Source organism: Syzygium oleosum, unplaced genomic scaffold, assembly GCF_021117445.2.
Source record: "Syzygium oleosum isolate NSW1041296 unplaced genomic scaffold, Sole_v2.1 Sole_v2.02, whole genome shotgun sequence".
Classification (NCBI taxonomy): Eukaryota; Viridiplantae; Streptophyta; class Magnoliopsida; order Myrtales; family Myrtaceae; genus Syzygium; species Syzygium oleosum.
In genome coordinates, this window is record NW_026607486.1 from 23,622,250 (window position 1) to 23,690,724 (window position 68,475).

The following is a 68,475-nucleotide window of genomic DNA, read 5'->3' on the forward strand; positions in this document are numbered from 1 at the left end:
GTTGAAACTTATGTTAGATGTCTTAACCTTTCTGTGAGCGTGGGAATTGCTTTGTATGAGGCGTGCAGACAGTTGAACTATGAGCAGCTACAATCATCGTCTAGCACTTCTAACGACTATGAGCAAGCGTTCATTGTGGAAGATATTTTTGCCTGAAACATTGGGGTGTTGGCCGTTGAAATTTTTTATTCTCAAGGAGACACATCAGACGTGAGCCATTAGAGATTGCAGCTTGACTATGGTTTGTGCCAGGAAGACATTCATTGAATTGGATCAAAGAAAATGCTATATGGATGCATCGTGGATCCAACTCTGACTTCATCCCAGCGCTGTCCAAATTGCCAAAGCATTGTAGAAGAGAATACAATACTTCTGTCATGAATTATTGGCTGTAGTTCTTGAAGAATGCTGGATGTCCTGCTGATGGGGTTTACGGCTTCACAAAGCTGATCCAAGCTGCTGGTGAAATGTCCATTTAGTTACCTTGTTTGTGGTAGTCAGTCTGAAAGGTTCGTAATCTTTGTTTATTAGCTTTTCTTGGATTAGGAAATAATTATTGAGAGAGAGAGTTATTGGCTAGTCCATAACCTATTACTTATCCTGAATGAGAAAAGACCGGACTCTATGCGTGACTCTTGTACACTTTTTTCGAGCGAATGAACTTGGGGTCAAAGGACCTTCTTCTGTTCTTGCAGCTCACCATTGATCTACATCCTGGGGGGATCACCATTTGTGAGGTTGTAGAAATATGCATGCAAGATTTCTCCTTGGCAAACGATCGTGTGATTTTGAATTCATGGCATAGGAATTAGGAGGTTTGGTGACTGGGAGACTGAGTGGGTAGTTCACGAGGTTCGGTAATTCGTGCAACCATGACGTTATCAGATCATAACTAGACTTCAAATTCCTTCATAGAATGGAGATATGGTGTCCTGGGACAGGCGTTGGCCACGACTGACGACTGACGAGGTCTTCTTCTTTGTTGGACAGTAAAAATTACTTGTGTTAGGAGATTGATTTTACTTACGATTGATATATTTGTCAGACTGGAATGTGAGCATTGAAGAATGAGAGGTGATGGTTTACTATTTATGAATTCCAGGATAATATAAAATGGTTGGGTTGGGTTGTTTTGTGGGACGTTGAATGCGGAATTTTAGGTAAATCTGAGTTGGTTCATTGAAGATGCTAAACCAAATTCCCGTGGCTTTCGCTATCGTGGAAGCGAGGAAAGATGCATCAGGGATTCACGTGAGGACTCTGAAATTTTGAATAATGTTCCGGATCACGACAACGCAATCCCATGTTCTCTCCCCCTGTTCTTCATTGTATGTGTCGGAAGGTAGGCCCCTCCCCTTCTACTCCCCCTGAGATCCCGCCACGTGCCTCGCTCTCTTCCCTTGATCTCATCCTCGAGTGCTGTTCCCGAAATTCAATTATAGTAATCCCACACGATACACCCCACATTATCTAATCGAATAACGATAAAGATAAGCTCGGAAGTTCGACCATTTGTGTACATACATACATATTCGATCGACCATCCCGCATTGTCTGCCTTATATGGTGGCTGACTAGCAATACCTATCAGCCAAAAACCTATCGGACGATAGAGTTCAATGCCTCGACACTCACTCGATAGACTCTCGTTGTGAAACTGCAATCGATATTTTTCGCGTTTTAATAGACGCGTCCCATTTCCAAGAACATGACAATTTGTAGCTTGACTTGACAGTATGTTTCTCTAATATTATTTCATTACAGAGAGGATTGCTTTTAGAGAAATTGCCGTCGAATGATTATGTCAGAGAAGGTGCGTTTTAACGTGAGATGATGGACCAAATGTTGGAGGCGCATAATCACATTACGTATAGGACATAAAGGGACCGATGCACTCCCCTCACATGGGACTTTGTGTGTTGTCGATATAACTTTGTTGTCTTCATCTGTCTCTCCCATTTTTATCATCACATGGGCCTTGGGGCATGACAATCGGCAGCCAAAAAGCAAAACTAGCATCCAAGTGGGGTTCCCTCTCTATCATTATTCCTTTTTTGGGGTTAAATGCACACTTCTTTACGTACCTTGGAAAAGTATCATGGCACTTTACCTATAGTTTCTAACTTTCCCCATGTCATTGATGTTAAAGTTGCAAGCCGGTCGACTCGTTTCATCTCTCTTTTGATTCAGCATCTATCCGTCTCTCTCTCTCTCTCTTGAAGAGAAGGTGGAGCGGATGATCCTGGTCCGACTATGTTCGTGTGGGCCCACTTACAATAAACGGATTAGGAATGCCGTACACGTAAAATAAACCGGGGGAAGACTGACTCCGATACCATGTTAAAAAATCTAATCCAAAAATTTAAATTGATAGGTAAAAAGTGATCACATGCGTATAAAGAGCATATAAAATCCGTAGATAAGTCGATCCTTTAACGTCCAATTTGAAGGGCAGACAAGCCATGTGCAAACGGTCATTCGCTAAAATGTGAAGCTCAGCATAGAGCAAATAGGGAGATTATGAATTGATATGTAGATAGTGATTCCCTGCGAAGTAGCGCTACACATATAGGGAGCTAAGCTTTGGTGATGGATACAATGGCTTTCGACTATGCCTGCGTTGTTTGTAATACATCATAGGTAAAGAAATTAGCATGCTCGTAGTTTGATGCCTAGGATCTCTAGATTAACGGTTTCACCAACTATACCTACAACATCTTTTCGAGGTTTCAAGTTCGATTGTGCTCGTTTTTCTACTTCGCCTAGTATCGAGGCTTCATCAAACGTTCAGATCCTCCTCTCCTAAAGGCGAATCTACTTAAAACATGAAAACGAGAAGGGCGAAGGAAGATGCCGGAATCTGGAAAGAAAAACATTATCGGACGACGTGGGAAGAAACAGAGCACATGATCTTATCTTACGATGTCCGAATCTTTCAGTCAAGTTCGGAGTGACCCTTCTTCACGTGCCCTGCCCATTTTTCCCCCGGTCCAACACAGATTCTTTTCTCACATTACAACCTTTAGCATTTCCATTAAACAATAATATTACACACGTTAAGCTCGTCGACCTGCTCTTGACGGGTCCTGAAACGACGACGACGACGACCACCACACCCATGTAAAAAAAAAAAAACCAAGAATGAATTAGGATTAACAAGTCCTCAAGGGATTCCCGCACAAACAGTCGTTGTTGGCGAACGACGACGCTTCCAGGTGCTCGAACGGCTCGCCAATGGGGATGGCCCCGCACAGGTGGTTGTGACTCAAATCCAAGTGACCGATGTACTTGGCCGACGACAGCGATCCCGGGATCTTGCCCTTCAAGTTGTTGTGCGACAAATCCAGCACCATGAAATACGAGCTCGCCCCGAACACGTCCGGGATCTCCCCCTCGATCCAGTTCCGGCTCAGGTTCAGTATTCCCATGCCCGTGTCGCTCAACAGGCTCGCCGGCAGCTTGCCCGACAGCCAGTTGCTGTCCAGGTTCAGCGTCGACAGCACCCGCATTTTGCCCAGCTCCTCCGGGACCCAACCGCTGATATGGTTCATCGACAGGTCCAGGTCCGCCAGCCTGTAAATGGTGGCTATCGAGCTCGGGATCGTCCCCGTCAGCTGGTTCCGGCCCAGCAGCGCCCGGCTCAGCATCGTCAGCTTCCCGAAGTCCGCAGGGATCCCCCCCGATATCCTGTTGTTCCTGAGGTCCAGGTGCATGAGGCTCGACATCTGCACGATCGACGCCGGGATCTCCCCGGAGATCTCGTTGTCCGCCAGGTTGAGGACCGTGACGCGCCGGAGGTCACCGATCGCCGCGGGAATGCGGCCGGAGATCTTGTTGCCGACGAGGTCGAGGACGCGGAGGGAGGAGAGGGAGGTGATGCAGGGGGGGATCTCGCCGGAGATGCCCTTCCAGTCGGCGAGGATGAGGTTGGTGAGTCGGTCGAGGCGGCAGACGGAGGGGTTGATGGTCCCGGTCATGTAGCCGGAGCGGCCGGCCTTCTCGAAGATGGGGTCCTCGGACTCACCGCGGAGGTTGATGTCGGCGACGCGGGCGTTGGTGGGGTCGCAGCTGACGCCGTACCAGTTGCGGCAGCAGTCGGTGCCGGTCCACGTCTTGAAGATGCCCAGGTAGGGCTCGTTCAGCGACGCCTTGAACGCCAACAGAGCATCCCTGTCCGACGCCGGACAACCGGTCACGGCCCAAGCAAACGCCAGCAGCAATGCAGCACCGAACGGCAGCCTCATCTCCGCTATGTGTGTGAAGCAATGCGGTCGTGAGCGGGAGTGCAGGGAGTGATGAGAGCGAGGGAGAGCTAATATGCAGAGTGAGAAAGATGGGGGGGAGGTTGGTGGTGGCATTTTCTCGTCTGAGCTCTGAATTTAATGAGGTTCTTTGGACCGAAAAGCCCCTGGCATAGTGTCGTAAATTGCGAGCAGGCCGGGGTCGGCTACAATCGCACATGCAGGATGCAAAAGATCGTGTCGCCTCTTCTTTTGCTTTTTCTAATTAAATCGTTGTTGATGGGGATAATGGTCTTGCATGTGTATTAACCTGAAAAACCTTAGTCCGCATTTCCTTATTAATATCAGATTCTTGCTTTTCCACATCAGTAATTCCTTTTTCTCGTTTCTTCAATTCCATTTAATTACGAAGAATAATTATCATCGATAAATGTATCACAAGGAGATTCTTTAGAATTATAATTATATTTGAAACACTTCGCATCTTCCATACTTCTACTTTGCGTGCAAAACAATAGTTAACAACATAAGCGGATTTCCCATGAATTGAAGATATTGACCATACTTTATCCTAACAAAAATTAGCAGCACATAACACAACATGTGGTGGCAATGGGGCCAGTGGGATTTGGAGGTGAAGGCCCAGAAATCCCAATGATAATGAGAGTCGCATTATTTTTCCCGGATCCAATGATTAAAGCCACGTTCATTTTGATCATACCCTTTTTCACCTTTTTCACCGAATGACAAAAATTGACGCTGCCGATTTTCAAGGGAGACGGAGAGAAAGCAAGATAGAAAGTCTGCTTTGGGAACATGGCTGCTCCCCCAATCATCTATCCTAATTTACCGTTTGCATCAGCCAAAAGCAACGGGAAGACCCCAGATTATCTTCTGCTTTACCGTCTCGAATTGCATGGATTACTATATCGGATCTCAATTTTTCTACTCGTACAAGCAAGAGCTTTTTAGCAGATGACAGTCATGTAGCTTGATCTACGAACAAAGCGAAGCAACAAATTTACACCGTTACCCCGATTCTGAATCTCGCATATGTAGCAACTCGATCCCCGTACCTTTCCTGAGAAGAAAGAGAAAATGCGATCAGAATAAAGATTGGTTCAATCATTTCAGATATTGATCGAGACAAATTAAAAGGGCAAAACTAATGATGACCATTATCAAACCGGAACTTCAGGAGCTAGATAGACGGAAAATTTCCAACAGGCAACCCCATTGCAAGACGATCGCGTTAATAGCAGCCTCTTCAATTCATCCTCTTCACGGTGATGGATAGGATAGCCGCAAATTTTGCGGGCAGAAAACCGATGGATGGGCCAGTGTTGGGAATAGACTAAAGCTCCAACATTAAATTCGAATCACCAGAGCCTTCCCTACTTCGCCTGACGTCCGTATTCAATGCATGTCGCCCTCTCCAGAGCTCAAGATGGAAAATTCATGAGAGCTATGGCCTGAAGCTTCATAAAGCCATCATGGAAAATGCTCTCCTATGTCGTCATAAAGCTATGACCTTGACCGAAGTTTTATAGGGACGTTCGAGTTTCAACGAGGTCGCACGAGATTCATTGGGGGTGGAGAAGTGGGTGCCGATGGCAAATCTTACGTCCATCTTCGCTAAATGGCCTGCAGGTTTTGCGGAAGCTACATCCAAGATACCAGATTGGGTCTTCAAGTGGAGGCCCCATTTTTAATTGTGAGTAGGACTTCCAGACCAGCCCAAAAGATGACCCAGAGGAAACCCGGTGTCATCATTACACAGAGGTGTACAAAACTTTGGCAATGTGGGAGATCCGCAAGAAATATAAAACCCCACAACCAAGGCTGATGCTTTCGGTGCGGGATCCGACATCTCATATACATTTTACAATTAGCATCATAATGAACATCTCCGTGATTTCGAAGGTATCGCCGCACACTCTAGAACAAAGATAAAGTTTCTTCTAGTCGATCGGGCGCGCTACTTATACCGATTCTCAGGAATTATGTATCGTGTTCTGCTAAGTAAAATGTTGTTGTTCGTTCTCCAACTCCAGGAGCCTGTGTTGCCTTCATAATCTGGCGAAAGTTAATTAAGAAGGAAGCAGCGATCGAGGGGCTTAGGGTGTGTAAGATAATGACAGCGTCCTAATGATTTGGTTTCTGCACCAATGCATGAAACAATTAAGATGTTCCCTCTCCCATCGTATATTACTATCATGCTTCCCCCATTCATTTATTAGAATTCTCGCCAATCAACTGACAGAACGAAAGAATATGCAACTCCCCCACCAAGCACCGCCATTATTTTGTAGGAAGTACCAACATGAATATTCCCCCATTTTAATCTACTCGATTTTTTTAATTGAGGTTCGCCGATGTGGCTATAAAGGGGGAAACACACCCATTAAGTAATGTTTTTCCTTGTGTTTGATATCAAATAATGCCCAGCTCTTTGACTATCGACTCGGGCTGAGAAAGAACGAGTGAAACACAATACAGATGAAAATTTGCCGAGTTTTGAAGGCTGTCTTGTAGTCGACAAAGTAAGTGGCTTTAGTCTATGAAATATATAACAGGGAATAACCAAGTCTTCGAGCATGGGCGTCCGTAGTCGACAAAGTAAGTGGCTTGCAAAATGCTGGTGCTGCCTAACCACACGAGCGATGAACTTTATATTTCACGACATGATGGACAAATACGCTGAGGTTTAGATTGATAATGTTGACTTCAAATCTGATGAGGCAAGTCGTCTTAATTATCTTGAGCTTGCTTTTAGTAGGATGAGAAATTAAATATTCTTTATTATGAAATTTCTAAAATGTGCTTTTGGAGCAAGAGCTGATAATTTCTTAGGATTCCTTATTAATAAAAGAGATATCGAAGTAGATAAGAATAAAAATAAGGTAATTCTAGAATTACCGGCACCGAAGACGAATAAAAAATTACAAATAATAATCGGTAAGATAATTTTGTACGTCTATTTGTTGCTAACTTGTTTGGTAAAAGAGAAGTTTTCTCTCCTATGCTCAAGTTGAAAAATCACGAGCAATTTGTAAGGGGGGAGAAACGACAAATTGTCTTTGATCGAATCAAAAAAATATTTGACTAACCCAGTTGTATTCATGCCACCTAAAGCAGGTAAACTATTGAAATTATACTGGTCGGTAATCGATGAGGCAAATGACAAAAAGGCAAGAGCAAGCGGTGTACTACATTAGTCGAATGTTGGATGATGCTAAGAGGTGGTACACCGTGGTGGAAAAATTATGCTTGTCTTTTATATTTTGCATGTATTGAGGTATGGTATTTCTTGTTGCCGACTACAACTTTTGTATTATTGTAAAATAGATGTCATAAAACATATGATTTCAAGGCCAATCATTGGAGGCCGAATCAGTAAATGGGCTTTTGCTTTGTCTGAGTTTTATCGAGTCCATTTCCTCTTGAGGACAGTAAAGGGGACAGGCCATTGTCGATTTCCTAATCGAGTATCTACGCGTGCACACGAAAGAGCATGAGGATGGAAACTTCACATAGGCAGTGCCATGGACTCCGTATTTAATGGATCATGTGCCAATTATTCATCCAATGTCATAATATTATTAATTTATCCTAAAGGATATAGAACAAGATTCATATTCAAACTGGATTTCAACGGTACATAACTTTTGGACCGTGACCCGAGACGGATCAAAAGAGCCTACGTCTAACACGTGTCGAAAGCAAAAATAAGTTTTAACGAGATATGGAACTTAGCATCGGGGGAGATCCGAAAGATATGTAAAGGTCCACGTTCAAGGTTCATACTTTCGGTTATTAGGATCCGATATCTCATAATGTATTTTGCAATTAGGATCATACCCAACATCTATGTGATTACGAATGTGTCGGATCACGCCCTAAAATAAGGACGCAGCTTCTTTCTTCTAGCCTAGCGCGCAACTAACATATCGATTCGCATTAGTGGTGTGTTACGTTTTTGTTAAGCAAATGTTGTTTCGTTCTCCAGCTCCCAGAGGCTGAGAGGCACGTGTAGCCTTCATAATTTGGGGGGGAATCAAGGAGAAAGCAGCCAGCATTAATTAGGGCGGATTAGATAATGACAATTGACAGGGTCCTCATGATTTGGTTTCTGCGCCACTGCACGAAGCAATTAGAAAAGGAAGATGTTCCCCTTGTCATCGCATCTTATTATCATGCGTTCCCCTATTTATTTTAATCAAGATTTCTCGGGAATCAACTGACAAAAACCAAAAGAATATGTCATTACCCCCCACCAAACGCCACCATGAATATTCTCCCGTTTTTAAACCTTACCGAATTATTATTATTAATTATTTATTTATTATAGAGGTTAGCTAATGTGCTTGAATGGGGCGGGGGACATGACATGCAGCACCCAATCAAGTCCTCTGTGTTTTTAACCCTTTGTTAAATATGCGTAGGTGTTATCCTTAAAGGAGGGAGACAAAAGCTTCCCCAATTCGACTCTCCATCGCTAATAATTGGATTCTAGTGAGATTTGAAAGGGGGAAAGTTCCCAAAGGCAGTTCATTCCCTCACCAAAGGATTGGGGGGAGCATATGTAAGATTTACTAGCGATGAGAGAGTAATCAATGGGCCAATTAATTCGAACGATCACTTACAGACCGTGCCACGAATTAGCGGATATGTCGGATTTGGTGGCATCTCTTCTCGCATTTTACTTGTTCCGGTGGCAAAAATCCCAAATGGAAAACGCCGACGATCCATCCGTCTCCAGCGTCCCAAAACTCGCCCGCTCCAATCCGGCTTTCACGCTCCCTGAAAGCTTACGCACGTCCAAATCCAGCGACCAAAAAAAAAAAAGAAGAAAAAAAAAGAGGGGGGGGGGAAAAGATCGAAGCAGGGCATTTTCTCCCCCCCCTGCTGTGCAAATGCGACGAAGCATCTTCCACCCCCGCACCCGTCATCTCATGCCCGACTCAGCTCCACGTAAGCGGGCGCCACCTGTCGGCTCGCGATTGGCCGAACGTCCCTCGGGAGGGCTTTTCAGCTCCCTCAAGGGTCGCGCCAACGCCCCCCGTTTTTTTTTTTTTTTTTGTATTAGCTCCGCTTTCATTATCTGACAACCTGTACAGCCACGCCACACGCGCCCCCGCGGGTGCGTCGTTCGTGTAGTGTAGTCCCCCCCCCCCCCCCCCCTTTGGGACCAATCCCAGCCGTTGGATCCGCAATTTTGGCCGTCGAGATCATCACGTCCCCATCGTCCCCCCTTTCATTATTCTAAAGCCGCTCAACCAATTACCCTACGCCATCACCAACCTACTTTTCGTCACGGCTTTTTCGCTCAACTTTGGTGCGCGTCTACGTGGCGCCCCCTCACTGGGCCTTTTCCGCCCCCGCGGCTCGATATTTTCGTCACCTCATTCTCTCGCGAGAAACGCCGAGCAGCGGGGGCGGCGTGCCCGAGCTCCGCTTCCCCGGACCCCACCGACTTTTCCCATTCCCCCCGAGAATTGCTACTTACCGCGGTCATCCGATACGACGACAAGACACGATACAAACAAACGCGATATTATCACGTTAATCTCGTCGTCGGGGCGCCATTCGCAATTCGCCTTTTTATTTTCGTTTTTTATCGCAAATGCGCGACAGACGTAACCACGAGTGGCGATTGCAATTTGAAGGGAGAAAAGCAAGGATCCACCAGCCTCGACGAGCATCGCAAACCACAATAATCTATTTAATTTTCGTTTCCCCAGGAGGATGATTTGAAATATAAAGAAGAAGAAGAAGAAGAAGAAGAAAAGCTAAAAATCACAAGGGAAAAAAAAAATTAAAATGGAAAAGAAAAAGGGACAATCAGAGATTGGCAAGAACAACGAGAACAAAGCGATTTTGGGTTTGATCTTCGATATCTTCAGATCTGGTATAGGATTCCTTCACGTCCCCCCCTTCCTTCCTTCCTTCTCCACCTTCCGTCCGAACGCGCTATCCGTCAACCGTTTTGTTCGAGAAAGCAAAAGCGAGATCCGGGTCTCGATCTCCTCAGAATTTCGGGGTTTTCTTTCCTTCGGCTCCTCCGTCCTTTCCTTTTTTTTGGATTCCCTCCTCCGGATCGATCATCAGACTCTGACGATCTTCGCGGCCTTGACCACCGGGTTTTCCCTCGCGATCGCCTCCCGTCCGGCCGCCTTGTAGTCGTAGCTGCAGTCGTGCCGATCGGAGTACCGGTGCTCCGCGCAGAAGAGCTCGCCGCACCGGCACCGGAACCCGGTGAGGCCCACCTTCCGCCGGCACCCGGAGCAGCGGTTCACCTCCCTCCTGGCGTTTGACTCGGTCAAGGGAGGCGAGGCGGACGTCTCCCTCCTGCTCGTCCCCGTCGCGAGACCAGATCGGTCGGGCGACCTGGAGGAGCCCGATCTGTGGATCTTCTCGGCGGAGAACTTGAGGACCGAGGTGCCGCCGGTGAGGACGGCGGCGGCGGAGGAGGAGGCGGTGGGGGCGGAGGAGGAGGAGGAGGAGGTGGCGTTGAAACATTTCTGGCACATGTTGTTGGTGGCGGGATTACCGGCGAGGCCGCAGTTGTTGATGCAGAGGGTCAGGGCCTCGGGCACCTTGAACTCCGTCTCCTCCTTCTCCGTCCTCTGGGCCATTTCCGACGAGGTCGATATCTAGACAGAGAGAGAGGGAGGGAGGGAGGGAGGGAGGGAGGGAGGAGATGATATCGATGGGGGAGATCGAGAGATCTCGAGGGAGAGAAGAGGCAGAAGGGGCCAAGGCGACTGGGGGCGGTGGGAGGGGGGAAGAGAGGATGCCGGGGATATTAAGGGGGGAGGAGGAGGAGGAGGAAGAGGAGGAAGCGGTCGGTAATGGGGCGATGGAATATGGGCCTCCTTCATACGGACGCGTTTCAAACATTGTTTTGCTCCAACCGCGACATAATGACCGAAATGACCCCGCGGCCACCCTCCTTTTTACCCTCGTTCTAGTAGATTGGTTCTTTGTCCTCTTCGCCACTGACGTCCCGCATTTTTATTACATTCGTACAATAATTATACAAATACCCCCTCTCCTCTCTCTCTCTCTCTCTCTCTCTCTCTCTCTCTCTCTCCTTTTTCTTTTTTTTCTTTTTTTTTTATAACTTGGAAAAAGATGTGTCCGAATTCTGAAAGTGGACCCCCCCCCCCCCCCCCCACACCGCACCCCCGGCGTTGTAAATTGCCAAATTGGATTTGTTTTCCCCCTTTTTCTCCTTTAATAAATTTCTATATTTTTCTCTCTCTCTCTCTCTCTCTCTCTCTCTCTCTCTCTCTCTCTCGTTTTTTTTTCCTCTGCGAAAGAGATTGCTTTGGGACGACCGACAGGGACGTGGCGGTTGTTCGACGGAGCATATATGGCGGTAAGGATGGGAACGGGGGGAGGGGGTGGGGCGGGGGGTGGTCATGAGTCGGTCTCGATTAAATGAATGCCCCCCGCCCGCCCCCCTCCCTCCCTCCCTCCCTCCATAGCTGTCCGTCTAATCTCCTTTTGGAAAAAATCATCCTCCACTTTATTATTCATTCAACAATCTTTTCTTATATGCAATAATAAACGCGAATTGAATTTTACTGATGATGTCTCCCGCATACTTTGCTCAGCAATCGTACCTAAAGGATCACGCCCCTCGATTTTAGAGGACTCGTAACCATTCTCGTGATGTTCTCGAGATACGGAAACATTTATCATTTTTATGCGCTAGATGCGAGTTAAGTGCCCGCCGACATGAATGAGAAGCGCAAAAAACCGGAAACTTGATTGATGATGATCGCGTCTCGTTTTTCGCCGACATGCAATGTCAAGAATAATATGGAAGCGAGGAAGCCGAAATGAATCTTTCGGCGAACCATATCGTGGCTGGAAAAATAGAGCGGAGGAGACGAGACGAGACGATTGGATTGGTCGTCACGAAAATAACGGGCGAGATTTCCCAATTCCGGATCTAAATCAACGTCCCGGTTACCGCTGCGTTTATGAATTTCCGGGCACATATTTCAGAAAGGGCAAGCCTACGATCATCCTACGCAAGAATTTAGTATGCACATACATCGGCAACTGTGGTATTGTATTTTCGGGTCAATTGAAGGGATATTATGTATGTATTTATGTAACCCATGCCGCGAGGGGAATATAATACATGCAATAATTGGGTTAGGAGGCGAGGAAGGTCGGAATAATGAAACCCAAAATTGGATGGGGAGGGCTTGCCGGGCAAGCAAAGCAAAGCAAAGCAAGGCAAAACCACTCCTCTCCTCTTTGTTTTTTTTTTGTTTGGTCAAGTGGGGGTTTTGATCTCGTCAAAAAGCACGCAACGCTGCCCACTTGCATTATTTGTTTATTCATAAAATGAAAAGAGGGGCTCCAAATTGGAGAGGGAGGCGAAATTACAGAAATGGGCTCCCTCGAGAAAGTACGGAGGGTCAAATTTGGGAACTTGACCATGAGGAGGGAGGGGGGGGCGGCCCTCCATCTGAAACTGTCTCTCTCTCTCTCGCTCGCCACGCGCTACACGTGTGCGTCCACCGCGTCCTGCTGACTTTTTTTGACCCACCTCCCTCCACGTCACTCTCACCTCCTCATTTTTCTTTTTTCCCCTTTTTTTTTTTTTTTAATCCGTTGGAAAGAGAGAAGAAGCCGCGATTGAAATTCACCCCTCCATTTCGTGGGATGTTGCTCTGCCTCTTCCATCACCGTCCTTTGGCTCAAGTTCCTTCCTGACAATTGTTTTGTTGACATTTCAGCATTCATCCTTTTATCTCTACCGGAATCTTCAACGGGTTGTCCTTATTATTATTACAGATCCACTTAGATAGAAATGGCACCCGGATTATCTACATCCGCAACGCATTATAGTAATTATATCCCGCCACCTCGTCACATGTCAATAAGACCGCGAATTTTATCTGCGAATATCCAATTACATTTGAATATCGATTATGTCGGCGAGTTGTGAAATTCATCGATATGATCCATTGATTAATAGTTATATTTAGGATAATAGTTACGAACGTGCAATTGATTTGCCACCACATGCTAGCTATTGACTTTCGAAATGCACCCTTATTATGGATACGAAGATACTGTAGATACTTGGGAAATCTTGATGTGTTTTTATCATTGTGCACGCGCCGTTGCTCTTGACAAAAAAAAACCATCGTGTCCCCCTCGCAGAAAATGAAGAAGGTTGACATCCCAAGTTCCTTCTTCTTTCTATGTGAAGGTCGTTTTATACATCATCGATGGATCGATCATATTTACTTTGACTTTTGGGCTGTAGCATGAGAAGAAGTCAAGAAGTGTAGAAGGCACCCCCCCCAACGAGGAGGCATTTTGCTTTCTTTTTATTGCATTCTATCCAAACGCATAAGGAAACACACGGACACGAGAAGAGACAGACGAGACATCTCAGATGCGACAACCGGAAAGCTCTTATTCAACAAATCAAGCTGGCCTCTCTTCCTCCATTTTGTGTCGATACGATGGTGCCTAGTGCAAGTAGTAGGCGATGAAGGACACGAGGGAGGCGCCCACCAAGGATCCGACGGCTGGCAAGCTAGCGACCGCCCCGCTCGGGGAGGGTGCGGGGGCCTCGTGGCCCTCGTGGGCCATCACCGCGCTCATGGAGGCAGCGGCAAAGAGGACTGCGCAGGCAATCTTCTTCATTTCCATTGCGGCGCGACCGGCGAAGAACCTCACGAGCTGTTCTTTTCGAGTCGGAAGGAGAGATTGATCGCCGAATCACGCTTGGAATGCAGCCTGAGGGAAATATGGGGAGGGGAAGGGCGGTCTCTTATAGGAGGCGGGGTAGAGAGAGCTCTTTGACGAGAACGTGACAGTTGTTGCTCTCCACAATGTGTGGGTTGATCTATGAATTGGAATGGCGCGGAGAGGTTTGCTCGTCGCGGTTGAACGAATCTCGCGTCTGATTTTGGTTTAGAACAGATGCATTGGTATTGTTGGCAAAGGGCAGGCCGCGAATGCCAGAGTAGAGCTTCTTTCTTTAGAGAGAGTCGTATACTTTAGTGGGACTCCCAAAAAAGTCTCTCTTTTTTCACAAACCCATATTGATACTGGGCTGGGCCTTGAAGAATCCAATGATCATTGAGATATACGGTTTCGAAGTAGGATTGGGCTCTGCGCTTCGACAAACCCAAGCATTGTTTAGGCATGTACAAGCGCCAGAGAGAGAGAGAGAGAGAGAGTGTCAAGAAGACTTGGGAAGACCCAAAAGCCCGACTTTACTTCCAAGCAGAAACAAAAGCACTTTGAAGCTAAGCAAATAAAAACCTAGGATTGAAGAAAGAGCACGCACGTATTGTGTCCGTCGTGTGTTTTTTGTCGGTTCCTTAGCGGTATCCAGCTCGCCCCCCTCGGCATGTTCTCTTCAAAGCTGAGCATATGATGATGCTGCTCATGGGCCCCCGCTCACTTCTCTCCCGCTATAAGGAGTACCCACAGCGCTCGTAGACTCTCCACACAATTCACAGCAAACGCGCGCGCATATTCCTTTCCCTGTTAATTCTAGCCATGGCGCCAGCAGCAACTGCATTCAATTCGGTTCTCTTGGCCACTTATGTCGTTGCGGTTGCTCTTCTTTCCATGCCCGCCGCAACCCGCGTTTCAGCTCAAGGTTTGGAAATGGTGCCGTCGCCTGCCATCTCACTGGACACTGGATCAGCTCTCTCTTTGGGTGTGTCCGGAGCTGCCATCCTATGCTCTTTCTTGTTGGCCGCGCTCCATCTCTTCTTTGGCAACTGAATTCCACCGCGCCTTTGCATCGGATCCGGTGCATCGTATCATCTTTGTTGGATGCTTTCAGCCCGATCAAGGATGTGATTTACGTACATATTTATTATCTTCATTTGTCATTTTTTCTTCTTTTGCATTCCTGTGTGGCAGAGATCGACACATTACACACAGGGAACTACAGAGATCCATTCGTGTTTATACATGTACTCTCCCCATATAGCTTCACAATAATGAACAGAGGAGCATACACCTATTGCTGATAGGAACATTCTTTTTCCTGCGTTCTTTGATTTTCCTTTCGCGATAATTTGTAGAATACATAGATGTCCACATATCCGTCCATCCACATAACACACGCGCACGCATGCACACAAGATTGGACCTTCCTCAGTATAATCATCCTGTGCATAGTCTAACAATCAAAAACAATCTTTGTTTACTTCTCCAGTCCAAACGATAAAACCCGTTTACGCGAATCCAAGTACAGGTGGAACAGGTCTATCATAACCATCTATCATATGAGCCGCACATAATCAATAATTTCTTGTGAGGGAGCAATAATGGCAGTGGGTCGTTTATGATGGGTATGTGACCATTACTATTTTGTGTGAATAGGAGTAAGCCGAACCGTTCATGCATTGTCCACAAGGGCCACAACCTATTGAACCAGTTCATCACATACGTACCATTTCATTAGCACCTTCTACTATTTTTCAAGTGGAAGAAGCCAATGGCTGTTCAAACTTCTACAAAAGTGATTAGTGTAAGAGTGGTTAAGTCGTCATGTTTAGGAAAGGGAAATATCAAACAGGGACTCATACCATTAGACTCCACAGCTATTTCCAATCACAAGTTCGAATTCGGTACTCGTTATCATGACATTAGACAAGACCTCCATTATAACAAGATTTTGGAAAGGTAAAAGTTATTGGAGCCTGCCAAATGCGTTTGCTTTTGCTTTTCTTAAGCAAAAACTTTTTTTTACTCTCATTTTTTCTGCCGAATTTCAAATTATTACTTCAGCTTAAAAAAATTGCCAAAAAAGTTATAAAAGAATTCCAGTCGATATTCCTATAATTTATTTTAAAAAAGTCAAGGTGTTCCGCATTTGAATTAAAGTCAAAGCCACACTTTTGGGTTAAAGAGCCAAATTAGAAAGCCCTTTTCAAATATTGCTACCTTTAAGCATTTGTTGTGTGAGAAGCAAAAGCGTAATTTAGAAATATATCCCCGCCCAATTGCAATGCTTCGGATTCTCGGAAGGTTCCAATGAGTTGGCAAGCTGCCATTGGTCGCAGATAATTGCCCACCACATCCCAAAATGACGTCATAATTGGCGAAGAGTTTTGGATAAGAGAAAAATCATCGCCTACCATTGCAGAAACACCCCACATCCACCAATCCTCCTCCTCCACCACCATGGCAACTTCACTCTCACCACCCACCATCCTCTCCTCCACCACCGCCGCCACCAAATCGGCCCAAGCCCCCCTCACCGTCGCCACCAAAACCCACATCTCAGCCCACCCCAACAAACACCCCTTCCCGGGCTCGGCCGCCGGTCTTGCAGCCACTGCCCTTGCCGCGGCCACCATACTCACCACCACGCCACCTTCGCTAGCCGACTCACCGCCAGCGACCTACCACCTCTACTACGGCACAGCAGCCAGCGCCGCCAACTACGGGGGCTACGGCGGCAATGCCAGCAAGATGGACACGGCCGAGTACGTCTACGACGTGCCCGACGGTTGGAAAGAGCGGCTGGTCACCAAAGTGGAGAAGGGCACCAACGGGACGGACAGCGAGTTTTACAACCCCAAGAAGAGGACGGAGAAGGAGTACCTGACTTTCCTTGCCGGTTTTGGGCAGTTGGCTCCGAAAGACATCGTGCTGAACAATTTGGCTCTGTCCGACGTGGATTTGCAGGACCTGATCGCCCGTGCCGACAACATATCATCGGAGGAGAAGAAGGATGAGAAGGGGCAGCTGTATTACGTGTACGAGATCGATGGGACCGGTGCTCACAGCTTAATCTCTGTAACCTGTGCCAAGAACAAGCTCTATGCCCACTTTGTGAATGCGCCCGCTCCCGAGTGGAATCGGGACCAGGAGACCTTGAGGCACATTCATGAGTCCTTTAAGACTGTCGGATCCTCTTAGAACTTCTTCCCTGAGAAATTTGTATTCTGGGTGATGAGTTTTGTAAGCTCTTTCGAGTTTGACAATATAATGTGTATCTCTATATATACTTGTATCAAAGTCTTGTAAACCAATCGCAACGCAGGTTCCTTCAAACCAGTTACGTCGGATTTTGCAATGTCTGCTCTTACGCTTTACTTGGCACTCCAGCTTTGGCAAAGCATTTGCTACTTGAACAAGATAAAGTAACGCTAATAACTTTTCTACTGCTGCTGGACGCTCAACAGAAGATTGCTTCTAGGAAAGATATGTTACAGGTACAACAGTTGCTGACAAACGCCAATCTTCAAACTTGTCACCGAGCAGACCAAAGACAAAAGAGAAAATCACGATACAGCCAGCAAACTGCATACTATTCTTATACATTAAATGATCCAGTATGAACTACCACATGTCAGCATACAGACTGATAATTTCTGCAATTCTTTCCCTAGTCACACCATACCTGCGAATACAGATCCATCACTTGGGATGTTTGGAAAGGGGAAATGAAACTCTCTGCGGCATACTCTGTGGCACATCTGTTTTCTGCTCCTGTGATGGATTGGCATCGCTTCTTTCATCTTCTTCTGCTTCTTCCAGTGCCTGAGCAGATTGCCTCCTCGGGATTGCAAGTTGGTAATTTGGGCTGATCAGCGTGTCCTGTTCTGGAGGAAGTGGAATACCGGGACCTGATATTGTCTTTGGTAATGGAATCTTGTTCCTGTTTCTAGCCAATTCCAGTAAGACCTGATAGACAGTAACATCATCATTGGTTTTTGACAGTCTGGTACAATAACATCAAACAAGTAAAACACGAACACCAGACATATAACTGCAAGTTCACACACATATGCCTTCAATAATTAATGAATTAGACTAACTGAGCATTCAACAGCGAACACAAATGTCCGCACTTCGCAAAGACAGATGTGTGCAGCTTAAACATTTTGACTTCATGGTCTCCACAGGTCAAATGCCATGGAGAAAATGGATAGTTAAGACATGCCAAATGCCATCATGCCAAGACAAAGTTCTAGCTGGGAGTCAACTTTAGCTCAGGTTGAATGGACTATACACTATAACCTAATATGGTTTCTGCTTAATGGTCGGAGTTCCATTTACAAATTCACTCGATCAAGAAACTGCCACGGCTGATATGAACAAGACATCATGATTTGAAACAGAGGATCATCCATGGTCATATGGACATATGTTCAATGATAACAAATCTATACAATTAACAATATAAACACTTTACACACCTCTCTTGGAGGAGGCTGGGAAAAGGTGAAATTAACTTTTGACTGGACTGCAAGCTTAACATCATCGCAATCAATTGCAGCCTTGCCAGCATGCTCGGAGTAGACCTGTGCATCTGTTAATACGTCAACTACATACCGGTACCACAGCTCCAAGAATTGGTGTATAACGCGAGGTTCATACTCCTCAACACCCATTGATTTCAGCAGTGACTTCACAACCCTGGCATCTCTTGGCAAGTCGCTGTCTTTCTCCGCCATCGCCTCTAAATGTCTATGATGACTGCATAAAAGGACAGCACACAGATATCAGAAAGATGTAAAAAGCAGATATGATCACTTTGTTTTTAAAAAGGCAGGATAAGAAAAATGAGTTGTGGGAGCTTAATTCCCTCAGGTTAAAATGACATCGTAGTTGGAATTAAGATTACTAAGTAATTATTGAGGGACTTGCTTTGAATTGATACATAAACATGAAGTACAAAATGACTCAGTTTCACAAAAGAAAAAAAGGGGGAAAATGTTATGCATGACGAGCCTAACAGAGAACCACACTAATACTAACATGAGAAATTCTCTGTTAGCAACAGAATTTTGCTGGAGAGGGTCAAGGAAATGTTACAATGAGCTATACTTTTCATAGATCATGATGCCTCCAGTGAATCGTACTAAATTGAAAATGCGAAAGAAACTCATTATAATCACAATGGGAAACGGAAATACTGGTATAGCCCAAAGGTTTCATTGGGGGAAAAGAAATCAAGTCTTCTTGGTCCTGCAACTTGATTCTGCCAAAGCTCCATCAACAACAGTAGCTAACACAGCAATTACCCATCTGGCATTTTTTCATCAGGAGGGGAGCTACAGGAAACACAAAAAAATTGCATTGCACTGTGACATCTTTACGTCCACCCATCTAGAAGTTCTCAGTTTGCATCAGCAACATAACCAGCCGAACACCAAATAGAGTGAATGTCAAATTACAAAAGTATCACTTAAAAAAGGCGACGAGAAATGCCAACTCGCCCAACATATCTCGAAAAAAGCTTTGCACGAGATGAATAAGGGAAATTGCTCTTCTGTTAAATACATCAAAGGGAAGAAACTCCAATCCGAAATTGGCAATCTCAATGCAATGCCCTCCCAGCAGCTTCAAATAAGAACACACAAACGAATGGACATTTGTATGACCCGTTTAACTAAAAATCGAACAACAGGGACTCTTCATCGCTCTCGGACAACACGCCATCCGAACTAGATTAACGATACAAAAAGGAAGTGCATACAGAGAGGAGATAATCACTAACCCCAATGATATAGAGATAGAGAAAGAGAGAGAGAGAGATTGCGACCTGGAGATGGAGAGACAGGGCGTGCGACTGCGAGAGAGTGCGATTGAAGAAGAGTGAATTTGAATTCCAGGTTTAAGAAGCCTCCTGAACTCGCTCGAGTCTGAAATCAGACTTGTTGAAATTCTTGAAACTCTCTCTCTCTCTCTCTCTCTCTCTCTCTCTCTCTCTCTCTCTCTCTCTCTCTATCTCGAGCTTCACCAAATGCAAATCGTGCTCACCCCTGGTAGCTTCACCGACGTAAATCGGAGATGAGCGACGATCCAGAGGGATTCCTGCTCTCTCTCTCTCTTCTCTCTCTCTCTCTCTCTCTCTCTAGGTTTTCAGGCTTCTTCCCCGATTTTGAAGTTTGTTTAAAAGAAGGAACGCTCCATTTTGCTTCTTGCAAAAAAAAAAAATAGTTCGCTCGAAAAATACAAAATAATATAAAAGGTCGAAACTTTTATCCTTTTTTGTTTTAAAGAGACAAGCATGTCAACGAGTCCTGTAAATTATATGCCCGGACAATTAATTTAGGAGATGTCGTTGTGAAATTTATTCTCGTTAAATAAATTCTCCTTTTTTTTTTAATAGTTGATGCTCTTGAGACATTATATGAATGAAGAGAGGCTTCGAAGATGGCGCACCGATGACCAAAGTATAAATAGATAGATCCAGCTGTAAATCAATATATGTTTTCGAAATGTCCATTCTTGTTGAAATTTTTCAATTCCACGAATCAAGCAATTTTTTAATAAAATAATTGCAAACAAAAAAATTATTTTCATTTTTATAAAATTAAAAATGTTTTCGTGAATTAAAAATCCACAGTTTTACTAAAAACAAGGTTGTGTGGAGTCCATAAAGGGTAATACAAGAAGTAAGCGTCCTAAGCTATATCCCAGATATTTCAATAATTTCAAGGTATTATCTTTTTCAGTATTACATGTAGTTAGTAAATGGAATATGCTTAACAAATGTCTCGAGAATACTTATTGGTAATATTCACTAAAAAATTAATCAGGTGAATTACTTAAAAGAAAGCGAAAAAAGCAAAGAAAACTTCAAAAAAAGAAGTAGGAAGCTTAAGTTGACTTGCATGGTCCAATCAACACCGCCTCGCCTCTCAACACATCTTAATCACGACTCACCCACATGCCACGCGCACTATGGGATTGTCTATGGTTATATCATCGTATCATTTTGTACAACACAACCAAAAGCCAGTTATCGTCGCGCATTCTTTTATAATTTAGATGACTAAGGTGCTTTTGTACTGCCCGGTCGGTCTCAATGCCATTAAACTTAAAAATTATCGAAAACGAAGCTTTTCACCCTAGGCATGACAATTCGTCACATGAATATCATAAAAAGTTCTTAACAAATGTCGGTACGGCAAAATGGTGTACATCTTTTTAACATAGTCTTATAATATCAAAAATTACGCATACTATAACTTCGGCCTGGATTAACACAAAACATTCATACAGTCATATTGAATAAAATTGCTAATTTACGACGATATGATATGTTCCTAATTTACAATGGTAGAGATGAAGTGGTAAGCCTTTCCCCAAATTTATCGTGTATATTAAAAAAGTAATGTATGAGATTCCGCTCTAAGTACGACAAAATGTTGTGTGCCTTGGTAATACGCTATTCAACATTTAAAAGACATATGATGATTGACCTTAAGTACCGCAAAACATTATACACTTGGACAAGACGTTGAAAAATATTAAAAAGTAAAGTACAAGGATCTCGCCCTTAAGTATGATTGATTATCGCACCACTTGGTAAAATGTCCCATGATATTAAAAAATGCCATATGATTCTTGGCCTTCAATAAGACACGTTATTGTACGTTCCGGCAAGACTTTGTATAGTATTGAAAAGTGTCACAACGATTTTGGCCAAGAATACGAGGGACCATCGTTCAATCATACTAAAAATTTTAAAAAAATTATTTAAAAAAAAATCATATTGAAGCAGGAGCTACAAGGCCAGATGAAGGCTAGCGACCCTCACTAGGATGGTCGCTGACACCGTCCCTTTATTGGCGAGGGCTTACTCGTGCCTACGTAGAGGTGAGCAGTTCTAGATTCCTTACAGGTTCCACCTGAACTTAGAACTTACCCTCGGGTACAGGTTCCTTATTTTTTGAAATCTAGAATCTACTCGTTGGAACTTGAAACCTAGAACTTACCCTATCACAGGTTTTAGGGTAGGTTCCAGGGTCTAACATGTTTTTTTTTTTATTTCATTTTTAGTTTAACAAAAAGAAAATGAACGCAACAATAATGAATAAGCTTGTCATTCACCAAAGAGAATACAAAAGACTAGTTTTCCTGACATTACGGTTTAAATAAATACAATTAAAATAAGAAGTCATTGTGTGAATCAATATTAGAGGTGAGCGATTCCATGTTCCGTACAAGTTCTACCTAGAACCTACCCATGAGAATATGTCCTTCATTTTTTGGAACTTGGAACCTACTTTATCAGGTTCCAAGTCAATTATAGGATCTACCTTTAATGATCACCACTTGCTGCTATGATCCACTGACCATAACTTATATTTAGACACATGAAGAATATAAAATATTAACGAGTCATAAAATGAAAGCTTAGAGTATTGGTTAATGCTATGAAACACCGCAGGATCACGCGAATACATAAACAAAGAAAAAACACAAAAAAACTTATTTAGGTTCAAAGTTCCACCTATCTAAAATCTGGAACCTACCCGTCGAAGCAGGTTCCTCTATTTTTGGAACCTGAAACCTGACCGGTGGGAATCTGTAGATTCCAGATTTCCGGTTCTACCCTGGAACCATGCTCACCCCTATGGCTATGTGATGCAATGGTTGCTCAATGCAATTTTAAAAAGCAAAGAATGGCGGTCTCTATTGGGGCAAGAGCTAATGCCTCTATGAGATGAGTTTTATTGGCTTACTATTTAACAATATGCACAGTTCATAAATTTTAGCTCTAGGTTGAGGGGGTTTGTTTGTTAAGATTTATCAAAAGTGAAAAAAGTTTCGTCAAAATTCTAAATAATATTTAAATCCCAAAAAAATCATAATAATATTAGTATATATATAATAAAAAAATTTCAATGTGTAAAATCGAAAAAAGAATCAAAGCATATGCCTCTTAAGATTGGATTTGCGCAAATCAAAAGATTCAGACGAAATAATTAATAAATAAAAAACTAACACCGAAGTGGAAAAATACCGTAAAGAATCGAAGGAATATATCCATTTACAATCATTTAGATCATGCGCAACAAAACTCTTTCTTCACAAGAAATACTTCAATATGGGGACAGTAACCAATGTTGTGATAAAAACTGATATTAAATTTTTGTCAAAAGAAATCGTGACAACTCAAATTTGAAGACAATCTTATCATGGACAGTGAACAAATGGATGAATGATGATTATTGCCAAGCATTGAATTATAGAGTGAAAAACGAACTATGAAAAGATTGGGGTTCGGGCAGTGACGGCGTTCTCTCTCTCCCGTCCTCTCTACAACGTTTTTTTAAATATTTTTTTCTAGTATTTTTCTGCCAATCGAAATTATTTCATGATTCAGGACATCTTTACTATTAAATTTTATAAGTGAATTACATCAGCAGTCGCCTGGGCGTAGTTAACAAAAAAAGTCAATGATAAAAGGCGTTAATTGCACGCATCAATATCACGGCCGTCGAAGAATTCGATCACAGAATCTTTAAAATAAAAAGGAAATCGAGAATTTAATTACGGAGAAATTACAATAAAGGAAAGAAGTTTCCATCTTTTCTGGACGGTGGAGGAGCGGCTCGTGGGTGGGGCCCCCTCGCTCATATGCTCGAAAAATATCTTTTTTCCCCATAATAATAATAAAAAAAAAGAAAAAAAAAGGAAAGAGAGAGAGAGGCGGGGTTGTACCTCTCTCGTATCAAACGCAGACCCTCTCTGACCTCTTGGACTATAAAATAAAAAAGAGAGGGCATCGTCTCCTCCACCTCCACCTCCTCCTCCTCCTCCACCACACAAATCGCCATTGCTTTCGCCTCCATTTCTTCCTCGGTCTTCTCTTAACCGCAGAGAGAAGGGCGAGAGAGAGAGAGAGACAGACAGCGAGGTCCGACTTCCTCTCTCTGCCTCTCGATCGCTTCTCCGAGGTAACGAATACTTTTAAGCGCTCTCTCTCTCTCTCATTCGCACCTCCTCGCTCCCATCTGAGATCCCGTTTTTTGCTTCTTCGCATCTTTTTGTGTTCTCAGGTTAGATCTTCCCGTCTGTTGTCTCTCAGATCTGATCGTCTCGCTTCGTTTTTGTTGGTGTCGTCTGCTCCTTGCTCGTTAGATCGATCTACGCTTTTTTCCATTTCGTTCCGATTCTCCCTTATACCTTTTCCAAGTTTAGAGGAGCGAGCTGTACTGTTTCAGTCGCCGTAGCTCAGATCTCGTGTTTAGTACTCATCGTTCGTTTGCTAGATCTATACTTTTTTAAGCGGCGTACCTTTCGGTTCTGTCTAGGATTCATCTAGTGGTGTTCGGCTCCGTGTGTATCCTGTTGTTTACTTGAGTGGATATTTTTTTATCGGTGTAATCCTGCCGTAGCTAGGATTTTCTGCACAGTTCGTTCTCTGATTCCATTGATCTCGCGATGAGGAACCTCTTTTCAGGTTCTCTCTTCGTTTGGGATTACTGTTCCTTTGATTGCTTAGAGGTTCTATAGTCATGTGCTGGTGTTTGCCTACTGTTATCTCCCAACAAGATGTGCTTCCTCAAATTCTCCAAGCATTTTGCCGTTAATGCATTCTTATGTGCATTCTGACTATTTGTCTAGACACGCGTGCGGAACCTGTGTGTATGTATGTATGTATAATTTTGCATTTGATCGATTAGGTCCTGTGTCCATAGCTCTACCTGCTCTCGCATTGGAACCACTATCCACCTTTTTTTCTCATTTATTTCTTTTTGAAAGATCAGATCACCTAATCATGTAACCAAAATTGCGTGTGTATTAGATTAGCAGTTGCGATTTTCTCGAGTTTATTTTTGATGTATTGATTGCTCCTTGACTTGACTACTTTCATCGCTGGACATTTGGTTCTCTTTAGATTGATTAACACATACTTTAAGCGTCAGATTTTATATTGGAAAGGGGTCGATATCTTAAGGTGATTCCTTCTTATTGCAATAGAAATACAAAAAAAAAAAAAACTTGTCGACAAGGAAAGGAAGGCCATAGCATCTCAAACTTGTGTGCAGGTTAATGTTTTTTGATTACCTATCCGTGCTTGCGATTAGCATGCAGTTTTCTTTGTTGCTGTATTAATGACCGTATCTGAAGCTGTGCCCTCTGCCCCTTAAACATGTGGGTTATTCTGTATATTAAGTACATTTTGTTCTTGCAGGTCAAGTAAAGATGGCCGATCAAGGTCAACACCCAACTGTCATGCAGAAGGTAGCTGGCCAGCTCCTTCTCCGCGCTAGTCTTTCTCAAGACATGCGAGGCTGCGATGGGGCTTTCCAGCGGCCTGCTTTGTACCAAAGGCGTGCATATGGAAATTACACCAGTGCTGCATTGAATTATCCAACAATGCCAGCATGTAGGGCCTCCACTGACTTGTCCATTGTTGCGACGACAGCATCTCCTGTATTCATTCATGCCCCGGCAGAGAAAGGATTTGCTAGCTTTGCCATCGACTTCCTGATGGGTGGAGTCTCTGCTGCCGTGTCAAAAACAGCTGCTGCTCCGATCGAGCGTGTGAAGCTTTTGATTCAGAACCAGGATGAGATGATTAAGACCGGTCGGCTGTCTGAACCGTACAAGGGAATTGGTGATTGTTTTGGGAGGACAATCAAGGATGAGGGATTTGGTTCCTTGTGGAGAGGGAACACTGCTAATGTTATCCGTTATTTCCCCACTCAGGTGACTCTTGCGTCATTTTTTTTTTCCTGGTTCTTGCAGCATACTTGTGTTTGTCTTTGGCATTTATCTTACCGTTATTTGAAATTTGGGCCAGGCCTTGAACTTCGCATTCAAGGATTACTTCAAGAGGCTGTTTAACTTCAAGAAAGACAGGGATGGCTACTGGAAGTGGTTTGCTGGTAACTTGGCATCAGGAGGTGCAGCTGGTGCTTCTTCCCTTCTGTTTGTGTACTCCCTGGACTATGCCCGTACTCGTCTGGCCAATGATGCAAAGGCTGCCAAGAAGGGTGGAGAGAGGCAGTTCAATGGTCTTGTTGATGTTTACAGGAAGACACTGGCTTCTGATGGTATTGCTGGGCTTTACCGTGGTTTCAACATCTCTTGTGTTGGAATTATTGTGTACCGTGGACTCTACTTTGGAATGTACGATTCTTTGAAGCCAGTTCTCTTGACTGGAAGTTTACAGGTAAGGATTTCTCTGGGAGTCATGCGTTTTTCTGAATTCATGCCTCTGCTGATATAGTGAACTTAGCTCCTAGGTTGCCATGATGAATGGGAGAGTATTTTTTGAGGAATAAAGTAGGGGATGATAATAATTTCTTTTCTGAGCTTTGCTATCAGGATATGAAAGTGAGATTAATTTATCACAGGAGCTTTGCTGTTATTTCCCCCTTATTACATCTGTTGTTCAATCATTTCAGGATAGTTTCTTCGCTAGCTTTGGCCTTGGATGGCTCATCACAAATGGTGCTGGGCTTGCATCCTATCCAATCGACACTGTTCGCAGAAGAATGATGATGACCTCTGGCGAAGCTGTCAAGTACAAGAGTTCCCTGGATGCTTTCTCTCAAATTCTGAAGAATGAGGGTGCCAAGTCTCTCTTCAAGGGTGCTGGTGCAAACATCCTCCGTGCTGTTGCCGGTGCTGGTGTGCTGGCAGGTTATGATAAGTTGCAGCTGATCGTATTCGGCAAGAAGTTTGGATCGGGAGGTGCTTAAGCACGGACACAATCTCTAATGTGCCGTTTAGATATTGATGTTGATGAAAATCATCGAGCTCTTACTCTTTAGCCCGGCAAATTTTTTTGGTGAAATAATTCAAATTTAGAGGGAGTTTCTCCTGAACAGTTGTTATTCTTGGCCGGAAATTTGACCCTATAGACTGTGATTTGTTGAAGCAGTAGTCTGTCATTCTGCTGCTAGGAACTTATATCACATGATTTGGAGAATCTTTTTCACGAGGTGTCGTGTAGGTTTTAAGCGAACTGGGTTTTTAATCATATGGGAAGAGTTGCAGCATACTTTCCGTCATTTATGCGGATTAAATGTTTGAAATTATGGCTTTATGTTGGTGGTTATCTATTGCGGTTGCTCTCTATTTGCTATCCAGATTGTATGGAGGTGTAGATAGTCTCCTTTAAACATGCTTCTGAGTAATACCAGGTGCCCGACTGCTTGAGGTTGTGTACCAGTCTTGTTACTGGTGGAACGTAAAGTTGGGTTGAAGTCACTCCTATGCGGGGGTGAACACAGAAGAGAGGGAGATGGTTCGGCGAGAGGACAGCTGAAGTTTCTGGTGTTTTGAGATTCGATGGATCTCAGTGGTGGAAGGAATCTCAAAGTCGAAGGAAGGACAGCTCGTCCAAGGTATCCTAATTTCAAGTTAGCAACAAAGATGAAAAACTTACGACCAAAAAAAAAAAAAAACAAAGATGAAAAACGAAAAGACACGCCCAATTGATTGCAAAAGTCAACATCTGGCAATAGAAAATAATTATCAGTGCGAAGGGGAACAAATAGAAAAGGATCTTTTCATCCCAAATAAAAACCCTGAGACTTAACACATAATTTTGATGCAAATGCGAGTATATGCATAATCTCCAAGTTACGTTCCAAATATACATATATTTTTCATTTTTATTTAAAGATATGAGAGGACAATTTCAGAAAAGTTAGGCACGAAAAATCTGCTGCAGTTTTACCTCTTTTAATAGCAAATAGCAATTGGAGATATTATATATTTATATGTCGAGCGGGTCTATGTTCGTGAATGCAAGGAAGCTCGGTTCCGGGTCAAACATTGGCTCTAAAGCTCCTTTTTCGTTTTTATTTTTTTGTTTCAATTGCCCACGGAAGCTTCCGCTTTTACCGAAGAACAAACATCAAATTTGACCTACTTGGTTGGAAAAACATCTTGTTCTTTGTTGGATCAATTTGTTCTCCGAGTATTTTGGATGAAACGAAAGTCATTGACTGTACGCCATTGGGGTGACATTTTCAATTAGAATTACGGAAAAAAATTACAGTATTTTGTGATTCGTTATTAATTGATGCACCAAATAATGTGTCGGATGATTTTTTTTTTCGGTCGAATTGTGCTGGAGGATTCGAACAATCGAAATCCCAGGCATTTTAGCACGTTTTAATTTGATTGGACAGTATCCTTAGCAAACTGTGTCTGGATTTTGATGAATGGTCGTTGAGAGCGTTGAAAGGGATGGGAAGAAATTAAGGTGATATGTGGTGTAGATCAATCAATCAATGCCATCAAAAACATGAATCATATAATTCATATTTGGAATAAATGCCGTTGACCAGGCCTTCCCTTCACATCCTGCTGTCCTTGCTCTTTTTAACGAGGGCTTTCCCTTTCGTCCCAATTGATCGCGCACCTATTAATCTCGAAACGTAAAAATGTATAAAATAGAAATTGCTAATAATTAGTTTGACAGTATTCATCTGCCATTTTTTTTTTGCGTTTGCCAAAAAAACGAACCCATTGCCAATTCAAATATCATCTATTGGGACAAACATAGGATCCATGGAGGTATATTTGCCTCTTAATATCATTCAATATATTTTCATATTTTTCTCGAACTCGACACCATCACATCAACATATTGATCCGTCTCTTTCTTTGATCTAATGATCAGAGCCAAATTCGTTCCATGGAGGATCGGCACGACAAAAACTTGCGTGCGATTGACCGGTGGATCGAGTTGGTCCCGTAAACTCTTATCGTTCCCTGTAGTTATACCATTTTATGGAAATGGAGGGGTCCAATTAATAGGCAGATTAGAATATGACGGCCGAAATGAGAATTTGTGTAAGTAGGAGGACTGGATTGTCGAGATCACAAGAAAGTTCGCTCTTTTCAAGGTCCCATGGGGCGTCGGAAAGCGAAATAAAAAAAGGAGTGGGGCTCTTCGCTTCGCCGTCCTCACAAATCGTCTTCTCTCCTCCACGTTTGCCTCGGTCTTCTCCTTCCTCCGCCCGCGCAGTAGAGAGAGAGAGAGAGAGAGAGAAGAGAGAGGGCTCCGAAGTCCTTTCGCAGCCTCCAATCGACGACCTCTCTCCTCCTCCTCCTCCTCCTCCTCCCAGGTATGATCGCCATTATAATCTCATCCCTCTGCTCTCTCGATTGCTTCTTCTTCTTCCTCTGGCTCCGCATCTCGCTTCCTCCCTTTCTCTCAGATCCATTTCTCGTGTCTTAGACTTTCTCCGTGGTAGATCTTTCTCTTCCTTTTCCTTTTCCTTTTACGTTGTCTGCGTGTTTTTTACGATCATCCGCGAGTCTCAGATCTGATCCGGTCTCGGCACGATTGTTCTCTTGTGTTCGTCTTTGGTTAGATCCGTTTGATTTTCTTTCTTCCTTTCTTTCTGTTTGACATGCTGTAGCGGTGCGGTGGCTTTTGGTTTTGTTCCAGTCTCTCGTTTCCAGGTCTGAGAGCCAGAGGTCGTATTGGAAGTATCTTAGATCTCAGGCACTTGCTTGCTAGGCTTCCACTTTGATCGGCGCTGAGATTTGTTCTGTACAATCTTCTTCCGATTTGATTGGACTTGTGACGGAATCGAGTTCTGCTTCGATTTGTTTTAGATTCTCCCTCCCCATGTTATTCTTGCGATGAGAGGCAGTGGCTGTTTCTAGATGTTTTACTAAATTGTGTCTTCACGAATGCTTTACCGCGTGTGTTTCTCTTTGTGGATCTCCACAAATTGTTTCCGCATTGAATCGACAATCAACTTACCCGTAACCCATTTTATTTCTGATTGCTGTCTGGGTTGCATTACTGTAAAATGAATAAAATCTTAAGGTTTAACATGCTCACATGTATGGTTTTCCTCTTGACATGGTTTTGTTTTGTAGTATCACTTGGTTCAGATTGTGTTCTTTTTTTTTGGATAAATTGCTGATTGTTCTCCTTTACTTTATCCTCATCCCTTGTCAAGAAGTCTTTATGCGCGTGGGGAGACAAATGTTTCGGGTTGCCTGTAGGACCACTTTACACCAATCGTTATCAAGCTTTGACCGGGGATTGTGTCAAAATTCTCAGTTTGTTGCTTCAGCAGTGATCATACTATAGTTGTATCTCGATTCTTGCTGAATGACTGTTAAAACAATTCATTCTCAATTGGCCATCATGGAAACTAAGTAAGTCATTATTGCAGGTGAAGTAAAGATGGTTGATCAAGTTCAACACCCAACTGTTATGCAGAAGGTAGCTGGCCAGCTCCTTCTCCGCACTAGTCTTTCTCAAGACACGCGAGGTTGCGACGGGGCTTTCCAGAGGCCTGCTCTTTACCAACGGCGTGCATATGGAAATTACACCAATGCCGCATGGAGTTATTCAACAGTGCCAGCATGTAGAGCATCCTCTGACTTGTCCATGGTTGCATCAACAGCATCTCCTGTGTTTGTTCATGCCCCGGCAGAGAAAGGATTTGCTAGCTTTGCCATCGATTTCCTGATGGGTGGAGTCTCTGCTGCTGTATCCAAAACGGCTGCTGCTCCCATTGAGCGTGTGAAGCTTCTAATTCAGAACCAGGATGAGATGATTAAGACCGGTCGGCTGTCTGAACCGTACAAGGGCATTGGTGATTGTTTTGGGAGGACAATCAAGGATGAGGGATTTGGTTCCTTGTGGAGAGGGAACACTGCTAATGTTATCCGTTATTTCCCCACTCAGGTGACTCATGCGTCATTTTTTTTTTCCTGGTTCTTGCAGCATACTTGTGTTTGTCTTTGGCATTTATCTTACCGTTATTTGAAATTTGGGCCAGGCCTTGAATTTTGCATTCAAGGATTACTTCAAGAGGCTGTTCAACTTCAAGAAAGACAGGGATGGCTACTGGAAGTGGTTTGCTGGTAACTTGGCATCAGGAGGTGCAGCTGGTGCATCTTCCCTTCTGTTTGTGTACTCCCTGGACTATGCCCGTACGCGTCTGGCCAATGATGCAAAGGCTGCCAAGAAGGGTGGAGAGAGGCAGTTCAATGGTCTTGTTGATGTTTACAGGAAGACACTGGCTTCTGATGGTATTGCTGGGCTTTACCGTGGTTTCAACATCTCTTGTGTTGGAATTATTGTGTACCGTGGACTCTACTTTGGAATGTACGATTCTTTGAAGCCAGTTCTCTTGACTGGAAGTTTACAGGTAAGGATTTCTCTGGGAGTCATGCGTTTTTCTGAATTCATGCCTCTGCTGATATGGTGAACTTAGCTCCTAGGTTGCCATAATGAATGGGAGAGTATTTTTTGAGGAATAAAGTAGGGGATGATAATAATTTCTTTTCTGAGCTTTGCTATCAGGATATGAAAGTGAGATTAATTTATCACAGGAGCTTTGCTGTTATTTCCCCCTTATTACATCTGTTGTTCAATCATTTCAGGATAGTTTCTTCGCTAGCTTTGGCCTTGGATGGCTCATCACAAATGGTGCTGGGCTTGCATCCTATCCAATCGACACTGTTCGCAGAAGAATGATGATGACCTCTGGCGAAGCTGTCAAGTACAAGAGTTCCCTGGATGCTTTCTCTCAAATTCTGAAGAATGAGGGTGCCAAGTCTCTCTTCAAGGGTGCTGGTGCAAACATCCTCCGTGCTGTTGCCGGTGCTGGTGTGCTGGCAGGTTATGATAAGTTGCAGCTGATCGTATTCGGCAAGAAGTTTGGATCCGGAGGCGCCTAAGCAAGTGCGTTGTGCCTTTTGGATTTAGACGGTGATGAAAATCTCGAGTTCTAATAATTTACTCCGGCAAATTTTTTTATGAAATAATTTTGAGTTAAAAGGGAGATTCTCCCAAACCAGTTGTTACTTTTTGGCTGGAATTTTTGGTCCCGTTAAAATGTGATTTATTAGAGCGGCAAGAGTTCTTTTGCTGCTTGGAACCTCATTGACATGAAATGAGTTATTTTTCTTAAGGTACTTCTGTAGTGTTTGCTAGATTGAGGTTAAAGGTCTTTGTCGGATCCCTCTGTTTCATCTTCGATCTAGCCGTTTGCTTTCCTTGATTTGGTCATATTTTCCTGGATTGATGAAAGTAGCCGGGTACAGAGTCCTACGTCCAGGCTTTATTTATGTGTTCTCACTTTTGCCTTTCTCAAAGCCTTCTCATTTAATCTATATGATATACCTGCTCCTATCTTACATGTTTTTCTTCCTATCTAATTGGTAAAAAATAGAACTTGTAACAATTCCTGACTTGGCCTTGGACAGCCGGTATTCTTTTCAGAGATTCATGAGGGGGAAAGAGAAAGCGGGGGCTTTGTATATGGTGGTCACAGTTGCTGAATGCCTCTGCATTTTGAATGCTAAGTCTATTGTTTATTGAAAAAGTATGAAGTTCACTGGATCTGGTTGATGGTAATTAGATGCTTTTCAATCATTAAAGGGCGGCCTTGTGTGTGCTGATATATGGTGGGATCTAACTTCCAGCTGAGAACAAAATTTTCATGGATTGGGAAAGCAAAAATTACCTATAGGTTGATCCCTGACTTGAGTGCGTCATTCTCGATTTTCCTTTTGGTAATAGTCGCATGGGACTAGAGGTGTCACTGGCCCTTTGGGTTTTCACCATGAATGATACATCAATACGATGACTATCGACGAAGATGAATTTTCGTGGAGAAAAGCATGCTGCTAGATCTTGAAGTTATGACTAAGTATGAAGAGCAGAAGAGGGGTGTAGGAAAGATGGCTCTTAACAAGTTGTAATGGGTCTGCTGCATGCATCTTATTAAAACAGCATCACATGACCTGAATATTTTGATTTCATCCCTGATACCTGTTAACAAGGATATAATGATGTTGCAATGGAAGAATTGCCTACGGCAGCAGTGTTGCACAAATTGACATGTGAGTTTCATGATTAGATTAGAATCTCATTCGGCACCTTGTCAAAGTTTATGGACGATGATCCATTTGGATCTGTTGCCACGTGCGCTAGTCTCTTCACTCAGTGATTCTTGCCTTCATCTGTTTCCCTTTCTCTCCTTCCGTCAATTCCCTCACTAGCCTTTCCACTTCCTCTCTCTTGACATCACCTGATAACTCCAGACCTATCTCCCATCTCCTCCGAGCATAGGTGCAGCTTGTCCTCTGGTCCCCAAAAGATGGCCAGCAAATCATCGGGCCTCCAGCAGACAACGGTCTCTATGATAGAGTTCCATCCTTAGTGCGTTAAGAACCCTCCGATTGACAAGTGGTTTAGAACCGCCTCCTGTGGACACCAGCTGGCAAGCATACTCCTTCCTTTTATTTCTTCGATGAATTTCCGGGGCAGAACTGCTGAATCCCCCGTTTACAAGGTCAGGCCTAATTATCCACAAGAATGGAAGTTTACTGTTGGCCAGTCCCATCGCAAACTCAGTAAGCTCTTCTCTTGTCAAGACAGCTAGTCTGCCGAAATTAACAAATAGAACCGAGTTAGGTTCCTTCGTGCCAAGCCATCGGAGACATTCGCTATCTTCTCTCCATAGATTGCAGTCAAATGATTTCGTGGGACTCTCTTCCTTCACTAGCTTATTTAGAAGTAACGAAAGCGGACCAATCGCAAGTACACGAGGATACATGGATGACAATTCATTAAGCACGTCCGATTCAAGGGCATCAAAGGTATGGAAGATCGTTGCTGAAGCTGTACTTGCTTGCTCAATAGCATCCATGTAAAGTTGAACAAAATACATCAAGATCCGTGGTTCGAAGGAAAGTGGGCTGGTCCTACAATTTGATGTTCTTCATTCCTGAATTCTAGTCAATTACTGTATCCAAGTACCCATTTGATAGTAACTGGTATCTGCATTCACACATGACATTCTCATTTTTACATGGATACAAAATATGAAAAGAAATTATATCTTTATGATGAGGACTGGGTAAATTTTGGACTTAAAGAAATACCCTGCTAACTTAGGACCAGGTAAGATGCAAGCCAAAATTCGGGTGGGTGAGCCAAACAACATCGAACTGGTTTGTACATGGTGGTGTGGGGAGTCGAATATGTGCTCTGCACATAATCCACTCACAAGTCCGCTCCTAAAACCCCGAGCTTACTTGTGGGGTTAAAAACAAAATTAGTGGCCTTGTACTTTTTACCTTTTAAAGGCGCCAGACCCTTTTCCCTCAGCGTACTGTATTGTTTGAATCCCATGAGGGAGCGGGCTGGGATTGTCCACAAGTGTATTATGGAGACGCTGAATTATTGAGCAGCTTCATTGGTGGCAAATGACATGAACGCATCACAGAATGCAAGTGACTGGAGGAACATCGTGGGTTGATGCAGAGTCGTTCAGATTGGAGATGAGGTCAAAAAATGGAGCAGACATGGTTTTTCTGAGAGCATCAGTTAGAGCAAGGCCGTCTTGGCTCGAGTCTGCATCGGGGAAAGGAAGGCCATCTGGGATGGTTAGGAACTGAAAGTCAGGGAAGCCATCGAGGGCTCTGGCATCTCTCGACTTGAGTGAGCGTCGATGATTGTACTCTGTGTTCACGAGGGATATGTAGAAACCTTCCGTATATAGAAGCTTCGCTAGCTTTAGCATTGCTCCTATGTGGCTTTGGTATGGAGCCGGGACACAAACAGGATGGGTTCTATTTCTCTTGGCTGTGGCTGATTGGGTGGCCATGTCTCTCGCTCTCTGTGGTGGCTTTAGTTCAAAGCATCATCCAGGAAAGAAAAGCTGATGTCAGTCCTACTTTCCGATGAGGGGGAAGATATAGTGCAAATCAGGCAGAACCAAAGGTTTATGGTATCTTTCTTCTTGTAAGTTTCTATGCGTCTCTGCATGGAGTTTGCTTGCTCTACACACTAATAAATATTTCTTATGATTGTGATTAGTTTATCAGCATGCTACTGTTTGAAGGATCAAGAAGAAAACTTCCATTATATATGACAAGCGTGAGTGTTGAATTAGACTTTGTAAAACTACGTAAGATGGACGGATGATTCCTTTTCAAAGAATGGCAGATAAATTTTTCTGTCGTAATTACAGTCATAATGCAATGCCGGCTGTTGGAAACAAATGAACCTGTGCAATATGTTGAAAAGAGCAATCGCCATTCTGAAGTTCGTATACACCTGAGATAAGGTCCATATGTTGTCCAAATTTTATTATCCGACGTTCCTTGAGAGGCCACTTTTGTCTTGTAACAGTTGTCTGGTGATGCATAATACTTGTGGCTTTGGACTAGCTGAAAGCAGCTTTCTAAAAGAGTTGATGTCAATGGGGAACCATGTACTCTGTTGAAATAGGTCGGAGATCTAGGATGGGAGTAGTACATCCACAGAAATCTTGTCAAGATCCTGGTGCAAGTGTCCTAAAATCGCCAGAATTTTTTTTGGTTCTTTTTGACGGTGCATCTTTAAAATGCTATTTCTATATGCTGTAATTCTTTTGAGCCCTGTGTGACATAAATAAACAGAGGAAGGGAACGTTTTTGGATAAGTGGACTATATCCAATGCTATTTTGGTACTGTACATGCATAACTGCTGATTTTGGGCGTCACCCCTGTTTTGGGTTTAGTTTAAGTACTTAGTAGCCAAAATTGAATAATGTAAAGTGAATCCAACGTGAAAAGCCAGAAAATTCTGGAATGGTTCAGCATGATCTTAGAATTCTCATTAATTGAGGCTACGGTGTGTTTGTGACCGATAGAGAAAAGTCTCCCGTTCATGTTTAGTTCTGTTGATGTCTCAATCAAAAGCCAAAATGATGTCATCCCCACCAGGCCTTGCCTGTTGGTGTTTAAAACTGATTTTGATGAAGCAGCGAGATGCTCATTTCCCCATTATCTTTGGCCACAGTTTCAACTTAATTGTTGCATATTCTCAATCGATCGACCGCTTCGGCCAAAAGATGCAAAGTGCAGATTTTCTTTATGTCATTTTTGGGCCTTTTCATTCACATGAAATCCTAGGATGGTCAGTCATATATTGACCAAGATGGTCGATCCTCTTCCAGAGTGCATGCAGGGTCGAAGGTGTCAAAGAAAGGGGAGTGTCTTTTTCCGAGTCTTCTTTGCCAAGGGGAGAATCGCTAGGAAAATGCTCATAAGCATGAGCCTTCAGATTTCTCCAGGTCTCATGGACACCCTTTTTGACTTTCACCATGAAATATACAACAAATACATGACTATCGTGAAGATGAATTTTCATCAGGAGAAAAGCATGCCGATAGATATCTTTGAAGTTATGACTACGAATGAGAGTAGAAGATGGGTGTAGGAAAGACAGCTCTTTCTTGTAGGGAACAAGTTCATAAAATAGAAGAATTAGGAAGTCTGTAAACCTCTTGAAACACACGTGATACGAATACATGATTTCATCATAGTTAAAACCTATAGAAGTAGAATGTTGTTGTGAACGAAGAATTGCCTGTGGTAGCAGTGTTGCACAAACAGACGTCTGGTTCTGTAGTTAAGTTAGAAGCTCATTCAATAGGTTGTCAAAGTTTATAGACGATGACCCATTTGGATCTGTTGCCTCCTCTGCTAGTTTCTTCCACTCTGCGATTCTTTCCTTCATTTGTTTGCCCTTGTCTCCGTCGAACAGTTCCTTCACTAGCCTTTCCACTTCCTCTCTTTTGACCACACCCGACAACTCCAAACCAATCTCCCATTTACTACAAGCGTAAGTGCAGTTTGTCCTCTGATCCCCAAAAGATGGCCAACAAATCATTGGGACTCCTGCACACACACTCTCAATCATAGAGTTCCACCCGCAGTGCGTTAAGAACCCTCCGATCGACAAGTGGTTGAGAACAGCCTCCTGTGAACACCAGCTGGCAAACATTCTCCTTCCTTTTGTTTCTTCGATGAATTCCAGGGGAAGAACTGCTGAATCCCCTCTTACAAGGTCGGGCCTAATTATCCACAAGAATGGATGTTTGCTGTTGGCCAGTCCCATTGCAAACTCAATAAGCTCTTCTCTTGTCAACACGGCTATGCTGCCGAAATTAACGTATAGAACTGAGTTCGGTTCCTTCGTGCTGAGCCATCGGAGACATTCGGTATCTTCTCTCCACAGATTGCAGTCAAATGATTGCGGGGGACTCTCTTCCTTCACTAGCTTATTTATATGCAACGAAAGCGGACCGATTGCAAACACGCGAGGATACATGGATGACAATGCATTAAGCACGTCCGATTCAAGGGCATCAAAGGTATGGAAGATCATTGCCGAAGCTTTATTTGCTTCCTCAGCAAGATCAATCGAAAAGTTGAACAAAACATCGTCAGGATCTGTGGTTCGAAGAAAAGTGGGCAGGTCCCACAATTTAATTCCCTTCATTCCTGGAATCCAGTCAATTACTGTATCTAAATAGCCATTTGATAAGTAACTGGTATCTGCATTCACACGTGATATTCTCAGTCTTACGTGGATATAATATTAGTAAAATAAAACCTCTTTTTTTTTTCTTTTTTTACGAGGAAGTATAGTTTTAGGTTGGAAGACCATGGGGTCAAGAAACATTCCAGTAACCTAGGACCAGGTAAGATGTAAGCCAAACATCAGGCGAGTAGGCACGGAATTGTTTGCATGCGATGTTGTGGGTGGTCATACAAAGGCCATGCGCATAATCCACACACGACCGCTGCTTAATCACTGTCTACACACGGGGCTAAAATAAAACGTTTTGCCTTGTAGGTTTACCTTTTAATGGCGCCAGACCCTTTTCCCTCAGCGTCTGGTAATGTTTCAGTCCCATGAAGGCGCAGGCGGGAATTGGCCAAAAGTGTATATTAGGGATGCCGAATTCTTGAGCAGCGTCATTGGTGGCAAATGACATGTGTCCATCGGTGAAAATGCAAGTGACTGGAGGAACATCTGAGCTTGATGCGGTGTTGTTGAGATTGGAGATGAGATCAGAAAATGGAGCAGACATGTTATATCTGACAGCATCACACATAGCATTGCCGTCTTGGCTCGTGTCTCCATCCGAGGGGGGAAGGCCGTCAGGAATGGTTAGGAACCGAAAGCCAGGGAAGCCATCGAGGGCTCGAGTGCCTCTTGACGTGAGTAAGCGTCGATGGTTGTACTCTGTGTTCACGAAGGACACGTAGAAACCTTTTGAATATAGAAGCTTTGCCAGTTTTAGCATTGCTCCTATGTGGCTTTGGTATGGAGCTGGGAGACAAACGGCATGGCTTCTCTTAGCCGTGGCTGATTGGGTGTCCATCTCTCTCTCTCTCTCTCTCTCTGGTCGAACTCAAAGCAGAACTCAGAGGATTGAAAGCTGAAATGGATGTTGAGCTTTATTTTTCAGATGAAGGGGAAGATGCAGTGAATGCCTAGGTTTCGCAACATGTCACTTTATATATATATATATGTTGAAATCGGCGATCCAATCTAAGAGAAAGTCCCACGTGGGCAGCTAGTGTACTTGATTAGCAAGTTAAGAACTCCCGGCTGTAGAGGTCAGTAACGGTGGCTGAAGAAAATCAAGGACGTGGAGAGCAAGCAACAAGTTGACAAAAATAAATATTGTTGCTGAATTTATCACACCCCGAAACCTATCGAGATAGGGGATAATACGGCCATCCTTCCGCCCGAAGGACGCAACCTCAAACCAAAAGTCAAGAGCCAATTCCCAAAAGTCCCCATCGATAGCGCTCTCGCTCTAAAGCCACTAACCGAGGAACCTGAAAAGGTTGAGGAAAGAGATGGGTGAGCAAGCACAACTCAGTAAGTAGTACATCTCTTCTAAGAATATCGAGCCTTCACAATATACGTTTAAAACTCAAGGACATAACTCACTTATACCAATTCAGAATATAACAAATTTACAAGAATAAAATGAGTTATATAATACTTCCATGTAACTATATTCATAGCATAAATACCAATTCAGCCATAATAGCAAAACCAACATTACTGGTCCAATTCAACACAAATTCGTCAAACACATGTTAATGGTCCATTCTATGCTCGATATTCAACTCAAGGCTATAGAGGTAGCTCCCACGAATTTACGTTATTGTGTAACACTTACTCCTTGACCAACGTATATTATATTACAAGGCTCTAGAGGTGGTTTCCACGAATTTACGTTATCGTGTAGCACCTAGTCCTTTAATGTGCATATCAATAGTGCAAGGCCCTAGATGTGCCTCTCATACGACTTGAGTCACAATGTAGCACTTAGTCCTTGACTACAAGGCCCTAAAGGTGACTCCCACGAAATTACGTTATCGTGTAGCACTTAGCCATTTTTACCAATTCATATCACAAATGGTTTCACAAACCAAAACGTATAAGCCCTCAAGAGTTATCTCATAAATCTAATGCGCAAAATAGTAAGCATAACCTTTCAAGAAAGGTTTATCGAACCATCCCACCATAATCCAAAAGTAGTAAACATTTGATCCAGCTTTATGCAGTAAATGTGTTCTTCTTGCTTCCATATATATATATACGTACCTCAGTACATGGGTTTTACAAAACCAAAGAAGATATCAGCATCACTCACTTGAGAATGCCCCAAAATCATACAATATGACTAAACTCGCCGACGATCTCATAATCCTATCAATTAAACGAGAATCGACGTCAAAACCAAGTAAAATACTATTTTAACAAATGACTCGACTAAATCAAGCTTAAACGCTAACCAAAACGACTCAAACGCGCTCACAAATCCCTCGTCCAGAGCGATTATTCAAAGCCGTTCGCAACGCGAAGCTTAAACTCGAGACTTGGTTGTGCCATAAATCTCTCACCCAAATCCCGTTCTAAGCGATCTTATAGTCAAAATGAAGATCTTCCGAAGCACTAGAAGGCTTACAACTTGGCCGACCTAAAACCGAGCCGAAAACCAATGAAAATCGGCCTAAAAACCACTGGTCGCGCACCGTTCACCACGCATGCTTAACTTCAAAATTCTGTTTCGGGCGAACCGTATGTCCAAATCGAGATCTGTAAAATTCTGTAGCCCCACAACACCCCAAACTATCATTTTTATATATATACGCAGCTCGACAACTAAAAAATCGGACTTAATGGCTTGAATCTCATGTAACTCCGAAATTTGAGCCCTAAACCGGAAAACTTCTCCGATTGCACGAATGAGGGGTGCGAACACTTACCGAGCGTTGCGACATGGAGTAATTCTGATTTAGCGGGGCTCCCATGACGAATCGTGACGAGAACGTGCGAAACCCTTCCTCATCTTCCTTCTCTTTTCCTCTCTTTCTTTTTTTTCCTTTTCTTTTTCTCGGCCGTGCACCCTCTCGGCTTAAATCAGCTAAAGCTTCCACTGTTCTGCTTTTTGACTTTTCAACTCCTTCTTTTTTCTTTTTCTTTTTTTCAACCTTTGACCTTTTGACCTTGAAACACAAATATTACAGAACTATTGGAGCCCCCCTATAAAAAATAAATACTGTTGGAGATCGAGCTGGAGATGAGCGTCCGGAGCTCGCGGGACAATTCATTCATTCATTATTTTTTTGATAGTGCATGTAACAATCTGACTTGTAGTGGAATAAAGACTATAAAATATGTAAAAGAGCTACTAAAGGAAAAGACAAATTAAGATAGCTTAGTGAATGGATGTGCCCGGAATAGGATACGTACCATAGTCGCCTGATAATGTTTCTTTTGGCAAATAGAGAGAGAATTGGCTCTTCAATTTGAGAGAGTGGCCGAGAGAGAGAGGGTTAAAAAGATTGATTTAGCCGAGATCGGGAAAACAACGAAACAGAAAGAAGTAGAAAAGAAAGACATCGAGAGAGAGAGGAAGGGGTTTCAATTCGCGCATACTTCAATGTCTTGAAGAGCCGGATTGATTCGATTTCGAATTGCTTGATAAGAATTTGAACTCTTAATTCATTTAATTGAAGAAATTCGCTTAGTTGTAATTTCAAATAAGGTCGGTTTTTAGGTTGCCGGGTTGATTTTAAAGGTTATTGGGCGGTGTAATCAGGTTGTAATGAAATTTTAGGGTGTCATTATCACGATCTTCCTAATGAGAATATATATTAGATTTTACCCCTGATGGTTTACCGGATCGCCAAACAAGTGCGGGCAATTCGTCTTGCAAGGTAGCACCAATAGTTAAATTGGGTTCTCCAAACCCTACCGATGCAACTTGGTTTCTCGGTATATTATGAAAACATATTATACTTTTTTTATGTTTTACTTTAAGGAGCCTCCTATAAACCTATTAGAAGCCGATTAGAGGTCAAGTAAAACTTGGGAGGCCGTTTTACATTTTCGAATAAGAGATTCAAGTCAGGAAACTTGATTACGGTAGAAATTTATTCGTGCTGAAAATTGGTACCTTTTCTCTTTTTATTAGAAAATATTTCATGCCATCTTTCCATTTTAAAATCCTCGTACGTGCGTCTAGGAGACCCTACAATGTCGACACATAAAACGGACTTTAAATATGAATAATATAACATCACCGCAAATAAACAATGAGAACAACGATAAAGTGATAAAGGTGCGGAAAATATAACCGGATACAAGTTGGACAGATAATATTATTATATGGCTTTATTATAAAGCCTCAGGACACATTCCAGTGAGTTATAAAAGGAAACTCTACGCAAGTTATCTAAAATAAACTAAGGTATCAAAGAAATGTAACTATGTAACTTAGCAAGAACAACATCGTAACTAAATTATTTTCCTATAATGAGCTACTAAACGAAAAGAAGAAAACCTGAAATTTAGCGCAATATAAACTAAGATTTTATGTGTAGTCTTTTAGAGCAGCAAGAGTTCCTTTGCTGCTTGGAATTTCAATGACACAAAATGAGTTATTTTTCTTAAGGTACTTCTCTAGTTTTTACTACTAGGGATAATGAAACAAATGGTCCCTGAACTTTGGCCCAATGTGCAATGTGGTCCTTGAATTTTTAATTTGTTCAATGTAGTTCTTGAACTTTAGCTTAATGTTTAATGTGGTCCTTGGAGTTTTGGTATATGTTCAATGTAGTCCCTAAACTATATGAAAAATATTCAATATAGTATTATATGAAAATGTTCAATATAGTCATTGAATTTAAATTAATGGAAGGACTATATTGAACATTTTCATATAGTTCAGAGACTAAATTGAATATGTACTAAAAGTTCAGGGACGACATTGAACAAATTAAAAGTTCAACGATTACATTGAACAAATTGAAAGTTCAGGGACCACAATGCATATTGAGCTAAAGTTCAGGGATTGTGTTATTTTCCCTTACTACATTGTGGTTAAAGGTCTTTGTTGGATCCCTCTGTTTCATCTTCAATCTAGCCGTTTCCTTTCCTAGATTATTTTTGTGTTCTCACTTTTGCCTTTCCAAAGCCTTCTCATTTCATCTATATGATATCCCTGCTCGTCTTACAAGTTTTTCTTCCTATCTAATTGGTAACATGTGGGAAAAAGAAAATTGGTAACAGCCGGCATTCTTTTCATTGATCCATGAGGGGAAAATGGAAAGCGGGAGCTTTGTAGACGGTGGATACAATTGCTGAATGCCACTGCGTTTCTAATGCCAAGTCGATTGTTTATTGAAAAAGTATAAAGTTCACTGGATCTGGTTGATGGTAATTAGATGTCTTTCAATCATTAAAGGTTCGCCATGTGTGTGCTGATATATGGTGGGATCTAACTTCCAGCTGAGAACAAAATTTTCATGAATTAGGAAAATAAAAATTACCTATAGGTTGATCCCTGACTTGAGTGCGTCATTCTCGATTTTCCTTTTGGTGAGTGGGATGGTGTCAAGTGCTAAGTATGCATCTTCGACATGCTACTCTTCAGATGAAATAATAGTCGCGTGGGACTAGAGGTGCCACAGGCGACCCTTTTGGTTTTCACCATGAACACAAATGACTGTCGACGAAGATGAATTTTCATGGAGAAAAGCATGCTGCTAGATACCTCTGAAGTTATGACGAAGGAAGAGTAGAAGAGGGGGTGTAGAAAAGACGGCTCTTAACAATTTACATTAGATAAATTAGGTAGTCTGCTGCATATATCTTATTAAAACACCATTGCGTAGCTGAATATTTTGATTTCATCGCTGTTACGCATTAACAAAGATATAATGATGTTGCAAAGGAAGAATTCCCTATGGCAGCAGTGTTGCACAAACTGACATGTGAGGTTTATGATTAGAATAGAATCTCATTCAGCACCTTGTCGAAGTTTATGGACGATGACCCATTTGGATCTGTCGCCTCGTGCGCTAGCCTCTTCCACTCCGTGATTCTTGCCTTCATTTGTTTCCCCTTCTCTCCTTCCATCAATTCCCTCACTAGCCTTTCCACTTCCTCTCTTTTGACAGGACCTGATAACTCTAGACCTATCTCCCATCTACTGCAAGCATAGGTGCAGCTTGTCCTCTGGTCCCCAAAAGATGGCCAGCAAATCATCGGGACTGCAGCAGACACGCTCTCTATGATAGAGTTCCATCCGCAGTGTGTTCAGAACCCTCCGATTGACAAGTGGTTTAAAACCGCCTCCTGTGGACACCAGCCGGCAAGCATACTCCTACTTTCTGTTTCTTCGATGAATTCCCAGGGCAGAACTGCTAAATCCCCATTTACAAGGTCAGGCCTAATTATCCACAAGAATGGAAGTTTACTGTTGGCCAGTCCCATCGCAAACTCAATAAGCTCTTCTCTTGTCAAGACAGCCAGGCTGCCGAAATTAACATATAGAACCGAGTTAGGTTCCTTTGTGCCAAGCCATCGGAGACATTCGGTATCTTCTCTCCATAGATTGCAGTCAAATGATTTCAAGGGACTCTCTTCCTTGGCTAGCTTATTTAGAAGTAACGAAAGCGGACCAATCGCAAGTACACGAGGATACATGGATGACAGGGCATTAAGCACATCCGATTCAAGGGCATCAAAGGTATGGAAGATCATTGCTGAAGCTGTATTTGCTTGCCCGGCAGCATCCATCGTAAAGTTGAACAAAATATCATCAGGATCCGTGGTTCGAAGGAAAGTGGGCAGGTCCCACAATTTGATGTTCTTCATTCCTGGAATCCAGTCAATTACTGTATCCAAATAGCCATTTGATAAGTAACTGGTATCTGCATTCACACATGACATTCTCAGTCTTACATGGATAAAAAATACTAAAAGAAATCAAATCTTTTTGATGAGGAAGTCTAGTTTAGATAGGTAAAATTTGAACTTAAGAAATACCCTGCTAACTAGGACCAAGTAAGATACGAGCCAATATTTTGGGTGGGTGAGCCAAACAACATCGAACTGGTTTGTACATGGTGGTGTGAGGAGTCGAATGTGTGCTTTGCACATAGACCACTCACATGTCCGCTCCTAAAACCACCGAGCTTACTTGTGGGGTTAAAAACAAAAGTAGTTGCCGTGTACTTTCTAACTTTTAAAGGCGCCAGACCCTTTTCCCTCAGCATACTGTATTGTTTGAATCCCATGAAGGAGCAGGCTGGGATTGTCCACAAGTGTACTATGGGGATGCTGAATTCTTGAGCAGCTTCATTGGTGGCAAATGACATGAACCCATCACTGAAAATGCAAGTGACTGGAGGAACATCTGGGGTTGATGCAGTGTCGTTCAGATTGGAGATGAGGTCGAAAAATGGAGCAGACATGTTTTTTCTGAGAGCATCAGTTAAAGCAAGGCCGTCTTGGCTTGAGTCTGCATCAGTGAAAGGAAGGCCATCTGGGATGGTTAGGAACTGAAAGTCAGGGAAGCCATCGAGGGCTCCAGCACCTCTCGACTTGAGTAAGCGTCGATGATTGTACTCCGTGTTCACGAAGGATATGTAGCAACCTTCTGTATATAGAAGCTTCGCTAGCTTTAGCATTGCTCCTATGTGGCTTTGGTATGGAGCTGGGACACAAAAAACATGGGTTCCATTTCTCTTTGCTGTGGCTGATTGGGTGTCCATGTCTCTCGCTCTCTGTGGTGGCTCTAGTTCAAAGCATCATCCAGGAAAGAAAAGCTGATATCAGTCTTACTTTCCGATGGGGGGGAAGATATAGTGGAAATCAGACAGAGCCAAAGGTTTATGGTATTATTTCACTTTCTTCTTGTATGTTTCTGTGTCTCTGCATGTAGTCTACTTGCTCTACTACACTAACAAATATTTCTTATGATTGTGATTAGTTTATAAACATGCTACTATTTGATGGATCAAGAAGAAAACTTCCATCCATATATGACAATTGTGAGTGTTGAATTAGACTTTGCAAAACAAAGAAAGATTGATGGATGATTCCTTTTCAAAGAATGGTAGGTGAATTTGTCAGTCCTACTTACAGTCATAATGCGATGCTGGCTGTTGGAACTTGGAAACAAATGAACCTATGTAATAATATGTTGAAAAAAGCAATCGCCATGCTGAAGTTCGTACACGCCTGTGATAAGGTCCATATGTCGTCCAAATCTTATCATCTGACGTTCCTTGAGAGGCCACTTTTCTCTTGTAATAGTTGTCCAGTGATGAATAATACTTGCGGCTTTGGACCAGCTGAAAGCAGCTTTCTAAAAGAGTTGATGTCAATGGGGAACCATGTTCTCTGTTGAAATAGGTCGAAGATCTAGGACGGGAGTAGTACATCCACAGAAATCTTGTCAAGAGCCTGCAGCAAGTGTCCTCAGCTTGCCGGACCTTTTCATCGTTCTTTTTGACGGTGCAACCTTAAAATTGTTTTGCTATATGCCGTCCTCTTCTGAGGCCTGTTCGAGATAGAGTAAGTGAGGAGGGGGAACTTTTCTTGGACAAGTGGACTATACCCAATGATATATTCGTCCTTGGATATGCATATGTCAGCGACTCTCCCGAGTCAGGGAGATGTTCCCAAGGAAGTCAGACGGAGTACTGAGCTAGTGCGAATAGTTGCTCTTGCGAAATAGCATCTAAATCTAGCATGGACTTTCCTAAGCCTTGCTGATTGCAACTCGAGAATTCCTAGTTAATTGTTCATTCAAGATTAAAACAAGAAGTTGCATCTAATTTATCCTGGGCTGGTTAAGAGTTTGAGTAAGATGCTGCAATGCATCTTAATTGTGCCAAAGTTAATATAATGCTCGTCAATCGATACCTTTTCTCTTCTACGAAAAGGTTTTGCATGCGATCTTCATCAATTTTACTATCCTAAATCCAGAATGTTGGTACCCAAGCAATTACAATTTAACAAGCAATAAATTAGACCAAATAATATCCAAGCAAGATACTTGATTAACAATGTTAATTTTTTGCAAATGAATTAAAAAATTTGTTCGATTGAACTCTCCACCTTCATTAGATTAAAGATTTCCATATGCCATGCAAATTGACTTTCCAAATATTTCTCAAAATTGAGAAAGCATACATCAAAGATTAAATTTTTGCCATAATGGAAACAATCAAGTATAGCGCATATAGCCATCCACAAAGCAAACACAATAACAAAACTTTGAATGAGATTATTGCAGCATTTCCCAACAAATCACAGTATATCTTTTCTACAGACTTGATAGTATTAGATTTGGAAGGCAAAAAGGAATCTTAGATGCCCAACCGTTTTGACAATTACCCCATATTATAGTAGATTTATTCCAAGTTGTGACCGTAACGTCGCCTTTATATTATAGATGATGGATTATCGTTGACTGTGGATATCCCAACCTTTGATGCCAAGTGCTTTCATCAGCTTTCTTGAACCGATTTGAAAATAATGCTTCTTTTATCACTTTTGAGATATATAGATCACTTTCACAATCTCCAAATGTTAGAACTTTGTCGTTCTCATCTTTCACCACAAACTAGTGGTAGAGAACTCAAAGTGTAGAAGATGATCGACTGTAATTTGGCTCACTGATAAAAAATTCTTTTTTTTCATCTGACAATAAAAAAGATAATAAATTCCTTTTCATTTAAGGAACAAGTGGAACATTTTTTTAAGGGAATGTTATCTTGGCCTAAATGGATTTGAGCATCACTAACATGGGAAATTTTAAGTGAGTCACCATTTCCAACCATAATTTTATTTTTCCCCATATGTGATTGTCAGTTAACTCATGTAATTTGAAGCTCTAGTATCAATGAACCATTCAGAATTTTGACTATCTCCAACAGTAAGGGCAGCAAATGTCTTTGGCACATGCTATGAGAGTAAAGACATATTAAACCGACCAAAGCAATCTGAAGCAATATGTCCCTGCTACATATTTGATATGGAATGACTTTGTCTGTTACTTCCACAATTTTCTTGATCTTGCTTTGGTGGAATTGTGACTTTTGACCCTGTCAATGTATAAAGTTGGCTTGAGATTTTCATTCTTGGACAATTGCTAAGGAAAATGGTTATTGTTGGAATATTAAAATTGTTTTTCTTTTTTTTTACCCTTAAAATTTCTTCTCCGACCAAAGAAAGCTGTCCCTTGTTGAATTGTAAGAAAACCTTTATTTGTCAGCAGACTGTCCAAACTTTGCAATTTCAAAATCAGGTTAGAGAAGGTTGGCATTAGAGTCTTCAACATGGAGTTATTCAATGAATCGTACTGACCACCAAAGCCATGAAGAGACCCTTATGTTTGTCATCAAGGGACCTCCAATAACAAATAACTCATTAAAAAGCACTAAAATACTCATGAAGAGATGGGAAATTATCTTTGTGACACTTTTGGATTCGCAGAAAAATAGAAACTTTAATTCTTCGGATACCTTGGAAAAAATGTTTTGTAATGCTAACCACACCTCGAGAAATGTCTTCAAGTCTACTATCGGAGCAAAAACTTCTCAGAGAGTGTCACAATGATCCATCCCCGCAGGAGGTGATTAGACCTTCTCCGTTGTAAAAACTCTAGATTTTTGCTCCTTGATTCAAGCTTCTTTTTAAGAATTGGGAGCTTCTTTTTTAGAATTGGGAGAGGTGGTTATTGTTGGACTGGACATCCAGTACTCACCATTAATGATTGCCACCGGGTCTTGGCTTTCAATTAGTGCAACCATGTGCTCTCCAATGAGAATAGTTTGTTTGTGTTAGTTTTAGTGACACAAAATTGCTTTTGTCCAAAGACGAGGCGTAAGAAAACTTTAGCATGCCAAAGGTAATAGTGGTAGCCATTGTTAGAATAGATTTCTTGAGAAGATTTTCTCTGATACCACAAAAGAACAAAGTGTTTGATTATTGGTCTCAATGTGTTACGTTGAGATGATTCCACTATATAGTGATCTCATAAAGTGTTACACTTCATATGGAAATAATTTATCAAAGGACATGTTAAATGACAAGATCATTATGTTATAAGAGCTGTCCATTCCTTTATCTTAGCATCTCCAAAAATCTAGTTGTGATTTTGAGGGAAAAGTGCCAAAAAAGTCCTAAACCTTTTGCATTAGTGTCAATTTAGTCATAAACTTTTTTTTGGTGCCAATTCAGTCCTAAACCTTTTGCATTGGTGCCACTTTAATCCTAAACCTTTTTTTGGTGCCAATTAAGTCCTAAACCTTTTAAATTGGTGTCAATTCAGTCCTAAACCTTTTGTTTTTGTGCCAATTTTGTCCTTCCGGCCAATGTTGACCGGAATTTGCCGAAGTGGACGCCGGCGGCCGGTCACCGGCGCCGATGTGGACAACTTTAATAATATTTTAATATTTTTTTGAATTTTTATTTTTTTTTCATTTTTTTTTTTTGGTCTTTCCCTCCTTCCTCTGGCCGGTCGCCGGTCTGGCGACCGGCTAGAGGCCAGAGGCCGGCAAGCTCGACCTCGCCGGTCACTGGCGAGGGCGGCCTCGCCTGGCGAGGGTGAGCCTCGCCTTGGTCGGGCGAGGCTCGACCTCGCCAGATCCGGCAAGGTCGGGCCTCGACCGCCATGGCGAGGCTCGAGCCCTCGCCGGAGGCCGCAGCGAGGGTGAGCCTCGCCATGGTCGGTCGAGGCCCGACCTCGCCGGATCTCGACGAGGTCGAGCCTCGCCCTACCAAGGTGAGGCTCGAGCCCTCATCGGAGGCCGCGGCAAGGGCGAGCCTCGCCATGGTCGGGCGAGGCTCGACCTCGCCAGATCCGGCGAGGTTGGGCCTTGACCGACCATGGCGAGGCTCGCCTTCGCCAGAGGCCGGCGAGGTCGAGCTCGCCGGCCCCTGGCCTCCGGCGACCGGCCAGAGGAAGGAGGGAAAGACCCAAAAAAAAAATGGAAAAAAAAATTCAAAAAAATATTAAAATATTATTAAAGTTGTCAACGTCGGCGCCACGTCAGCGCCGGTGACCGGCCGGCCGGCGTCCACGTCGGCAAATTCCAGTCAACATTGGCCGGAAGGATCAAATTGGCACAAAAACAAAAGGTTTAGGACTGAATTGGCACCAATTAAAAAGGTTTAGGACTTAATTGGCACCAAAAAAAGGTTTAGGACTAAATTGACACCAATGCAAAAGGTTTAGGACTGAATTGGCACCAAAAAAAGGTTTAGGACTAAATTGGCACTAATGTAAAAGGTTTAGGACTTTTTTGGCACTTTTCCCTGATTTTGAATCTCCATATTTTCTCTCTTTCTGCTATCTTTGGTAATTATTTTTCTGATAACCATATTGCTTGACAAATCAGTGTCTTTAAATAATACATCCACAGAGATCTCATGAAGACCAGGAGCAAGTGCCCTAAGCTTGCCTGACCTTTTATTATTCTTTTTGGCGGTGCAACTTTAAAATGCTATTGCTATATGCTGGACTCTTCTGAGGCCTGTCTGAGATTAATTAAGTGGGCTATCCAATGATATTTTCATATTTGTATATGCATAAATGTTGATTTTAGGTGTCACGCCTGTTTTGGGTTTAGTTTAAGAACTTAGTAGCCATAATTGAATCAATGTAAAGTGAATCCAATTGGAAAGCCAGAAAATTCTGGAATGGTTCAGAAGGATCTTTGAACTCTCATTAATTGAGGCTTTGGTGTGCTTGTGACCGATGGATCGATAGCCAAGATGATGTCATCCCAGCCAGGCGAGACCAGGCCTAGCCTTTTGGTATTCAAAATTGAATTTCATGAAGCAGAAAGATGTTCATTTCCCCATTCTCTTTGGCTACAGTTTACTCATAATAGTGGCGTATTCTCTGTCGATCGACCGCATTGGCCAAAAGATGCGTACTACAGATTTTCTTAGTGATCTTTTTTGGGCCTTTTCATTCACATGAAATCCTAGTATGATCAGTCATCCATTTACTGAGATGGTCAATCTTCTTGGAGAATGCATGCACGGTCCAAGGTGTTATATAAAGGGGAGTGTCTTTTTTCAAGTCTTCTTAGCCAAGGGGAGAATTGCTAGGAAAATGGTCATAAGCATGAGCCTTCAGATTTTTACAGGTCTCATGGGCACCCTTTTGACCTTCACCATGACATATACAACAAATCCATGGCAGTCGTTGTGTATGAAAACCAGGAGAAAAGTATGCTAATAGATATCATTGAAGTTATGACTAAGCATGAAGAGTAGAAGATGGGTGTAGGAAAGACATCTCTTCTTGTAGGGAACAAGTCTATAGGATAGATGAACTAGGTAGTCTGCAAACCTCTTGAAACACACATGATCTGTATACATCTCATCTCAGTTACACATAAACAAAGTATAATGCTGTTGTGAAGAAGAATTCTGTTATAGCAGAGTTCCATAAGCAGATGTCTGATTCTGTATTTAAGTCCGAAGCTCATTCAACAGCTTGTCAATGTTTATGGACGATGACCCATTAGGATCTGTTGCCTCCTGTGCTATGCTCTTCCACTCTGTGATTCTTTTCTTCATTTGCTTTCCCTTGTCTCCGTCCATCAATTCACTCACTAGCCTTTCCACTTCCTCTCTATTGACCACACCTGATAACTCCATACCAATCTCCCATTTACTACATGCGTAAGTGCAGTTTGTCCTCTGGTCCCCAAAAGATGGCCAACAAATCATTGGAACTCCTGCAGACACACTCTCGATTATAGAGTTCCATCCACAGTGAGTTAAGAACCCTCCAACTGAAAAGTGGTTAAGAACTGCCTCTTGTGGACACCAACCTGCAAGCATAATCCTTCCTTCTGTTTCTTCAATGAATTCTTGGGGAAGAACTGTTGAATCCCCAGTTACAAGGTCGGGCCTAATTATCCACAACAATGGATGTTTGCTATTGGCTAGTCCCATTGCAAACTCAATAAGCTCTTCTCTTGTCAAGACAGTTATGCTGCCAAAATTAACGTATAGCACTGAGTTCGGTTCCTTCGAGTCAAGCCATCGAAGACACTCTCTATTTTCTCTCCACAGATTGCAGTCTATAGATTTGAGGGGGCTCTCTTCCTTAACTAGTTTATTGAGAAGTAATGAGAGGGGGCCAATTGCATAAACGCGAGGATACATGGATGAAAGAGCATCAAGCAATTCTGATTCAAGGGCATCAAAGGTATGAAAGATCATTGCTGAGGCTGTATTTGCTCTCTCAGTGGCATCCATGGTAAAGTTGAACACAATATCATCAGGATCCGTGCTACGAAGGAAGGTTGGCAGGTCCCACAATTTAATGTCCTTCATTCCTGGAATCCAGTCAATTACGGTATCCAAATAGCCATTTGTTAAGTAGCTGGTATCTGCATCACGCATGATATTCTCAGTCTTAAATTGATATCGTATTACGAAAATAAAACCCTCTTCTTTACACGAGGAAGTTTAGCTTTAGGTCGGTGGACCTTGGGCTCAAGAAATACCCGTAACCTAGGACCAGGTAAATACAAGCCAAACCTCAGGTGGGTGGGCACAGAGTTGCTTGTACGCGATGTTTTGGGTGGTAATACATAAGCCATACACACATGTACGCTGCTTAATCACTGATTCTAATGCCAAGTTAAAATAAAACTATTTGCCTTGTACCTTTTAATGGCGTCAGACCCTTTTCCCTCAGTGTCCGGTATTGTTTGAATCCCATGAAGGCACAGGCGGGGATCGTCCACAAGCTTATGATAGGGATGCCGAACTCTTGAGCAGCGTCATTGGTGGCAAATGACATGAATCCATCGGAGAAAATGCATGTGACTGGAGGAAAATCTGACCTCGATGGGGTGTGGTTGAGATTGGAGATGAGATCAGAAAATGGAGCAGATATGTTCTTTCTGATAGCATCACATACAGCTAGGAGGTCTTGGCTCGAGTCTGCATCCGTGAGTGGAAGGCCGTCAGCGATGGTTAGGAACTGAAAGCCATGGAAGTCATCCAGTGCTCGATTGCCTCTCAACTTGAGTAAGCGTCGATGGTTGTACTCTGTATTCACGAAGGATATGTAGAAACCTTTTGTATGTAAAAGTTTTGCCAGTTTTAGCATTGCTCCTATATGGCTTTGGTATGGAGATGGGATACAAACGGCATGGCTTCTCTGACCTGTGGCTGGTTGGGTGTCCATCTCTCTCTCTGTGTCCCAGTGAATGCCAGGCAGAGCCAAAGTTGGCAACACTGATCCACTTTGTGCGGGTTGATGTGACTGCTCCTTTAAAATAATATACACTGTTCATCATCGTGATTAGTTTATATATAGCCATGCCACTATTTTGAAGGATCAAGACGCAAACTTCCATACAGGATAAGCGTGAGCGGTGACTTGGATTTTTCAAAACTAAGAAAGATTGACGAATGGAAACTTATCAAAGTATGGTAGATGAGCTTTTTTTACTTGTGAAACATTTGACGGGTGGTTCCTTTTGACAGAATGGTGGATGAATTTCTTACTTTGTCATTACAGTCATAATGCTTTGCCTGCTTTCGGAAACAAATGAAACTGCGACGAGAAATCAGCATACTGAAGTTTCTCGTCCGTTTGAGATAATGTCACATGCCGTCCCCAAGTTTTACTACCTGAGTTTCCTTTAGAGGCAACTTTTGTCTTGTAATAGCTGTCCAGTGATTGAGAATTACTAGCGGCTTTGGACTAGCTGAAACCAGCTCTCTAAAACGGTTGCTGTGGATGGGGAATGGAATAATGACGCAAATGGCCTATGAACTTTGACTCAATGTGTAATGTGACCCGGGAACTTTTAATCTATTCAATGTGGTCCATGAATTTTAGCCCAATGTGTAATGTGGTCCTTAAACTTTTGGTACCTATATGAAAATGTTCAATGTTGGACCACATTGTACATTGGACTACAGTTCAGAGACTTCATTGAACAAATTAAAAGTTTGGGGACAACATTACATATTTGGCCAATTTTCAGGGACCAATTGTGTCATTTTCCCATGGGGAATTGGCATAGTCTCTTGTGAAATCAGCCAAAGATCCGGGATGGGAACTATATATCCACATAAAAAATGCTATGTCAATTTTTAGTCCATTAATTTGGATGGAGTTCACGGAAATAATTGATTGCATCTATGACAAATTTTATGACTTGATTGTGCTTTTTAAAAGATTTAGGACTTAATTAAACTTTTGGGTCAAATTTTAGAACTTCCAGTATACTTATGTTTCATAATGCAAGTGTAATGTAATATGCAGTAATAGTGTTGTTCCAAGGGTGTTTGAGATTAGTGTAGTTAGAAGGGAACGAATTTTGCGATGAGAGGACTAACTCCAATGCTAGTTTGCTAACGCCTAGTTCTTTGCTTGAAGGCCTCTCCTGCATACCATAAAGAATTAGGGAGCAAATCGGTCAACGGCACAGAATTTGACTCCTAAACAAAAATATCGATAATGCATAATTCTGCATTCGTATTGTTTGTTGCATTTAAATAGTAGAGACATTTCCGCGTGGAACGGAACGTACTCCCGTTTGTAGATTTCATCTAAAGTGGCCCGACGTGCGACTCAATATTAAATTTAGGCCCTAAGCTCATTTGAATTGTCAAGATTAAGCCCATATGAGCCCGGCCTCTACCTGGGATTTCCTCTTCTCCTTTGCTTGGCCGAATAGGAGCATGTGCAATGCACGTACGTTCTAAATTACGAAAGTGGATGACAAACCAACAAAATAAGGAATGGCAAGAGGATTCATGAATATGTCTGCTTCCAACTTTTGAAGATCATCACCGCTTATAATCCGATCAACCTAACTTGATGACATACATACATACATACATACATACATACATATATGTATGTATAGTAATATAAAATTTCAGTATACTAGGTCACGTGACATTGGGAAAACGAGGCAAACTTTTCCTTTTGGAAACTAATTGGTGCAAACTGTACGACTTGAAATGTTGCTTTTGGATTGGCAATTGAAGTGACGGCCACCTTTACTCTTGTGCACCAAGTTTGAGTATGAAGGCATTTAGTCATATCCTAAGCATTTAGACCAATTCCATTAGACGTCGGTCTTCTCATAATAATGAACCTACATGCTTAAAGCTTCTTAGTTAAAGATCTCTCCCTGTTTGTATAGTATATCTCCAGGGCAACTATGAAAATGGACCTCTCTATCTCAATGTGCGATTACAAAATAGAGGTAATAATCGCTAGAGATGCGTAAGGAATACAAACTAAAGAATTGAATTGGCTCTATTTATGAGCTGTGTACATGACTCCTTTGCTTCTTCACAATCCATTTTGCAAATCCTTAATTTCCTCCTTTGAATGAGCTCTATTACCTCTATGCACGACTCCTCTTGCTAACCTTCATTTGTCTTTAATGTACTTTCACATATTCTCAAAAACGGGGAAGTGAGATTCACAAGGTAACAACCAACAATTCCTATATATATATTATCATGGTTCAATAACATGTTTACCGAATGTGCGATGGCTTGTCAGATTGTGTATGCATGTTTGCTTGAGTCAATCTCTTGGCCTTTGCTCTTGAATGATTCCTCTTTGTGTAGGTTTGTAGCCTTGATCTAAAGTACGATTAGTATTGCTCTCATGTTTGATTAGATGTGATTTAATCCCTAAGCTACTTGCTTGTCCCTCTAGGATTTGATTAAGTTCGGTTACTATGAATTCGATTTTATTGCAAATTCTTGTTAGATTGACATCTTAGTTGTTTGTTTGCATCATGATTGGCTATGTCATGTTTACTTTAGACGCAGACATGCATCGGGTGCGGTTCTGTTAGCTCTCTTTACTTTAAGGAATTCGTATTGCTAAATATACACGATGTAGTCCAAGTTGCACACCAATTCTCGGTCTGAATTGGTGTGCTGAAAAGGACAAGTTTGGCTTTTAAATTAGTAGTTATTTTCGGCATTCATGAGTTATGACTAGTATACATGTATGTACATTGTGATCCATCCATGTTGATTTCGCATAGTGTTTATATAGTTTGCATGTTTAAGTCATGCTTAGAATAGTCATCGCTTCGATTTCCAACATTATGTCGCTTTCATTATCTTCCAGTTGGCGGTCTTCGCAGGAATTCTAAGATTGAAAAGTCCCCAACTTAGGACGATGGTTTGTCAGTGCAAGTTTCCGTATATTCAGGGGTCACGCTGGAAACTGTGGTTTCGGTGTTCAAATTATGTGTGCATTCAGAATATAGGTTGATTCATGCATATAAATTTTACCGGCCTCATGTTAAATTCGGCATGTAGATTGCTTTACTTCGATTGTGGCATGTAATTAGTATTCAAGTTTTTATTCGGTTTTATACAAAAAATAAAATTGAAAAATTGATGAAGATTAAAAAAATGACCAAATTAAATAAAGATTGCATTTAAGTTGCATCTTTAACTGTGTTCATCTTTGCACCGTTAAGCATTTACCGATTCTGCATATTTTTTGCATAGTAGGATAGGACTCCATTTTTGCATCAAGATAACTGCTATATGACTGCTATATTACAATAAGTAGGATATTCATGAGTAAACGTTTTCATGCACACCTAGGCCATTCAGATTGCATAATTATTCAATTTCACTTTCAATTCAATAATTGCGTGTCACGAAAACAATATAAAAATATCTTGCAAGTTAGTAATACTAAATTGCATCCTTATAGCAAAGGTAACAAAAAATGTCCAGGAAAGCATTTAGGAAAATTTGCATACTCACACATAGATTCATTCTCCTAACATTGCATTAATTAGATTTTATTCCACATTTAGTAATTCATTTTAGGAACTTAATTAACATAGTAGATATTCATAGCACTTCATATTCGCATATTTACTTTCCTGTTTTGAGCATTTGTTTATTTTGGAAATTTTACATTAAGGTTCTATCTACAGCTTATGGGATCTTGTCCTGAGACTTAATAACTAGGCTTATTATTAATTTTTCACCGATACTATTCGAATTCTTTATTTTCCTGCATTTTATTTGCTTTATTTGTTTGGATATTATCGAATTATGGATAACATGTTTGCTCTAGTGATTTTATGCATGATAACCGGCCTTGCTTGACGCAGAGGATAAAATAGAGATAAAATTGGAAAGACCACATGAATGATCATTTTTATTAAGAGAGAAAAGGCACCAAATTGGGTGATTGAATATTTTTAGCATAACTAAGTTATCGGACCTACAAATCTTTGGTTTGGAGAAGTAAGACGGGCTCCTGCATTTTACTTAGGGTGCGAATGGTAACCATTCTGCTCCAGAAATCAAATTCTTGCCAGAAATTGATTTCTGGAGGAGAAATCTGTTTGGTAAAACATGACTAATTCTGCTTCAGAAATTGATTTCTGGAACAGAAATCTATTTTGATTTGTTGATTTTTTTTGCACCTAAAAAAATTAAAATTTTACTCAAAGTGGGTGGCCGTATATATTATAAGCCATTCTGTAAAGTTTTGAAATTTTTGATTTTTTTTAATTTTTTTTGGGCACCTAAAAAAATTTAAATTTCACTCAAAGTGGGTGGCCACAGATATTCTGAGCCATTTTGTGAAGTTTTGAATTTTTTTATTTTTTTGGGCACCTCAAAAATTTAAATTTTACTCAAAGTGGGTGGCTACAGATATTCTAAGCCATTCTGTGAAGTTATGAAATTTTTTATTATTTTTTATTTTTTTGGGCACCTAAAAAAATTTAAATTTCACTCAAAGTAGGTGGCCACAGGTATTTTAAGCCATTTTGTGAAGTTTTGAAATTTTTGATTTTTTTTGGGCACCTCAAAAAATTTAAATTTCACTCAAAGTGGGTGGCCACATGTGTTTTAAGCTATTCTGTGAAGTTTTGAAATTTTTGATTTTTTTTTGATTTTTTAAAAAAAACTTCACCAAATTTCATATTTTCCCAAAATCTGACTTTTTTTTATTTTCTGGAAATTTTTATGAATTTTTCTGGAATTTTTCAATTTTTATGCATTTTCTGAAAAAAAAAATTGTGAGAAAATAAGGAGAATGCATTCCGGAATCAAAAAGCTACAAAAAGTAGCTTCTCTTTTTCTTGCCAAAAACTCATCCCGGAATAAAAAATGCATTCTGAAATCAAGAATGCATTCTGGAATCAAGTATTTTTAACAAACGCATTTTTATTCCAGAATGCAAAAATCGCTCCAGAATGCATTCCGGAAATTTTTTAACAAACGCCATTCTGTTCCGGAATGCATTCCGGAACAGAATTTTTATTCCGGAATGCATTCCATGCGCACCCTATTCTCTTGATCGGCCCATAATATAATAGTCGCGACTCCTAAAACAAAAATAAATGATATAATTTGAATGAGAAATCAAGTTAGGGCCCATGCAAAGCCTAAGCGTCGTCTTGCAGGAGGGACCATTCGCGTCCTCTTGACAAACGGTCAAATTCCTTCGGGATTTACCTCGACATATTTTTGTATTTACATATGCTTAAATGCTGGTTTTTTGGTGTTCCGGCTGTTTCGCGTTTAGTTTAAGAACTTAGTAGCCAAAATTGAATGATATAAAGTAAATCCGAGGTGAAAAACCAGAAAATTCTGCAATGGTTCCTTTTTTTCTAAGTTACTGTTAGTTGAAGCATACTCGCGGTCGATAGACCACGTAGGCCAGAAGACGCCAATTGCATAAGCTCTTAACGTATTGTCAGGCCATTGCATTCAACAAAAGCATAGAATGCTCACTCATCCATTCATTAATTACATGGTCGATCCACGGAGCATGCATGCAGGGTCCAAGGTGTCGCTAAAGGGGAGCTTCTTATTTCTTGTCTTCTTAGCCAAGTAGAGAGATTGCTTGGAAAATGCTCATAAGCATGAGCCTTTGGATTTTTCCAGGACAGTTGTGGACAAGCCAGAGCATTCTAAACGATTTTTGAGTAGCTTGAGAGTTTCCCACTCCACTTTTTCTCCGTCAATTCAGGACGTCTCGATCAGTGGAGCCGAGGATCCACATACCCGGAACTGCAAAAGATAGCACACCTCCTCCTTAAGGATTTGGTCTGACTCATTCACTCGACGTTCTCATTCATTTTTCAACGAAAATGTTGTAACGTGTTAGCATGTGCGACAGAGAGATTAGGTGAGAAAAGGATATCGCAGAGAAAGATAAGAATTCTATGGAAAATGAAAAGAAAGGAGGTGTACTTGATAAACCCGTACGAGCTTCTGCAGTACATAGCTAAAATTTCTCTTGCAGGAGCCTGTCAGAATCAGCGGATGCTGCTCAAAGGACCTGTCTCAATTCAATTTATACGGTGTTTTGTGGTGCGCCTTCGGAATTTAGTTCATGGATGGTGATTAAACGGTAGATGAATTGCTCCGTAATGATGCTTAAATGGCGAAATCAGACTGATACAAAAGGTTAAAATTTAATGGATCCCTCAAACCTTGTACATAGAGGAACAGGTCAACAAGAAAATGGACCTATTGGCGGAGAGGAATGAATGCAGTTTTAGATTGCAGTATTTAACATATGATATTCGTTTTACGGTACGTTTCTGGAGTTCTCCAAATAATTTTCCAAAGAGCAGTGACTACTATATGCTTACAATGTTTCTGCAGCAAATAGAATATTCAAGAGATGGTCCTCCGGAAGAGTTCTGGAATACGCTTTCAACTTGATTTAGGGGAATCCAATCATGAGATCTGTAGAGCCTCTCTCCCTCTCTCTACTTTCGTAGATTAATATACACTTAGTAGTTGCTTCAATTTGCTTTGGAAGCATGTTAGGTCGTCCTCTCAAATAATACAAGAATGATACAAACACAAGTCAAACATGAAACCTGGCTTCATTAAGACAGGTAAGAGTAACCAACAGCAATTTCACGCTCTCTTATTGTCCTCGAGAGAGGAGAGAGAGAGAGAGAATGAATAAATGTGAAGTGGAAGCAAAAAATGGTAGTTTGCCTCACGCACAGGCACAAAAGAGATGATTACCTTATGAGTGAAGAAAAATGAAGGCGGAAAAGGACAAGATTGAGTCAAAGACAAGAAGACCAAACTTCGCTTTCCAAATTATTATGCATCCCAGAAACAAAAGGTCCCCCTCCAATCTGTTTTTCCCACTCTTCCCATCAATCATCCGCTCAATATTATACACCTATCTCACTTCCCCCATCAGCCAGTTAATCATGACTGTGATATCTTCTTATTCTCTCAGACGTATTGTCTCTTCCCTCTCTCTCTCTCTCTCTCTCTCTCTCTCTCTCTCTCTCTCTCTCTCTCTCGCGAATGCAGGTAATTAAACAATGATAAAAGCTAGCTAATAGTTTCATGAGAGAGCATAATATCCCATTTCTAAGCAAACCCCACAACCGTCGCCATCATCATCACCTTTGCCACACTTGGAAGCCTCTTCTCCTCTCTCTTTCTCTCTCTCTCTCTCTCTCTCTCTCTCTCTCTCTCTCTCATAACAAATAAAGGCTACCGTGTATGCATCCTATAGATATATAGAGCTTTCTCTCATCTCCATCAAGATAGTTAAAAGGATAGAAAGAAAGATATAGCAGGATCCAACAATGAGGAAGCCAAGTGAGACCATGGGAATGGCAATGGGGATTAAAGAGAAAGTAACCAGCAACCCTCATAATAATAAGCTGAGGAAAGGGTTGTGGTCGCCAGAAGAAGATGAGAAGCTGATGAGGTACATGCTGACCAATGGGCAAGGGTGTTGGAGCGACATTGCTCGGAATGCCGGCTTACTGAGATGCGGCAAGAGTTGTCGTCTCCGTTGGATTAATTACTTGAGGCCCGACCTCAAGCGAGGTGCCTTCTCTCCCCAAGAGGAAGAGCTCATTGTCCATTTGCACAACATTCTCGGCAACAGGTTCTCCCTCCCTCCCTCCCTCCCTCTCGGTAAACAAACGTTGATGCATGATAAAAATTAGTGACGGTATATCTTCCATGACGTTACTTCTTAAACATATGATATAATTTTATTAATATCGGTATAGATTTCTTTTTGTTTAATGCTAAATCATTAGCATTATCTGAGCCAAAAGAATGTAGTTGCATTGCATGCCACCCTTATTTTTCATATAACAACCGCAAATTAATGCTGAAATATTGTCATACTCCTTTTCCTAGGATGAGATCATGGAGTAACCAACTTTGCTTTGCAACCTAATGTTTCGAATGATGATCAGTTTCTAGCATTGATAATACCATCTCTAGAATTAGCTGTTAACCAAATCATCCTTGGTTATTTTCAAATATGAGCTGAAGAAAATTTTTGCAACTTGTAATCTATCACATTATTACTCTTTGACTATTTCATTGATGCATACTATACACGTCACTGTAAATTCAGATGGTCTCAGATCGCAGCACGTCTTCCTGGAAGAACCGATAACGAAATAAAGAATTTTTGGAACTCTACTCTAAAGAAGAGATTAAGGATGAACTCTGCTACATCCTCGCCAAATGACAGCGATCTATCCAATCCACGAGACATAGCTGCGGGGATAATGCCTAGTTTTCAAGCACAATATGACGTCTTAGCTACATGCGTGGACTCATCTCCCCCACCATTCCCCTCGATGGATAATATATCCGTGCCAAACCATTTTGATACATTCCCTATACTCAACAACCGCTGTGACACATGGGAAGGAGTCGGGTTTTTCACCTTCCCCTCAAGCATTGCACCAGCCAGTATGGGAGATGATTCAGCTTATTTGAATTTGGAGCATGCAAAAGTGGGGCTTTTAGGAAGTGAGTTTTCTGTTCCCCCACTAGCTAGTAGCACAACAACCACCGAGGAGAATAATTACAGATCCATGGGTTGGGGCATGGATGGAAAGGGAGAGAACAGCTTCTCCAATAACAATGATAGTTGCTTCAGCAATACTACTGTTGCTAGCTTTAAAGTGGAGGACGAAATGTCTGGGTTTGGGAATAATTTGCAAGGAGCTAACTTGAGAATCGGGGAATGGGACCTGGAGGGTCTGATGGATGATTTGCCCTCCTTCCCTTTTCTTGATTTCTAACTTCCATTTTCCATTTTTTTTCCCACCCCAGAAGATAAAACCCTCCTCCTCCTCTCTCTCTCTCTCTCTCTCTCTCTCTCGACCTACCCATCAATTTTCCCTTTTACAGAATAATGAAAGAACTACACACACATACAACAGAAGTTTGTTTATACTGCATGTTTCATACAATAAGTCTCTTCCTCTCTCCCATATGATTCCCTCAGCGGATCGAGATTCTGTACAATGAGGTCTTGGATATCGGAGATATCAGCAACGGAAGCTTGAATTGCAACTGTGAGATAAAGCAAGTTTACGTATCATTCGTTTCATGTACATCAGTTTCATATGAAGGTTTCTTGGTAGGGAAGGGTGTTGTCAAGAAATGTGAATATTACTCCAGATGTGTAGGAAGGCAGAATAAAAGACTAGTTTGGTGAGATATTGTAGCAAGATTCATGTAAAACAGCAAATAATGCCTACGTGGATTCGTGGAGATTGAGATTCATGTAAGCATCATCATGGAAACAAAGCTTTCAAATGAAGCATCTCTCTCTCTCTCTCTCTTCACTGACCGAACAACAGACAGATGCTTGTAGGGCAATTCACAAATTTCAGTAATTATTTACGGAGAAATGTGACATTGCTTTGAATATTTCATTTTTCTTAGAGGAGAAGAAGATTGCGATGAAAAAAATATCGGGAGAAAAGTATCACATGTCATGATCTGAACTTTTTTTTTTTTTATAGATATAAGTCAAAGTAACCTGAACCCGAAAACCCAACATGTGGGGAGCTCGGGAGGTCCAAATAATAATGTGAAAAACATGTTTGTAACGCGGAACTAATTTACTGTTTTTAATCACACATATTCCTTCCATTGATTTAAGACAATCTTTTCTTTTATTCAACACCATATACACCAACTTCACATACATAAAGTCATTAGTAATAAGGTGGTCCGTCCATAGACGTTGTTACAACATAAACTTAGAACAATCATAGACAATATAGTACTCAAACTCGAGTGATGCTTGATAAAAAATTCACACGCAAAAAAGAGACTCCAACAACAAAGCTCACTCGAATGACAAACTAGAGATCTGTCTAAAGTCTATTGACATGTAGGTACCGCCATTAGAACGCGAGAGGAAAATGGGCACCATACATCCATGTTGAGTCACGCACCGAATGTAACTCCTAATTGAAAAAGAAATTGATCCTGTCAAATCTGGTACTCCAAATCAATCTCTATCGCTTTCAGACGTCTTAGGAAAAAATTGTTGCCATCTTCTAAAAGTCTCAAAAACATAAATATCGAATGAGCTAATGAACTCAGCAAGTAATATTCTCAAATCTAGTATCCTATTATCTCAATTATCTAAACTAGTAAATAATAGCACTAGTAGTCAATGCACTTCATATAAATGAATCAATCATAAATGTCACCTCCACGCCAAGAGATATAGAAATAAAGAGTATGGATGGAACATTTTAATAACACAAATCCAATGCATACATATGGACAAGTAAAAAATGATGTGTGGATACCACATAACATCACACTGATATAGACAAATGGGGTTACATTCGTATCGTGTATTGTCTATCAACCAAAAACTCATCTCCTAAGGTACTACAGGGGTCTCTCTTGATTGGCTTGTTGCGCAATCGCTAGCCATAATCAGTTGCGCAAACCACAACCTGGCGGGGCCTCCTTGAACGTAATGTTTATTAACTAGGACTTGTGTATAAATAAACAAAAAGTAAAAGGAAAGGAAGTTACGAAGAAGGAGAGGATCAATTATTATTGTTTTTGGCTATCGCTGTCGATTTCAGTTGACCAGACCCGAGAGATGTCATTGAATGGAGGCAATATCTGGCCCATAACCATCACTATTTGCTTCACCCACTTTCGGGTTACGCATTGGATTGGTTCCTTCACCAGCTTTCGTCTCAATCTATTTTTCTTCGCATGCCCGGTCAAGAACTGGGTTGATCCTAGGCTCTATTTGTTAATGATTTGCGCAACGTTTTCCTAAAAAAGATTATTTGTATCGCTTGAAATAATAAATTAATAAAAAATATTTTCATTATCAATAATAATTAATTTTTTAATATTTTTGTACGACGATGAAAATATTTAACGTTTATTCATTTTTATAGGTGATTCAAGCGATCTTGTTTAGGTGAATAATGTTCTCCAAATAAATCATTTTTCGCGAAATAAATGCACCGTCATTATACATGTTCCAATTGGGGAAGATGAACGTTGACTTTGGAATTAGAGGATTCACGAGAAATCGTTTTCTTGTGACATAATCGAGATGTTATATGGCCAAGAAGGAGCGGATTTGAGGCCTCATTCACGCTTGTTATCACTATATTACAAAATCAAGAGAGATCCGTGCAGTACTTCTTCTTTGACATTGAATAGCAAGCCAATAGTCGGATACCACACAACCAAATCTGGCCGGGTCGCATTACCCGGGTTAGATTTCCTTTTTTTTTTTTGTTTTCAGATTTCCCTTTTTCCTAATTTTTTTGATTTTTTTTGCTTCCCAATATTCCTTATTTCTGATTTGTTTTAAAGGTGACTTAACGGCTATGTCGGCAATTCTAAACATAATTTTGATGGAAGGACCGTTTCGAATGAAAAACATCAAGTTTGGGGTTGAACAATATGATAAAGTTAAGGGACCTCCTCCACCAATTATCCCAAAAGAGGTACGCATCTTGTGTTTAATGCATGACTACATCTATCTGTAGACCAAGTAATAGTGTACATACAAGGGGCAGTGACAAGAAATATATTGGAACTTTTCTTCAATGTTCAAAATAGTCCATGAATTTTTTTTCGTTTAATAATCTCTAAATTTTCAAAAATCTGTTGGATGTATTTTTTTCATTAAGTACATGACCGTGTTACGTGCAATTTTTTTTTACATGGACGGCCACGTATGTGTTTTATTGGGCCAAAATAATGATATAGATTGTCACATCGTTTTTTTAAGTCGGCAAATCTACGCATGACATGATGCACAGGAATGAATGGTAATTACAATGAAATGAGAAGGGGTAAAATATGATATACCAGGATTTGCCGAACTAATCCACAAAGTGAAATACTTAGCAGTGAAGTAACACCCAGCAAAAGGTCAACTGACTCCTGCATTACCACCCTCCCAGAATCCTACCTTCGCCGATTCATCTTATATTCTCGATTTTTATTGTGATAATTATCATTTTTGTGAGTGTTCTTCCTAAGCGATACCGTATATTTTTCATCATTATTGAGATTATATATGTCAACACTAACAAATGCTGGGTTTGTTATATACAAGAAAATGTGAGTACACTTCGCCACTCACTTTCACCATCCGCAGAAAACATGTCGAAACTGCTTCTTGTCTTCCTCTTCCTCTTCCTGGTTGAGGATGGTCATGTCTCTTCCTCCTCCCTCCTCCTTCGTTACCTCAAGAAATCATCTTCTTCTTCATCGACACCCGTGATCTCTCAACTCGGACCATCGCAGCCAAACTCAGAGCTCGTAGTCAATCCTTCACCGTTTGATCACTTGAAGTTCTTGACCCCATCCTGCGTCCTCTCAGTGGCCCTCCTCCCCCAAACCCTGCCAACATCAGTCCTCTATTCTCCGCCATCCGATTGCCCCTCTCCCTGGTCACACGTCTCCCTCCAGATCCGCGCCACCTCACCTTTGCAGCACCAGTCCAACCACTTGCTTAGCCTCTGGCTCGGTGGCGCCGAGCTGCTCCGTACTAGCACGGACGGAGCAGGGTGTTGGGAGGTCCGGAAGGACATCACCAAATACTCCTCGCTCGTTTCGCAATCCAGCATCCATCTCATGCTTACTTCCCTCCACTGGCCCTCTAACGTTGCGGTTTCATTGGCCCACCTGGTCAATGTCACTCTGTTTTACTACAACCATGATTATAGCTCTGTAATCTCCGATAAGATCACCCTCCCGGCGACCGTGTCGGGTGAAGATTTGAAGCGCAATTCGGTCTCTCTGCATTATTCTGATGACCCAAGTCCATCAAACAGTGAAGATCAAGTGCGGGAAGCTCCACGGAGTTCAAATGATACACCTCCCGATCTGATCATACCGGTCAACGGGGATGGCGGATTATGGTTCAGAATCGACAATGAGAGTACCGTCCAGTCAAAGGATGTTCAGCTACCCTGCAATGCTCGCCGAGCAGTACTTGAACTGTATGTGTCATCTCATGGAAGCGACGAGCTTTGGTACTCCAACTTTCCTCGTGAAATCGAGCATCGAGCTTTCAGGGAAGTTTTCGTGATGATTGATGGCAAAATTGTCGGATCAGAATCACCAATCATAGTTTTGCCGTTCGGAGCATTTAGTTTCCCGTCTTATGACATCGAGCTAACACCGATTATGGGCTCCATGTTGGACGGCAAGCCACACCGTTTTGGCATTGGAGTTTCTCACGGCAATCCCTACTGGCTTGCAAGCGCGAATCTTCACGTTTGGTTGGATGAGCAATCACCAGCAGTTGAAGCGAACTCCATATTGCATCACTACCCCGCTCTTCACTACGAACAGGTGTTGGAGAAAGCCCAAGGGTCATTGAAGGCAAAGGCGAAGAGGAAGATCAAGCTCTTGGGTTGGGTTAAAACCAGTCGAGGTAATTTCACCACTCATGTATCCCAAGAACTTGAGTTCGAGAGCTTCATAAGGTACGAAAAGGACGGAACTTGCAGAGGGACTGCGATGATGGAGCACGAGATTGAATCAGAGAGAGAGGTGGTTGTGAAATCGGAAACTGGTGAGATAATATCCAAAAAGATAGCAAAACGAAAGTATTATGTCACTGTCAGCACTCAAACTCTGTTGGAATCAGATGATCCGAGTGCGTGTCGAACTGCGGTGAACATGAGCATGAAGGAGAAGCATGTTGAGGGAGATAGGTCAAGATATTATTACATCAGTCGAAATTCAGCTGGGTTGCGGGAAGCGAAAGAGAACAACCAAGCAGCGACTGGAGGCTCCGTAAAAACAGAGCAAAGGCTGAGTTATAAGGATAAAAGGGGAGGTTGCTACTCCAGGACTGTTGCTGCGGTTGATGGGAAAGTCATCCAGGATGAAACAGCCGTCGGTTGTGCAACTGCTATGTGAATATATGAAGACCTCTTGGCCATTAGTGCTCATTTTCACGCTCCGTAGTGTAAAGCAATATTTACGTGTGCTTGAGATGCTTATGAGCTCAATCCATACATGCCGATAAGGTCCAACCCCGGGCCCAGTGGAGTCTCCGACATCATTTGGAGCTCATGTGCACGCATAGTATGAGGCGCAAAGTAGCTGTTTGTTCTTGTCTGATGTGTGCCTTTTGTTTTATACATAAGCCCTGTGAAAATGTTGGCAGTTCTTGCAAATTGAATGTGATTTGGGGACTGTGAAAATGTATGCGCGGTGTGTTCAAGTATTGGTTGGGGATTTCCACTTTACCATTAGCCTTTCATATGTTGCACGTGTGCTCTCTGAAGGTCGAGAACGAAACTACGCACAAAAAAACATAAGAAGTGGGGACAAAATATTAAACGTCGCCTGAGAGATTCGAACTCTCGCGGGGAAACCCCATGTACTTAGCAGGCACACGCCTTAACCACTCGGCCAAAGCGACCTTTACGGTATAGAGAGCTATAAATATTTTCTTAAACGTTTGCGTTGAGGGCTTTTCAAACCGCACGGCCCGGACCGGGGACCGCCCGAACCGGCCGGTTCGATCCGGTTCTCATGAGTGTTGGTCCGGTTCCCCGTTCTTAAAAGTGAAACCGGTGTTTGGGCGATCCGATTCTCGGTTCCAAGGAGGAATCGGACCGGAACGGACCGACTACATATATATTTTTATTTTTTATTTCTTCAAAAAAATTAGTAAAATGTGAACTCAACCCACATACAGTGCTTTCCCCTTATCGTCGCACCACAATGACTTTTCATTCTTCAACTCTTTCTTCAATATGTTGAGATTTGTCACTCTTTCCCATTATGGTGGGAAAAAAAAAAAGTGATCGGTTCCATTGGATCGGACCGGAATTGGATTTGACCACCGGTCTAGTTCAGTCCCCAGTTCTCAAAATTGGGAAGCGAGAACCGATCACCCCTACAGGCAAGTTGGGACTAGCTGGATCCAACAATGAGGAAGCCAAATGAGACCAACGGAATGGTGGTGGCGATTGAAGAGGTGCAGCAAAACTTACATCGGAATAAGACGAGAAGCTAATGAAAGAGATGGATCACTAGAAGAAAATGAGAAGTTGAGGCAAGGACGTTCGAATGACATTGTTTGGAATGCCGGCTTACAGAGATGCGGCGAGGGTGGTCGTCTCCATTGGAGTAATTACTTGAGGCCCAACCTCAACATTCTCGGCAGCAGGCTTTCTCTCTCTCTAAACAAACGTCGATGCATGTTAGAAATTATCGATGGTATATCTTTACTGACGTTCCTTCTTAAACATAAGATAGAATTTTTTTAGTATCGGTCTATGTTTTTTTTTTTGGTTTACTACTAAATCACTAGAATTATTTGAGCCAAAAGAATGTAGTTGTGGCACTTATTTTTTATGTCACAACCTTAAATTAATGCTGAAATATGCTCATACTCCTTTTCATTCCTAAGATGGGATGATGGAGTAACCAACTTTGCTTTACAACTTAATATTTTGAACGATGATCAGTTTCCAACATTGTTAATACCATCTCCAACAATTATATTTATGTTAACCACCCTTAGTTATTTTCAAATATAAGCCAAAGGAAATTTCTGTAACTTGTAATCTATTATGTTATTTCTCTTGACTATTTCATTGATGGATACAACACATGTCACTATAAATTAAGATGATCTTAGATTGCAGCGTGTCTTCCTAGAAGAACCGATAACGAAATAAAGAATTTTTGAAGCTCTACTCTGGAGAAGAGATTAAAGATGAACTCTGCTACATCCTTGCCAAAAGACAACGATTTATCCAAGCCACGAGACATAACTGCAGGGATTATGCCTAGTTTTCAAACACAATATGACGTCTTAACTACATGCATTGACTCATTTCCCCCACCATTCCCCTCAATGGACAATATATCCGTGCCAAACAATTTTGATCCATTCTCTGTTCTCAACAACCACTATGACACATGGGATTGCACCAGCTAGTATGGGAGATTATACAAGTTATTTGATTGACACCTAAAATTTGGCTACCTTATTTAATTACTCACTAGGCATCATGCATCTCATAACATTGCAT

General features: G+C 41.9%; 11 protein-coding genes, 1 non-coding gene and 2 pseudogenes across 13 annotated transcripts in view; 6 read left to right on the top strand and 8 right to left on the bottom strand.

Annotated features, from left to right (window-relative positions):
• LOC115691717 (uncharacterized) overlaps nt 1–688 on the top strand; it is a 3,594-nt gene extending 2,906 nt beyond the window's left edge. The window contains exon 7 of the mRNA XM_030618426.2: nt 1–688. This exon is cut by the window's left edge and continues 123 nt beyond it. Within this exon, the coding sequence (XP_030474286.1) occupies nt 1–156 (156 nt within the window). The 3' untranslated portion in view covers nt 157–688.
• Nucleotides 689–2,861: 2,173 nt separating this feature from the next.
• LOC115691701 (DNA damage-repair/toleration protein DRT100-like) lies at nt 2,862–4,328 on the bottom strand. The gene has a single exon (XM_030618413.2). The coding sequence runs from the start codon at nt 4,242–4,244 to the stop codon at nt 3,153–3,155; it is 1,092 nt and encodes a 363-aa protein (XP_030474273.2). The 5' UTR covers nt 4,245–4,328; the 3' UTR covers nt 2,862–3,152.
• A 5,613-nt stretch (nt 4,329–9,941) lies between these two features.
• Nucleotides 9,942–10,949, bottom strand: LOC115691722 (zinc finger A20 and AN1 domain-containing stress-associated protein 5). Its single transcript, XM_030618430.2, has one exon. The coding sequence runs from the start codon at nt 10,877–10,879 to the stop codon at nt 10,349–10,351; it is 531 nt and encodes a 176-aa protein (XP_030474290.1). The 5' UTR covers nt 10,880–10,949; the 3' UTR covers nt 9,942–10,348.
• A 5,417-nt stretch (nt 10,950–16,366) lies between these two features.
• LOC115691696 (thylakoid lumenal 19 kDa protein, chloroplastic) lies at nt 16,367–17,328 on the top strand. Its single transcript, XM_030618404.2, has one exon. It carries the CDS (start codon nt 16,431–16,433, stop codon nt 17,169–17,171), a length of 741 nt encoding a protein of 246 aa, XP_030474264.1. The 5' UTR covers nt 16,367–16,430; the 3' UTR covers nt 17,172–17,328.
• Nucleotides 17,329–17,526: 198 nt separating this feature from the next.
• LOC115691697 (transcription initiation factor TFIID subunit 9-like) lies at nt 17,527–20,151 on the bottom strand. Its single transcript, XM_030618406.2, has 3 exons — nt 19,804–20,151; nt 18,455–18,734; nt 17,527–17,939 (listed from the first exon to the last, which is right to left on the bottom strand). The coding sequence occupies exons 2-3, from the start codon at nt 18,710–18,712 to the stop codon at nt 17,673–17,675; spliced, it is 525 nt and encodes a 174-aa protein (XP_030474266.1). The 5' UTR covers nt 18,713–18,734; nt 19,804–20,151; the 3' UTR covers nt 17,527–17,672.
• A 3,635-nt stretch (nt 20,152–23,786) lies between these two features.
• LOC115691694 (ADP,ATP carrier protein 1, mitochondrial-like) lies at nt 23,787–27,020 on the top strand. 2 transcript variants are annotated; one of them, XM_056308996.1, is made up of 4 exons: nt 23,787–23,953; nt 25,195–25,712; nt 25,807–26,178; nt 26,414–27,020. In XM_056308996.1, the coding sequence occupies exons 2-4, from the start codon at nt 25,206–25,208 to the stop codon at nt 26,708–26,710; spliced, it is 1,176 nt and encodes a 391-aa protein (XP_056164971.1). In that variant the 5' UTR covers nt 23,787–23,953; nt 25,195–25,205; the 3' UTR covers nt 26,711–27,020. The 2 variants fall into 2 exon arrangements, with proteins under 2 accessions (XP_056164971.1, XP_056164970.1); XM_056308995.1 differs by having other exon boundaries at nt 23,810–23,966.
• A 1,895-nt stretch (nt 27,021–28,915) lies between these two features.
• Nucleotides 28,916–31,913, top strand: LOC115667693 (ADP,ATP carrier protein 1, mitochondrial). The gene is made up of 4 exons (XM_056308994.1): nt 28,916–29,092; nt 30,161–30,678; nt 30,773–31,144; nt 31,380–31,913. The coding sequence occupies exons 2-4, from the start codon at nt 30,172–30,174 to the stop codon at nt 31,674–31,676; spliced, it is 1,176 nt and encodes a 391-aa protein (XP_056164969.1). The 5' UTR covers nt 28,916–29,092; nt 30,161–30,171; the 3' UTR covers nt 31,677–31,913.
• An 836-nt stretch (nt 31,914–32,749) lies between these two features.
• LOC115691691 (7-deoxyloganetin glucosyltransferase-like) lies at nt 32,750–34,612 on the bottom strand (annotated as a pseudogene).
• Nucleotides 34,613–36,144: 1,532 nt separating this feature from the next.
• LOC115691688 (7-deoxyloganetin glucosyltransferase-like) lies at nt 36,145–38,290 on the bottom strand. The gene is made up of 2 exons (XM_030618399.2): nt 37,640–38,290; nt 36,145–37,332 (listed from the first exon to the last, which is right to left on the bottom strand). Exons 1-2 carry the CDS (start codon nt 38,163–38,165, stop codon nt 36,404–36,406), a joined length of 1,455 nt encoding a protein of 484 aa, XP_030474259.1. The 5' UTR covers nt 38,166–38,290; the 3' UTR covers nt 36,145–36,403.
• Nucleotides 38,291–43,010: 4,720 nt separating this feature from the next.
• On the bottom strand, nt 43,011–44,911 carry LOC115691690 (UDP-glycosyltransferase 85A3-like; annotated as a pseudogene).
• A 5,410-nt stretch (nt 44,912–50,321) lies between these two features.
• Nucleotides 50,322–52,373, bottom strand: LOC115691687 (7-deoxyloganetin glucosyltransferase-like). Its single transcript, XM_030618395.2, has 2 exons — nt 51,800–52,373; nt 50,322–51,519 (listed from the first exon to the last, which is right to left on the bottom strand). The coding sequence occupies exons 1-2, from the start codon at nt 52,323–52,325 to the stop codon at nt 50,591–50,593; spliced, it is 1,455 nt and encodes a 484-aa protein (XP_030474255.1). The 5' UTR covers nt 52,326–52,373; the 3' UTR covers nt 50,322–50,590.
• A 7,309-nt stretch (nt 52,374–59,682) lies between these two features.
• LOC115691689 (transcription factor MYB83) lies at nt 59,683–61,727 on the top strand. Its single transcript, XM_030618400.2, has 2 exons — nt 59,683–60,041; nt 60,525–61,727. Exons 1-2 carry the CDS (start codon nt 59,734–59,736, stop codon nt 61,201–61,203), a joined length of 987 nt encoding a protein of 328 aa, XP_030474260.1. The 5' UTR covers nt 59,683–59,733; the 3' UTR covers nt 61,204–61,727.
• A 2,846-nt stretch (nt 61,728–64,573) lies between these two features.
• LOC130137351 (peptide-N4-(N-acetyl-beta-glucosaminyl)asparagine amidase A-like) lies at nt 64,574–66,343 on the top strand. The gene has a single exon (XM_056308156.1). The coding sequence runs from the start codon at nt 64,574–64,576 to the stop codon at nt 66,341–66,343; it is 1,770 nt and encodes a 589-aa protein (XP_056164131.1).
• A 426-nt stretch (nt 66,344–66,769) lies between these two features.
• TRNAS-GCU (transfer RNA serine (anticodon GCU)) lies at nt 66,770–66,851 on the bottom strand. Its single transcript has one exon. It is a non-coding gene; the product is annotated as a tRNA-Ser (tRNA).
• Nucleotides 66,852–68,475: the final 1,624 nt, after the last annotated feature.

Excerpts from the sequence above, each read along its gene's own strand:
- LOC115691701 (XM_030618413.2), bottom strand. The coding sequence starts at position 4,244 with ATGAGGCTGCCGTTCGGTGCTGCATTGCTGCTGGCGTTTGCTTGGGCC.
- LOC115691722 (XM_030618430.2), bottom strand. The coding sequence starts at position 10,879 with ATGGCCCAGAGGACGGAGAAGGAGGAGACGGAGTTCAAGGTGCCCGAG.
- LOC115691696 (XM_030618404.2), top strand. The coding sequence starts at position 16,431 with ATGGCAACTTCACTCTCACCACCCACCATCCTCTCCTCCACCACCGCC.
- LOC115691697 (XM_030618406.2), bottom strand. The coding sequence starts at position 18,712 with ATGGCGGAGAAAGACAGCGACTTGCCAAGAGATGCCAGGGTTGTGAAG. Across the intron at positions 17,940-18,454 it reads CCCAGCCTCCTCCAAGAGAG|GTCTTACTGGAATTGGCTAG; the intron begins GTGTGTAAAGTG and ends ACTGTCTATCAG.
- LOC115691694 (XM_056308996.1), top strand. The coding sequence starts at position 25,206 with ATGGCCGATCAAGGTCAACACCCAACTGTCATGCAGAAGGTAGCTGGC. Across the intron at positions 25,713-25,806 it reads TCCGTTATTTCCCCACTCAG|GCCTTGAACTTCGCATTCAA; the intron begins GTGACTCTTGCG and ends AATTTGGGCCAG. Across the intron at positions 26,179-26,413 it reads TCTTGACTGGAAGTTTACAG|GATAGTTTCTTCGCTAGCTT; the intron begins GTAAGGATTTCT and ends CAATCATTTCAG.
- LOC115667693 (XM_056308994.1), top strand. The coding sequence starts at position 30,172 with ATGGTTGATCAAGTTCAACACCCAACTGTTATGCAGAAGGTAGCTGGC. Across the intron at positions 30,679-30,772 it reads TCCGTTATTTCCCCACTCAG|GCCTTGAATTTTGCATTCAA; the intron begins GTGACTCATGCG and ends AATTTGGGCCAG. Across the intron at positions 31,145-31,379 it reads TCTTGACTGGAAGTTTACAG|GATAGTTTCTTCGCTAGCTT; the intron begins GTAAGGATTTCT and ends CAATCATTTCAG.
- LOC115691688 (XM_030618399.2), bottom strand. The coding sequence starts at position 38,165 with ATGGACACCCAATCAGCCACGGCTAAGAGAAGCCATGCCGTTTGTCTC. Across the intron at positions 37,333-37,639 it reads GGGTCTGGCGCCATTAAAAG|ATACCAGTTACTTATCAAAT; the intron begins GTAAACCTACAA and ends GTGTGAATGCAG.
- LOC115691687 (XM_030618395.2), bottom strand. The coding sequence starts at position 52,325 with ATGGACACCCAACCAGCCACAGGTCAGAGAAGCCATGCCGTTTGTATC. Across the intron at positions 51,520-51,799 it reads GGGTCTGACGCCATTAAAAG|ATACCAGCTACTTAACAAAT; the intron begins GTACAAGGCAAA and ends TGCGTGATGCAG.
- LOC115691689 (XM_030618400.2), top strand. The coding sequence starts at position 59,734 with ATGAGGAAGCCAAGTGAGACCATGGGAATGGCAATGGGGATTAAAGAG. Across the intron at positions 60,042-60,524 it reads CACAACATTCTCGGCAACAG|ATGGTCTCAGATCGCAGCAC; the intron begins GTTCTCCCTCCC and ends CTGTAAATTCAG.
- LOC130137351 (XM_056308156.1), top strand. The coding sequence starts at position 64,574 with ATGTCGAAACTGCTTCTTGTCTTCCTCTTCCTCTTCCTGGTTGAGGAT.